The sequence below is a fragment of the Ambystoma mexicanum genome, chromosome 5q, assembly GCF_040938575.1.
Source record: "Ambystoma mexicanum isolate Mex_15411 chromosome 5q, UKY_AmexF1_1, whole genome shotgun sequence".
In the NCBI taxonomy this organism is placed as follows: Eukaryota; Metazoa; Chordata; class Amphibia; order Caudata; family Ambystomatidae; genus Ambystoma; species Ambystoma mexicanum.
In genome coordinates, this window is record NC_090933.1 from 1,207,158,715 (window position 1) to 1,207,230,803 (window position 72,089).

Consider the following 72,089-nt stretch of genomic DNA (forward strand, 5'->3'; position numbering starts at 1 on the left):
ACACACGGGCCAAGCACAGATGTTAAATACGTGCACGACTCACCGTCTGCCAGTGACAAAAGCGTGAAAAATATGCGCGTGTGCACGTTGGCAACACCCCCGCCAAAAGAAGAATTGTACGCTGTCTGAGGAGACAGGACAACAGTAGAAGGGAACGCTGTTTGAGGAAACAGGCCCAGGAAAAAGAGGAAAAGAGAAAAAGCTGTCAGAGGTAACAGGGAGTACGAACTGGAAACGCCGTGAAGTAAATTGCGTGTGAACCGACAAGAAGTACAGATTTCACCCACTCGCTCTCCACGAAAAGCACGTACAAGGAAATGGCGTTCTACACGTACCTTTTATACACACGTCACAGATGCGCATACGCGATGAGGCCATTTCCACCAATTACGCGCTTTGACATTCGGACGTGTATCTTTTTTTTTACACGCAGCTTTCTCTACGGCCATGCGCGTGACGTCACAGCTGCGCATGGGGGCCTTTGGGGCAATGAAATCGTGTATGCGTGCAGACGCGCTTACGCACTAAGGGCCTTTCCTCGAATTACACGCAGACGTGCAGGACTTTTCACGTGCCAAATCACTCCGTATCAAGCTGGCCACGCGTAAGCACACGCAAGACCACGCTCCTGCCCATTACTGCCCCCCAGAGCCCCGAGCACGCTCCCACCTGCCATCTGCTGCTGCCTGACTGCCTGCTGCCCACGTGCCCTGCCATTTGCTGCCTGCAAACCGAAGACTCCCGACTGGGATTCCATCGCTCCACAGCCCAGCCCCAGGACCCAGTTGCCCACCCACTCCTGCATCTGGGGATGTCATGTCGGGCACTGCAACATCTGGCACCACTGACAACCCCCGGCCACAGAGGCAGAGGGGCACCAGCTTCAGTGCCAGGGAAGTTGGTGTCCTGGTGGAGCAAGTCCTGGGGCAGTATGATGCCCTCTACGGAAGGTTGTGCGGCGACAAGGAAGGACGGACTCGGATCTGGGCGGACATCGTGACTGCCATCAACGCGGAGGGGGTGGCAGTCCGCGACTTCCAACATGTCAAGAAGCGCTGGGAGGACTTCAGGTCCAGGACCCTGAACAAGGCCCGGTGCCTCTTGAAGGCAGCGGATGCTACGGGGCGCCGGGGCCACTTGTCGGAAGATCAGATGAGGGTCCTCGAACGCATATCCCCAACGCTCCACGTCCAGGTCCTTGAGAGGCAGACCCGTCTGGAGTCGAGCGGTAAGTGTACATGCATCATGATTGTAAGCTGTGTGTGTGGTGATGTGCCAGTAGTGTGCCAGTTGCACATCTGTTTGTATGGGGCCGAGTATGGGTGGGGGTGTACAGGACCGTGATGCTAACACATGCGAGCGCTGTCATGTGTGAGACATGGATGGTGCTTGTGTGTGTAGGCTTGCATGCCAAATGCAGTTGTGTGGGCACACATGTTTGGATGAATGTGTATGTAAGTAGGCATGTTCGTGATGTCACGCATTTATGTTGTTTTCAGCTGCATGTATCAGCACTGTGTACATGTGCATGTGTGTGTATTTGACCAGGGTGCAACAGTGATGCAACATGGATGCATGTGAGAGCAGGATGTGGAAGCCTGATTGGCAGATGTGACATGGATGCCCATCGGAACACTGCGACAGTTGGCTGAGGTGTACACATGCATGCAAGTGTGGTGGTGTGCGTGCATGTGTAGTGCACTCCCTGTGTTGCATGTGATGTCTGGCTCACCTTTGCCTGCTCATGCTGTTGTATGTGTATGGATGGTGCTGGCAGTTGCGATGTGGCTGTGGTATGGCTCATGTGTGCATGTAGAAATGACATGTGTGTTGCCAATTGTGATGCCATGTCTGAGGTTTGCCAATGCCACTCATGTGCAACTGTTATGTGTGTATGTGTCCATTGTACAGTGCCCTGATGCCTGTGTTTTATTTCTCCCTGTCTGCAGCGTCAACTGATGAAGAGGGCGGAGAAGGTGCTGTGGAGCACAGCGGCGGGGATCGCAACCCCAGCCGGAGACGCAAGGCCCGGCTCCCCTCCCAGGTTGTGATCTCGTCGGGGAGTGAGGAGTCCGGTGCCGCGTCCCAGGCCACAGCTGCCGGGGGGAGGACCAAGAGGCGGAGGTTGGAGTTGGACTCCTCGGCAGCAGAAGGGGCAGCTGGGACCCCACAGGGCCCAACGGGGGAAGATGGCACGGAGTCATCCAGGTTGGTGGGGGGTTTGCTGGAGGAGGAGGCCATGCAAGCAACAGAGACGGGGTCTGGAGGTGGGGATTCCACTGGTGCTAGTGGTGCAGTGCAGGACCAGGGACAGGAGGCAGCATAGGTCGCCGCGGAAGTGCCTGGGTGCAATCCTGTCCCTGATCCTGTCTCTGCATCATCTTGCACCAGCAGGGATGCCTACGTCCAGACCCGTTTTTAGGCAGGGGATGAGCTCACGACAACTGGCCTTCCTCTGCCTGCGGACGTGGCTATCCGGGTCCGGATTGAGCCTGTCCTGACTGGTGTGGCGTTGCATCAACGGGCCATGCGAGGTGACCGGCAGTCTTTTCATGAGGAGACTGCATGTCATCTCAAATGGCTCGTTGACCGCGTCGGCCTACTGGGACAGGTCACCCAGGCCGGATTCCTCCGTTTGATGGGGCTTGCTCAGACACCCTCCTCAACTGAACCCCCTATGCGCCAGTCGTCCTCCGTGCCATCTTCCCACCCATCAGTCACCTGGGTGCCCTGTGGAGCTGCCTCTGATGGTGCGGCCAGGCTGGTGGAGGAGGCATCCCTGACACAGTCGGGAGTCGGACGTCCAGCAGGGGTGGCCACATCAACGACTGCACCCCAGCCAGCGGAGGATGTGCAGGCAGCAGGAGGCAGTGCACGGGCAGAGGCGCAGCAGCAGCAGCAACATAGTGGGAGCCATGATGGCTCGGGGCCTTCGACATCGGAGGGGCAGGCATCGGCCGGAGGGCAGGAGGACCCAGGACGGGAAGTGTCCTCCGTGTGGCAGCAGTGCACTTTTTAGACACAAAAATTTATTCTGAAAATGGAAGACTACAAACAACAGTTTACAGGAAGCCCGCAGATGTGAACAACAGCTTATTTTTTACGAGTCACCATCCTCAACACTTGAAAAATAACTTGCCCTTGAGCCAATTACAAAGAATCAAACGGATAGTCTCAAAAGAGGACACTTTCTTGGAAGCAGAAAAAGATCTTATGTCACGATTTGAGGAGAGAGGATTCCCTCAAAACATTCTTACAGAAGCAAAAGAAAAATGCCATCAAAAGACAAGAGCAGACCTGTTAATTCAAAAGACCATAAAGGATAAGGACAATCCTCCACGGATCTATTTATCACAGTACTCTACCAAAAGCACACAAATCAAAAGGATTTTGCATAAGAATTGGAAAATTACCAGGTTGGACACAAAACTCAGTAGTTTATTCCCAAAACCACCATTAATGGCCTATCCCAGAGGGGGAAACCTACGGGACTCACTGGTCAAGGCAGAGAGGGTAAACACGGCACAACAACAGTTCTTGTTTAAAACAAAGAAAGGTACATTTCCCTGTTTGAACTGCAGTCAATGTAATAATGTTCAGAAAGGACCAACAATCAGACATCCATATACAGGCCAGAAAATTAATTTACAAAATGTTGCCACTTGTGACAATAAATGTGTAATTTACGGACTTATATATCCGTGTGGTAAATACTATGTGGGCCAAACATTGAGACGTATAAAGGATCGTATCTCAGAACACAAGTCTAATATAAGAACAGGAAACCTAAAGTCACCAGTCACAAGACACTTTAGGGAGCATAAACACACAATCTCACAGCTTAAATTTGTAGTTTTGGAAACAATTACACGACCAGCCAGAGGGGGCAATTTACAGCAAATTCTATCTCGTAGAGAGATGTTTTGGGTGCACAAATTGGACTCTCTTGAGCCTAGAGGTATGAACGAGGAGTATTGCCTGAATGTATTCTTGTGAAAAGAAAAGAAAAAAGAAAAAATCATGATGTTAATGTTCATTGTACAAATTGTCAACTGCCTTCATAATCTCTTTGTTCTACTATTGTCATATGCATATAGCGATACACACTTGAGAAATCTCTGAAGTTGTTATTGTAATGTATACCTGTCTCCCACTTACCAATGTGGAATGAGGAAAAGACAATCTATAGATTATGTCCTGGACTCTAAACATGGATCTAGCTGAGCCATCACCAAGAAATCAATATCGTATGGCACACATAGGCATATATAATTGACATTACCATTGGTATAAAACCTACCTGACCACATTACTATAGATTTAGCGTAGTGAGCTGCTCAATTTTTGAGAATAGCAGTACTAGGATTACAACTCCTATAAGTTGACCTGGCATTGTCAAGTGGCCGTTTTTACCAATGAGTGGGGTGAAAGTCACATTCACTCGAGAGTGGGGTAAATAAAGATATATGAAATGGAGAACGCATTTGAACACTAAACACATATTGTGTATTATCTAAATTGACACTACAACTCCCACATAACACTGGGGCGAGATTTAGCTCGTTGTCAAAAAGGAAACACTTTATTTCATTCTGGTAATCAGTGTAACACAGATAAGCGAAAGATCTCACAGGGTAATGGCTATTAAAAACTAAATACACGCGGTCAGCATGCATTTGCACACTATTTTGCAATCAACACTACGACTCCCAGAATGCTAATCCGATCACATGACCTACATAGACATACGACCTCAAGTCACATGATAATGAATAGGGGGAGAGGTTCGAAAACACGCATGGCTCAGGCAGAGATTGCAGATTTTGTGTTGGAGTGAAGGAAAATCACTAATAAGGTATGAAAGAAATGAGAGATGTTATATCATCTATTAGTGAAATGGGAAAAGTTACATACATTGACACAATGTTTTTCGCGTAGGTTACCTTTGAAAAGTTGGGGACGGGACCACGAGGGGCTCAGCACTACAACAAACACTACCAACAGGGCATTGAGGTAATTTTTTTAATTTAAGTTAAGGAATCATACGCAAGTATAATGTGCGACTACATTCTGATAGAAATTATTAAATTATTATTTGTGACAGAACGAAGGCAGATTAGAAGCCACAGATGCCAGCCATTAACAGTGGTCATCTTTGAATTGAGAAACACACAGGATATGAACAAGAAACACAGGTAGGAATACCGTTTCCCACACGGGTTTATATTCATTTAATTCCCCGTTTAAATCACTGGCTAATATACATATTATTGTTATTTACAGCACATCATATTACTACTTCACTAGATGACGTTTTCACCATTCCACAACAAGAAGGGATGCTTGAAGTTCTAAAGACATAGAGAAAAATGAAAGAATAATGAAATGGCTATACTTTGAATTTATTTGTTGACTGTGAATTAATAACAGGACAAGAAAACTTTGTGTCCAAACTGAAAAGTAATTGCTCCTGAAGAAGAGAGGCACACTCTCGAAACGCGTAGAGCTCTGAATTAGGAAGGTTTTTCCTTTTTTCTTGAATTACTGTATATTCTTTTTGAGTGAATCGAACTCGAACATTTATTATTATGTATATGGTACTAAAATACTATCATGCCTTCATAAAGACCGTTTGAAACTTTTGTGTATATTGAAACAAATCATTGCATGTTCTTATATGTAATATTTGTACAAAAGAGGGGCTTAATTGATACTTTGCAATGCTAAAAATCAACAAAAAGTGAACAAAAAAGTATATCTTGTTTGTATCTTGTTATCCAATACCCAGAGGTGTGCAGGGGACGGGAGTTCCCATTGTTAATGGGAACACCATTCTTTTCATAGCGGTTGGGCCACGCCATAGATGCGGAGCGGCAGCGGGCGGAAGAGGCACGGCTTACGATGGTCAGGGCGGAGAACTCCATGCGGAGGGCCCTGAGGCGGGCCGAGTGCCTCGAGGCAATCCGCAGGGAGTTGGGGGGAACATGTGGACGGCCCTGCGGACCCTCGGGGCCATGGAGGAGGAGCGCCTCCGGGACATTGAGCAGGAGTTCGATGATGCCCTGGCCCGGAACATCCCGCAGTGAGCCGTCGGACTAGCCCGCTGCCCTTGTAAATAGTTCTGTAGTTAGTGTTAGGTTTCCTTTGGTTTATCATTTTTCTTTTTACCTTTTGGACAATGGACCACATTTTTGTATATATATATTTTTTTTAGGTAGTGTTATTCGGTAGGTTTCATTTCTTCGTTTGGGATCATGGACCCTGGATTGTTTATCTGTATATAGTTGACTTTTGGATTTTCATTTTTTTTTATGATTTCACCATGGAGCAATGGTTTTCGATTTTAATTTTCCATTGGATTTATTTTTGTGGACTGTGACTTTGGACACCTTTCGTTTGCATTATGATTTGTGGTTTTGCATTATTTCACATACCTGCTGTTTTTTAAAAAAAATAATTCCATTATTGTTTGTTTATTTTTGATTCAATTTATGTTGCGTTTAATACATATTTTTTCTTCAAACTTCAATGTGTAGTATCATCTCATTGGTTTCATGCATATCATGATATGAGTTTTGACATTCACTGACACCCATTGGGTGTATGTGAGGGACATGTGTTCATTTCCAAACTTGCAATTGGGGTTCTATCATGTTTTTGCCATTTCAAAGTGGGTGGATGCAATACTCAGGTGGGTGTTTGGCATTTGGAGGCTGACCATAAGGGCCAGGGATCTAGATTGTGGTGACATGTTGGGGGGGCCTGGTGGAGGGTGCCCCTGGTGGCTGGGGGGTGGGGGTGATGGGAGACATGAGTGGGGGCCTGGTGGAGGCTGCCCCTGCACTGCTGGGGGGTGGGGGTGATAGGGGACATGGGTGGGGGCCTGGTGGAGGCTGCCCCTGGTGGTTGGGGGGTGGGGGTGATGGGAGACATGGGTGGGGGCCTGGTGGAGGGTGCCCCTGGTGGCTGGGGGGTGGGGGTGGTGGTAGACATGAGTGGGGGCCTGGTGGAGGGTGCTCCTGGTGGCTGGGTGTGGGGGTGATGGGAGACATGAGTGGGGGCCTGGTGGAGGCTGCCCCTGGTGGCTGGGGGGTGGGGGTGGTGGGAGACATGAGTGGGGGCCTGGTGGAGGCTGCCCCTGCACTGCTGGGGGGTGAGGTAATAGGGGACATGTGTGAGGGCCTGGTGGAGGCTGCCCCTGCACTGCTGGGGGTTGGGGGTGATGGGAGACATGAGTGGGGGCCTGGTGGAGGCTGCCCCTGCACTGCTGGGGGGTGGGGGTGATGGGAGACATGAGTGGGGGCCTGGTGGAGGCTGCCCCTGCACTGCTGGGGGGTGGGGGTGATAGGGGACATGAGTGGGGGCCTGGTGGAGGCTGGGTGGGGGCATGGTGGAGGGTGCCCCTGGTGGCTGGGGGGTGGGGGTGGTGGGAGACATGAGTGGGGACCTGGTGGAGGCTGCCCCTGCACTGCTGGGGGAGGGGGTGATAGGGGACATGAGTGGGGGCCTGGTGGAGGCTGCCCCTGCACTGCTGGGGGGTGGGGGTGATGGGAGACATGAGTGGGGGCCTGGTGGAGGCTGCCCCTGGTGGCTGGGGGGTGGGGGTGGTGGGAGACATGAGTGGGGGCCTGGTGGAGGCTGCCCCTGGTGGCTGGGGGGTGGGGGTGGTGGTAGACATGAGTGGGGGCCTGGTGGAGGCTGCCCCTGGTGGCTGGGGGGTGGGGGTGGTGGGAGACATGAGTGGAGGCCTGGCGGAGGCTGCCCCTGCACTGCTGGGGGGTGAGGGTGACATGGGACATGAGTGGGGGCCTGGTGGAGGCTGCCCCTGCATGGCTGGGGTGGTGGGGGTGATGGGAGACATGAGTGGAGGCCTGGTGGAGGCTGCCCCTGGTGGCTGGGGGGTGGGGGTGGTGGGAGACATGAGTGGGGGCCTGGTGGAGGCTGCCCCTGCACTGCTGGGGGGTGGGGGTGATGGGAGACATGAGTGGGGGCCTGGTGGAGGCTGCCCCTGCACTGCTGGGGGGTGGGGGTGATGGGAAACATGAGTGGGGGCCTGGTGGAGGCTGCCGCTGCACTGCTGGGGGGTGGGGGTGAAATACGGGACATGAGTGGGGGCCTGGTGGAGGGTGCCCCTGCACTGCTGGGGGGTGGGGGTGATGGGAGACATGAGTGGGGGCCTGGTGGAGGCTGCCCCTGGTGGCTGGGGGTGGGGGTGATGGGAGACATGAGTGGGGGCCTGGTGGAGGCTGCCCCTGCACTGCTGCGGGGTGGGGGTGATGGGAAACATGAGTGGGGGCCTGGTGGAGGCTGCCGCTGCACTGCTGGGGGGTGGGGGTGATAGAGGACATGAGTGGGGGCCTGGTGGAGGGTGCCCCTGCACTGCTGGGGGTGGGGGTGATGGGAGACATGAGTGGGGGCCTGGTGGAGGCTGCCCCTGGTGGCTGGGGGTGGGGGTGATGGGAGACATGAGTGGGGGCCTGGTGGAGGCTGTCCCTGGTGGCTGGGGGTTGGGGGTGGTGGGGGACATGAGTGGGGGCCTGGTGGAGGCTGCCCCTCCACTGCTGGGGGGTGGGGGTGATAGGGGACATGAGTGGGGGCCTGGTGGAGGCTGCCCCTGCACTGCTGGGGGGTGGGGGCGATGGGAGACATGAGTGGGGGCCTGGTGGAGGCTGCCCCTGGTGGCTGGGGGGTGGAGGTGGTGGTAGACATGAGTGGGGGCCTGGTGGAGGGTGCCCCTGGTGGCTGGGGGTGATGGGAGACGTGAGTGGGGGCCTGGTGGAGGCTGCCCCTGGTGGCTGGGGGGTGGGGGTGGTGGGAGACATGAGTGGGGGCCTGGTGGAGGCTGCCCCTGCACTGCTGGGGGGTGGGGGTGATAGGGGACATGAGTGGGGGCCTGGTGGAGGCTGCCCCTGCACTGCTGGGGGGTGGGGGTGATGGGAGACATGAGTGGGGGCCTGGTGAAGGCTGTGCCTGGTGGCTGGGGGGTGGGGGTGCTGGGAGACATTAGTGGGAACCTGGTGGAGGCTGCCCCTGCACTGCTGGGGGGCTGGGGTGATGGGAAACATGAGTGGGGGCATGGTGGAGGCTGCCCCTGCACTGCTGGGGGGTGGGGGTGATGGTAGACATGAGTGGGGGCCTGGTGGAGGCTGCCCCTGCACTGCTGGGGGGTGGGGGTGATAGGGAACATGAGTGGGGGCCTGGTGGAGGCTGCCCCTGCACTGCTGGGGGGTGGGGGTGATGGGAGATATGGGTGGGGGCCTGGTGGAGGGTGCCCCTGGTGGCTGGGGGTTGGGGGTGGTGGTAGAGATGAGTGGGGGCCTGGTGGAGGGTGCCCCTGGTGGCTGGGGGTGGGGGTGATGGTGGACATGAGTGGGGGCCTGGTGGAGGCTGCCCCTGGTGTCTGGGGGGTGGGGGTGGTGGTAGACATGAGTGGAGGCCTGGTGGAGGGTGCCCCTGGTGGCTGGGGGATGGGGGTGATGAGAGACATGAGTGGGGGCCTGGTGGAGGGTGCCCCTGGTGGCTGGGGGGTGGGGGTGATGGGTTGACATGAGTGGGGGCCTGGTGGAGGCTGCCCCTGCACTGTTGGGGGGTGGGGGTGATAGGGGACATGAGTGGGGGCCTGGTGGAGGCTGCCTCTGCACTGCTGGGGGGTGGGGGTGATGGGAGACATGAGTGGGGGCCTGGTGGAGGCTGCCCCTGGTGGCTGGGGGGTGGGGGTGGTGGGAGTCATGAGTGGGGGCCTGGTGGAGGCTGCCCCTGCACTGCTGGGGGATGGGGGTGATAGGGGACATGAGTGGGGGCCTGGCAGAGGCTGCCCCTGCACTGTGGGGGGTGGGGGTGATGGGAGACATGAGTGGGGGCCTGGTGGAGGCTGCCCCTGGTGGCTGGGGGGTGGGGGTGGTAGGAGACATGAGTAGGGGCCTGGTTGAGGCTGCCCCTGCACTGCTGGGTGGTGGGGTGATGGGAGACATGAGTGGGGGCCTGGTGGAGGCTGCCCCTGCACTGCGGGGGGGTGGGGGTGATGGGAGACATGAGTGAGGGCATGGTGGAGGCTGCCCCTGCACTGCTGGGGGGTGGGGGTGATGGGAGACATGAGTGGGGGCCTGGTGGAGGCTGCCCCTGCACTGCTGGGCTGTGGGGGTGATAGGGGACATGAGTGGGGGCCTGGTGGAGGGTGCCACTGCACTGCTGGGGGGTGGGGGTGATGGGAGACATGGGTGGGGGCCTGGTGGAGGGTGCCCCTGGTGGCTGGGGGGTGGGGGTGGTGGTAGACATGAGTGGAGGCCTGGTGGAGGGTGCCCCTGGTGGCTGGGGGGTGGGGGTGATGGGAGACATGAGTGGGGGCCTGGTGGAGGCAGCCCCTGGTGGCTGGGGGGTGGGGGTGGTGGGAGACATGAGTGGGGGCCTGGTGAAGGCGCCCCTGCACTGCTGTGGGGTGGGGATGATAGGGGACATGAGTGGGGGCCTGGTGGAGGCTGCCCCTGCACTGCTGGGGGGTGGGGGTGATGGGAGACATGAGTGGGGGCCTGGTGGAGGCTGCCCCTGGTGGCTGGGGGGTGGGGGTGGTGGGCGACATGAGTGGGGGCCTGGTGGAGGCTGCCCCTGCACTGGTGGGGGGTGGGGGTGATGGGAGACATGAGTGGGGGCATGGTGGAGGCTGCCCCTGCACTGCTGGGGGGTGGGGGTGATGGGAGACATGAGTGGGGGCCTGGAGGAGGCTGCCCCTGAACTGCTGGGGGGTGGGGGTGATAGGGGACATGAATGGGGGCATGGTGGAGGCTGCCCCTGCACTGCTGGGGGGTGGGGGTGATGGGAGACATGGGTGGGGGCCTGGTGGAGGCTGCCCCTCGTGGCTGGGGGGTGGGGGTGGAGGTAGACATGAGTGGGGGCCCGGTGGAGGCTGCCCCTGCATTGCTGGGGGGTGGGTGTGATGGGAGACATGAGTGGGGGCCTGGTGGAGGCTGCCCCTGCACTGCAGGGGGGTGGGGGTGGTGGGAGACATGATTGGCGGCCTGGTGGAGGGTGCCCCTGGTGGCTGGGGGTTGGGGGTGGTGGTAGACATGAGTGGGGGCCTGGTGGAGGTTGCCCCTGCACTGCTGAGGGGTGGGGGTGATGGGAGACATGAGTGGGGGCCTGGTGGAGGCTGCCCCTGGTGGCTGGGGGGTGGGGGTGGTGGGAGACATGAGTGGGGGCCTGGTGGAGGCTGCCCCTGGTGGCTGGGGGGTGAGGGTGGTGGTAGACATGAGTGGGGGCCTGGTGGAGGGTGCCCCTAGTGGCTGGGGGGTGGGGGTGATGTGAGACATGAGTGGGGGCCTGGTGGAGGCTGCCCCTGTTGGCTGGGGGGTGGGGGTGGTGGGGGACATGAGTGGGGGCCTGGTGGAGGCTGCCCCTGCACTGCTGGGTGGTGGGGGTGATAGGGGACATGAGTGGGGGCCTGGTGGAGGCTGCCCCTGCACTGCTGGGGGGAGGGGGTGATGGGAGACATGAGTGGGGGCCTGGTGGAGGCTGCCCCTGCACTGCTGGGGGGTGGGGGTGATGGGAGACATGAGTGGGGGCCTGGTGGAGGCTGCCCCTGCACTGCTGGGGGGTGGGGGTGATAGGGGACATGAGTGGGGGCCTGGTGGAGGCTGCCCCTGCACTGCTGGGGGGTGGCGGTGATGGGAGACATGGGTGGGGGCCTGGTGGAGGCTGCCCCTCGTGGCTGGGGGGTGGGGGTGGTGGTAGACATGAGTGGGGGCCCGGTGGAGGCTGCCCCTGCACTGCCGGGTGGTGGGTGTGATGGGAGACATGAGTGGGGGCCTGGTGGAGGCTGCCCCTGCACTGCAGGGGGGTGGGGGTGGTGGGAGACATGATTGGGGGCCTGGTGGAGGGTGCCCCTGGTGGCTGGGGGTTGGGGGTGGTGGTAGACTTGAGTGGGGGCCTGGTGGAGGGTGCCCCTGCACTGCTGGGGGGTGGGGGTGATGGGAGACATGAGTGGGGGCCTGGTGGAGGCTGCCCCTTGTGGCTGGGGGTGGGGGTGGTGGGAGACATGAGTGGGGGCCTGGTGGAGGCTGCCCCTGGTGGCTGGGGGGTGGGGGTGGTGGGAGACATGAGTGGGGGCCTGGTGGAGGCTGCCCCTGCACTGCTGGGGGGTGGGGGTGATGGGAGACATGAGTGGGGGCCTGGTGGAGGCTGCCCCTGCACTGCTGGGGGGTGGGGGTGATGGGAGACATGAGTGGGGGCCTGGTGGAGGGTGCCCCTAGTGGCTGTTGGGTGGGGGTGATGGGAGACATGAGTGGGGGCCTGGTGGAGGCTGTCCCTGGTGGCTGGGGGGTGGGGGTGGTGGGAGACATGAGTGGGGGCCTGGTGGAGGCTCCCCCTGCACTGCTGGGGGGTGGGGGTGATAGGGGACATGAGTGGGGGCCTGGTGGAGGCTGCCCCTGCACTGCTGGTGGGTGGGGGTGATGGGAGACACGAGTGGGGGCCTGGTGGAGGCTGCCCCTGGTGGCTGGGAGGTGGGGGTGATGGGAGACATGAGTGGGGGCATGGTGGAGGCTGCCCCTGCACTGCTGGAGGGTGGGGGTGATGGGAGACATGAGTGGGGGCCTGGTGGAGGCTGCCCCTGCACTGCTGGGGGGTGGGGGTGATAGGGGACATGAGTGTGGCCCTGGTGGGTGGTGCCCCTGCACTGCTGGTGGCTGGGGGTGATGGGAGACATGGGTGGGGGGCCTGGTAGAGGCTGCCCCTGGTGGCTGGGGTGTGGGGGTGGTGGGAGACATGAGTGGGGGCCTGGTGGAGGCTGCCCCTGCACTGCTGGGGGGTGGGGGTGATGGGAGACATGTGTGGGGGCCTGGTGGAGGCTGCCCCTTGTGGCTGGGGGTGGGGGTGGTGGGAGACATGAGTGGGGGCCTGGTGGAGGCTGCCCCTGGTGGCTGGGGGGTGGGGGTGGTGGGAGACATGAGTGGGGCCTGGTGGAGGCTGCCCCTGAACTGCTGGGGGGTGGGGGTGATGGGAGACATGAGTGGGGGCCTGGTGGAGGCTGCCCCTGCACTGCTGGGGGGTGGGGGTGATGGGAGACATGAGTGGGGGCCTGGTGGAGGGTGCCCCTAGTGGCTGTTGGGTGGAGGTGATGGGAGACATGAGTGGGGGCCTGGTGGAGGCTGCCCCTGGTGGCTGGGGGGTGGGGGTGGTGGGAGACATGAGTGGGGGCCTGGTGGAGGCTCCCCCTGCACTGCTGGGGGGTGGGGGTGATAGGGGACATGAGTGGGGGCCTGGTGGAGGCTGCCCCTGCACTGCTGGTGGGTGGGGGTGATGGGAGACACGAGTGGGGGCCTGGTGGAGGCTGCCCCTGGTGGCTGGGAGGTGGGGATGACGGGAGACATGAGTGGGGGCATGGTGGAGGCTGCCCCTGCACTGCTGGGGGGTGGGGGTGATGGGAGACATGAGTGGGGGCCTGGTGGAGGCTGCCCCTGCACTGCTGGGGGGTGGGGGTGATAGGGGACATGAGTGTGGCCCTGCACTGCTGGGGGCTGGGGGTGATGGGAGACATGGGTGGGGGGCCTGGTGGAGGCTGCCCCTGGTGGCTGGGGTGTGGGGGTGGTGGGAGACATGAGTGGGGGCCTGGTGGAGGCTGCCCCTGCACTGCTGGGGGGTGGGGGTGATAGGGGACATGAGTGGGGGCCTGGTGGAGGCTGCCCCTGCACTGCTGGGGGGTGGGGGTGATGGGAGACATGAGTGGGGGCCTGGTGGAGGCTGCCCCTGCACTGCTGAGGGGTGGGGGTGGTGGGAGACATGATTGGGGGCCTGGTGGAGGGTGCCCCTGGTGGATGGGGGGTGGGGGTAGTGGTAGACATGAGTGAGGGCCTGGTGGAGGCTGCCCCTGGTGGCTGGGGGGTGGGGGTGGTGGGAGACATGAGTGGGGGCCTGGTGGAGGCTGCCCCTGCACTGCTGGGAGGTGGGGGTGATGGGAGGCTTGCGTGGGGGCCTGGTGGATGCTGCCCCTGTTGGCTGTGGGTGCAGGGGGACATGCGTTGGTGGGCAGTAGTGCAAGGTGACATGTGGGTTGGCTGGGGGACATGGCCATGGTAGATGTGGCGCCTGCAGGACATGTGCAGGGTAGGCCCCTGTGGTGTGGGCCGCCTGCAGGGGCCGTGGAGGGTGTAGAGGGAACACCTGGGAGGACCCACACGTGCAATTCACGTGTGGTGCTCCCCGCGCACCCCTGTAATACACATACCCTGATGGAATCGCGTGTGATACTTCCTGCGCACCCCTGAAATACACGTACCCCGCTGCTTTTGCATGTGATACTTCCCGCGCACCCCTGGAATACACGTACCCTGATGGAATCGTGTGTGATACTTCCCGCGCACCCCTGAAATACACGTACCCTGCAGCTTTTGCGTGTGATACTTCCTGTGCACCCCTGGAATACACGTACCCTGCTGTTTTTGCGTGTGATACTTCCCGCGCACCCCTGGAATACACATACCCTGATGGAATCGCATGTGATACTTCCCGCGCACCCCTGAGATGCACGTACCCTGCTCCTTTTGCGTGTGATACTTCCCGCGCACCCCTGGAATACACGTACCCTGCTGTTTTTGCGTGTGTTACTTCCCACGCACCCCTGATGTATACGTACCCAGGACAATCGCGTGTCCCCGCTTGGCGTTTGCTGTTTGCCAGCCCTGTGAACTGGTCCAGGGTTAGCGCAGCCCTCTGAGATGATTTGGGGATTTTGAAGGCTTTTCCTTGCGCGAGGGCATTCTTGGGGGCGTAACTGGCGCTGCTGCAGGGTCGCTGAGCCACTCTGCGCCACGGCTGGTTTCGGAGGCTAAAATCCATGAATACGTTGTCCGATGAAAAGGATTTTTTCGCACGCGGCTGGCGCAGTGTATCGCATGGGGACACTGTGCGCCAGCCGCGTGCGCCATTTTTGTGCAAATTTCTATGAATTACCCTGGCTGTGAGGTCATCAACGACATGTGTGATGTCATCATTGATGTCAGGGTGTTAGTCTTAGCAGTGCACGGTGGTGGCGCGAGTTATGTTTGCTTAGCATACCGTAACTGGCGAATTTCAAGGGTTTTTCGGTTTTGCATGGTGTTAGGCGGAAACCTGTGCAGTTCCCTCTGGGACCACTGCAAACGATTTAGGACTACAGGTGGTTGGCGGTGAACCCACTTGGTAGCAGTCTGTTCCACACAGATTCACTTGGTAGCTGTGGCTGAGCAGTCAGACTTCCCTCAAGAAGAGTTGAGCAGTATGTGGAGTATACAAGATAGGGCAATTCTTCACAGCAAGACAAGCAAACACGCAACAAGGCTTAGTGTAAAGATATTAAGGTATTTATTTATAACGAAACATCTATCAAAAACACTATGGCAAATTCACAGCAAACAAATCAAACACAATTACTCTACGAAGAAGAAAACGATCAATCCCCCTAGCAATATTTCGACAGGTCTAGGTTCTACCGGTATCACTTATTTTCAGACAGAGATGTATACCTCAACCTAGATGGCACTCTAATATCAGTTAGGACGGGAGAGAAAAAGATAGGCAGGTTATGAAATCAACACAGTTCAATCCTTCGCGGATAAAAATGCAAGGCATGAAGGCAAGAGTCACAATAGATCGTAAAGTTCAGAGGCCAGACCCACTCGGAGAGAGGCAAGGCGCGATGTCCCAAAAAAGTCTCTAGTGGAGATGCATTCAAGTCTTTGTAGCAAATTGTTATCGGCAGATTGAACCAGTTCAGAACAATAAATGAGAAAAGCTTGGAGGCGAATCAACGGAAAGGAGAGGATTAAGACACCTCACTCGAACCGATCGAAAAGGGAAGCCAGGCGGACACGGTACCTTGTTGTGGAGGGCAGCTCCGGCGGGGGCAGTTGTTCCTGGTGGTGGATGCATGTCGGGTCTTTGCCAAGAGTAGAGATGATCTCGTTGTCGAAGAAAAGTGAAGACCGGTGCACCACCAGGAAAGAGACCAGCTGCGGAGTGCTCCATCACAAGGCACCACCTTTTGGTCGCGGTACAGGGGTAGTGGCTATCCGGTTGCCGAGGTGCTCTGCACGGGCAATTCGACCACTGCGTCCTGAGGCAAATAAAAAGCAAAGGGGACTGGTTGTTCCCACCAGTCAGGGGAAGAGACTCTCCGGCAGGGAGATCTCCTCTGTCGTCGGGAAGTGGTGAGTCGGTTCTGCAGGGCTCCACCGGAGGTGTCTTCGTGCAGGTCGGCTCAGCGTTACCCTCGTCTGATGTTTTAGGTCCTGTGGCGACTTCTGAAGATCCAGTCCCAAAAGCCCTGCTTTTATGCAGAAAACCCCCATTCATTCAGCCTCGCTGTCAATCAACACATGCTAAGTGGTGAGCGGGAAGGCTCACCACCTGGGCCAATCACTCCAGAGTGCGACCGGAGTTGGCAAGGCAACTCGGTCAAGGGTGCCTAAACCCCCTCCCGCACCCCTGTGGTAACCCAGACAGAATGGCACCACTTTGGAGTGTCTCTGTACAGAGGCCCGCCAAAAGTGGAACAAAGGGCTCAACCTTTGGTTTAGGAGTCACAGAGACGAACACAGTCGCCATTTTAAAAACCGAGTTCTGGCAGAAAAAACCATCCGATAAACCTATTTAAGATAAGTAGACCGGGGGTAATTTAGAGATTAACGAGGAAAGTATCAATCTCCAACAATGGGACGAATCACATAGGGTTATGTTCGGGGTCGAACATAACAAGTAGTTTCCACTGCCACCAGCCAAAACTCGACGAGGGGGGACGGGACAGTGCCCCCTCGAGTAACAGATCCAGGAGTAATCGAATTACCCCTATTAGTACGTCCACAATAAGATGGTTTTTACTAGTTCTGTTAGTAAATTTAGGTCTAGTAAAGCCAATGGTGACTTTACATGCCCGGGGAGACAGTAGTCAGTCCCCGGGTATGGAGTCTATGGTGGAGGTCCGCTAGGACGCCCCAGTGTTACGGCACGTAGGGTGCGGTGTAACACACATAGAAAAACACATGAGACCCTATGGAGTAAAAGACCCCATTGCCCATAGAACATATTGGCATTCAAAGGAATTACACACACATACATGTCCAAGAGTGGGAGAAAAAGAGTCTCACTCTTGGCAGGATGGAAAAAACAAACTCCAGAAATCCAGCAAAGCTGCTGGGGGACTCACTAGGTTAGGAAATTCAGCCTAAACAGAGAATTCTCCCTAACACATGGAGCCATAACGTCCCTTTAACCAAGTTTTTTTTCCTGAATTTCATAGGTTTTTAGTAGCTCAATTTAAGCATAACGTCCCTTTAAATATATTTTTTTTACCGAATATATATATGCATAGGAATATGGAAGTTCTACATAAATTGAGCGAAATGGACCCAGAGAATAGAATGGCTGGAAAAGTGTGGCACAGCAAGATAAACTCAGCTGACAACAGAAGGAGCATCAAGAGGCTTACTTGCTCAAGTGTCAAGGGGTGAAGCAGCCACGAAACTAGTCAATTATAATGGGATGATACAATGTACGAGAACCTGGGGTACCAACATGCATGCTGCTAACGAGTGGAATATTGCAGAAGGGCACATGCGTACCAACCAATTATAAAAGGCCATGTACCAAAGAGCCCTATAGTTTAGCGACCCAAAAAAACAATGGGCCTCATTACGACCCTGCCGATCCGGAAAGAACAGTGGTGGTAAATCTGCCACCACTGTTCTTTCCGGACCGGCTGATTAAAAGTCCTGCAGGCGGGAGGTGTCACTCCCAGCAGGTCTGACCTGGCGGGTTTAACACCACCCGCCTGCAGGCGGAAATGGAAACACCAGCTCCGTCATAGACGGAACCAGTGTTTCCACCATGGGAATGGGGGCTTACACAATTCCGCCTCCGGAATTCCCAGGTCACCGGGGTCGTAATGCCCCGGTAATTCCAGGAATCACAGAGGCGGAATGGTAATACGAGTCCGGCGGTAACCTGACTCGTAATGAGGCCCAATGTGTATTTTATGACGCTCACAATGACTTGCACTAGGGGTAGGGAGAGTACTGACAGTAGAGATCCAATCACAACACCAACCCTCATAGAAAATATACCTAGCTGTTTTCCGTTACCCAACCACAACCATCCATAAGTTTCTTAGTTTGCCACGTAGGATGACGTAACTGATGACAAATATTTACTATATAGTCATGTTTTTATGAAATACGAACTAGACCTTACTGCCAGACGTTGGATGATGTCCGTTGTATTCCCTCTTTTAGATAATTGACATTGAAACAGACAAAAGTCTTTTGCCAACTTCCTGAGTCGGTTGAATGATTGATGTTTGAGTAATTTCTCCATCCCCATCCAACCTGTAGGGTTTTACCTCATCTTAAAGGACCTAAAATGGTTCACTTATATTACTGTAGCAACATGTAAAATCAATATGCCTGAGAATTCTAAAAATGGCATAAACAAAAGAAGCGTCTGGAAGGAGTGAAGGTGGTTTGGTAACCGTCCACCATGCTGATCTCATGAGAAGAGTCAAATACCGTGTTTAGAGCTTTCACAATTTCTCATGGAATACTCCTGCAGCCCAATTTCATGCCCAAATGTACCCTTAAGTTGTACTTGCGGTCCCGGATTTGATAGGGCCATAAGGTATGCTAATCGTCTTTTAGAGATATTGCTGGCCAATCAGTGCTTTGGAATCTCTAATAAAGATTCGTGACCCTATGAAATTGTAACGTTGCTAGTTCACTTCCTGGTTCTCTGTGCTTTGTGTTTGGCTGTTACAAGGATTGACAGGGCTGATCCACACTAGGACGGAGGAGGAGGCACAGGCCAGTAGCATATAGTTATCTCTCGAGCAATCTGGAGAGTGCTGGCAAGAGCGTATGGGGTTGGGCTACAAGAAAAGGAGGACTTAGAGGTGCAGAGGGTGGATTATGGGAAGCCATAGATGGAGAGGCAGCATCTGAGGACCTCGAAAGAGGCTGATATATGCAGGAAGAAGAGGAGAGTGAGCAGGCGAATGTGGAGTAGACGGTGGGACATGAGTTGAATGCAGCACAGATTAGGGTGATTATGCGAATATGGGGAAAGAGGAAAAGGGTTAGGAGAAGGTGGAGAGTGTGCCAGATGGGTGCAGGTAGAAACAAAGGAGGATGAGGCAGAGGGAAAGACATGGGTAGAGGAGGGCACAGTTATGGCAGGAGCAAGAAGGGTGAGTGGTATGCTTTGGGCATGGCTGAAAAGGGTTGCCACATTTGGTGGTGGCATAAACCTGAATTTAAGAGACACATTGCATCCACTGCTTCTGCTGCCAGAGGACCCCCTGTGACAGGGTAAGGAATTAGACCCTGTCAAGGCGGGGGGGGGACACCTCTCAACCAAGGGCAAGAGGTCTATCATGGTGTTTGCCAGACCCAGTCCTGAGGGAGGTGGGTGAGGGATTTGGGAAGGCCCAAGGCTCTGTCCTTTCTTCTGGTGACTGGATCCGAGTATCCAAGTACCTTTTATAATCACCCCATACCCACCTTCTGCAATGCTGGCCAGTGTCCATTTTCTGATTTCGTAGGACTTTCACACCCAGATACCCTTGTGGCAGAGAGCAGTGAAGATAACCCACTGCCGATAGAGACGGTGGAATTTGTCAGTGAGCTGACTTTTTTGCACAGCGGGCCACCATCACAGGACACTGCTGGAGCACATTTAGAAAGCAGGCAGACTTAAAGGATGGGATCCATTTTGTTTTCCCAACTCTCTGATGGTCCCCATGGGGAAAAGCAAAGGAGAAGTAGACAGAGGAATATCAGAAGGACAGAGAAGGAAGGGCATGATAAGAAAAAAAACATTAGAGGAAGGAACACAAGAGTGTGAGAGACAAAGACCACGGGAGACATCTAGAGGACATTTTGATTGAGGGACCCCAAGTTAGGATATCCACCTTCAAGACCCCTCCTTGTACTATTCAATCAATCTGTCACAAAAGAAGTGAATTGACTTCTGACACAGTGTACCCCTTTTCATAGGTGCCAGAGCTGCATATATGCCCCAGTGCCACCCGAGCTGTAGAAGCATACATCTCCATGGTAACAAAATATTAATGCATATCAGAAGATCCTGTTGGTAAATCAACACACATTTTCAAATGTGCGTATGCCCTGTTTGCAGAATTGATCCTTTGTAACCTGCCGCTCTAAAGACCTAATATTACCCAATATTATATTTAATGTGTACGTATCCATGCAGTCAACAGCCATCAATAATAAATACACGTCGTTTTTGATACCCGATTCCAGATTTTTTAAAAAATATAGAGAGAAAAATGTTCGAATTAATAGCATTAATAATGAAACTGAACTCCACACATATAAAATGGTTTGTTGTACCAATCTTTTCGTATTGTCATAAAAATGAGGCTCTATTTATTTCACTCTATTTGTTTTAATGTAGGTTATAAATAAATTAGATGTTGCCTTTAACTTCTGGGACAACAGTGGGGGGAGGTTCTGTTGCTATAAAAATGTTTATTCGCGGGTCCTGTATACAAGAGTTTATGGCTCCAGTTTCTCTTAATGGGCGTGCAAACATTTCTAATATGCAATCTCAGATTTATGTGGCTCCCATTTAACAACTGCACCGAGGCCTCTGGGAGGGCGTGCGGTTTCCCTTTCAGATTCACTCTCGTCAATTACACGCTGGGAATATAAAAGCCGAGGAAAATCAATTGTGCACTTTACATTTTATTGTGCATGTATTAATTTCAATATCCATCCATCCCATGCAGTGAAGGTGATTGGCGTCACATGCATAAATAAATACTTCTCATTTGGATGCTGTGCCAATATACTAATGATAGTTATGGATACCCTCTAAAAGCTCGACAATGGAATGCCCTGAAAACATACAAATATATCGATATGAAGGGAGCAAGACATTACTTAAAAGCAATCTACGATTCCTTCACAACTGACCATCAGTCGTTATTTAAAGATCATGTGTAAACAGATCCCAGTGTGATAAATTAAACATTCCAGCTAGGAAAGGAAATGACGTTAATACAAACTTCAGAATTTCTTGACTCGGATATCCTTGCCTTTCTTGCACCCATCCTCAACAATAGGTATTTTTTTCATGTACAATGACTTCTACTCCTCCCGGCCCTCCCCCCACCCTTGACAGGCCAAATCCATCTAGATTGCCGTTTTAGTCTCCGGAAACACCAGATGTGCACCTCTTAGGTCCCAGGCGCTGCAGGTGAGTTGACCCTTGCTCCGACCCCCTGAGCCTCGTTTTTTGGCCATTTCCATGTGTTTTTAGGCCCCCCAGCCACTGCATGCAGCCTCGTCCATTTCGCTTCCCCAGCTTCCTCTTCCCGCCGTCCAGCCCTCCCCCCACCCCTGATAGGCCAGACCACTGCTATTTACTGACCATCCCAGGGCAGCCGTATGCCCGGCAGCCCCTGCGGCTAAGGACCCCAAGGCAAAGGGCAGCTCCAACAGAGGCGGCTCCAAGGTGTGTCTGCAGGTGTCAGCAGGGGAAGCCAGTGAAGCCAGTGACCAGCTTTCAACCAGCAGCAACCAACAAAAGTAAGTGTGGCATGGGTGGAGAGTAAAGCAATAACTCTACCCCAGAAAGCCCTGCCACTCTACAGTACCTTAACTCACAATTCAGATTGTCAGATGAATATCACCTGCATCACTCCCTTAGGGAACACACAACACTAGAAATCACCCATTACAACTCTACTTTAAAGCATAGTTATATCAAACCCTCTGTGTCTGCTATAAACTAAACTTACTATATCATTTCCTGAAACCTGTTGCATTGTGAAACGTGGCCCTTCCCTCCCACTACACATGACTGTCAATCTAGCTGTAACCTCCACCTCTATATATGGTTAATACATCACTTTCTCTGCATCACACCCAACAGAATTATACACTTCAGCTAGATAGAATTGTGAACATTAGCCTGGGTTGCATCTAGATAGAATTGTGAATGTTAGCAAATGTCACGCCTAGAAATGTTGCAAGTGCCTCACTTAGATAGAAGTGTGTATATTGGCCTACATGGCATCTAGATAGGATTGTGAATGTTAGCAATTGCCTCACCTAGTTCACAGCAAGTTTGCCAAACAGCACCATTGACCTCCTTGGTAATGGCTGGAGTTAGCTGAGAATTTAGAATTCAAAATAAGCAGGATCTTCTTTTCTAGCTCTTTTCTGCATTAACTCAAACTTATAAGAGCAATATGACCACTGAGTAGGCACATTGGTCCTCCTTACGAGTTTGGTGGTAAACCAGTAATAAATCCTCTGATTTACCACATAAATCAGTTAACATTAAGGCTACTCTGTGCTGTGGACTTAACACAGGATTACGGATGATGGCACAGTAAGTCCCAATTTATTGAGTTCATAGATTTGCCTGGGGAATGTTTGTTTGCTGCAGTCATTCTCATGATTTTCGATGGCAAGGTGGGTGATTTGCCTCAAACTTTTTTTACTGGAGGTACACCCCATGTGATTTTGGCTCTACTGCTGGACTTGTGGTGACAATACATTCTGCAGACAGAAATAAATCCAAAACTGCATGTGGTAATGTGAAAATATTTATAACTTGGGCAGACTTGCATTCACCACATGCATAAGAAAGAGAGAGTGAACCTGTATCATCTTTAGCGTATACATTATATTAAAATGAACACTAATCAAGAGCCATCAAGGTAATGCAGGAGGGAATTGGGGACACTTTGGTGGTAATGTCTGCCTGTGGGATGTCACATTATCTGAGAATGTCTGGCAGTCCTAGCGGAGGATGTTTCGGAGATAACACGCAGCTGTTTGGACATCACCCATCCCAAAATGAAGCCCAGAACTGCACCTGGCAGTTGGAAAGTTGTCAAGGACAATATTTTAGCTGTCTCTGTCCACCCCAGTACCACGCAGCAGCCAATATGTGGAACACCACATGTAAGTAACGGCGGCACCCTTACATATCTGCACAAGCTCCGCTGTAAGTAACGGCAGCACCCCATGCAATCTGTGCAATGCCCCACATAAGTTCGGCTGCACCCCTGCGTTCCTGTAAACCCTCCACCCTATGCACCAATATAGCTGCAAAATACCCAGACTGTACAGCAGCACCCTCAAGTCTAGACATCATCCACCAGCGACCCTCACCTCCAACAACCCCCAAGCAGCCACACAGGTCCTCACACCACACACCACCCCCTCACCTATAACACAACCCCCCATTCAGCCCCACAGGGCCACACATTACCCACCAGACCCCTCACCTCTGACACCACCCCTTGGCAGGCCCACATGTTCTCCAGCCACACATACCTCCAACACCACTACCAGGCAGCCCCACAGGTCTTCACAACACCCACCAGCCCACCTCACCTCCGACACCAGCCCAACACAGCCCCACAGGTCCTCACAGCACCCACCAGCCCCATCACCTCCAACACCTTCCCCAGGCAGCCCCACATGTCCTCACACCACCCACCAGCACCCCCTTACTCTGGTGACACCCCAGCCTGGCCCTGCCACATACCTGTGCCTCAAAACACGTGTGTACAGGCACGTTATAAATGCCATATCATATCATATCATAACCCCCTTTCATTCAAATCTAGAACAACTACTTACCTCAACTTCATTGGCCTTCCACCAACATTAATCACACCGGCTACATACCCATCCATAGACATAACAACTGGGGGCACTAATGCCGAATCCATGTGTTTAGCTCATCACAGGACTCCCTGGTACATCAACATGGTGGCACAGCAACAGGACAGCAGAATGTAGTACCAGCAACACAGTGAACGCACCATGTACATGTGACACAGTAAAGCCATGGGAATCAATGTGACGTATCATTGGGCCCATGTGCCATTGCAATGGCCCAAAGTGCCGTAGGTGAATGACCGAGGAGGACACAAGTCCAAGACATAATTGATAGGACAGAGTCACATGAAATGTGAGTGCATAGTAGCAAGCAACAATCAATTAATGAAAGGACTCATAGCATTCCAAGGCTCTGAAATTAACACAAGTTGAACATTCACGAGTCCGGGTGATGCGCAGGAAGTCTGACAGTGTTTGCGCCACACAGATGAATGATGTGTACAGCCAGATAGAAACTAAATCACACGTGATGATGAAGCATTCCAGTGAAAGATGTGCAGCATGACATGAGAGCACCCACTGACTGGTACATGATGATGTGTGTTGGTTGGTGGCCATGCATTGGGAGGCAACCCCCACAACTCCACAATTGATGAGTGTATGACACACATCCACAGTTAGGCCCCCATCCCATGTGACAGTCACAGAACAAACACATACGGAAATGAAACCAAACAAAATGCAGCACATGAACAAACAGACAAACAACTGTGTGATGAACAAAGAGAAAACCGTATTAGAAATATGTACACTATGACAGAAAATTACATGGAAGGGGGAAATGTCCAAGGGTAACAATGTAACAAAGTCCAAAAATAAAAATGACACTATGTACTATATACATAGGCAGCAGACTCAATAGTGCCTCATGACATCCTCCACTTGGAGGCGGGCCTCTGTCCAGCCTGGATGGCTGGCAGGCTCTCTCTCAACCTCCACACCTCCTCCTCCGTATCCCTGCAAGCCTCTTTCAGTATGGCAACCCACCACAGTGTTCTTCCTTCCATCACCTCTGCCCTTACCCTAGCAATCCGTGTCATCCTTGCCCACTGCCTCTCTGCCATCCGCTGCATCCTAAAGTCTATCCGGACGCACACCAATTTGCAAAAGCACCTGCGCTCCCCATGCCAGGTGACTGTATGTTGCTGACCCACTTGCCTCCTCAATGTTGATGTGCCCTTAGAGGATGCCCCAGGCCATTCCTTTACTGCTGCTGTCTGGCCAAGCATACACAGCAAGTCGCTCGCAATCTGGATGTTGTACCATGGGGGAGTACAGCACCAGCACTCTCCTAATGAACCAGCTGTCCCACTGATGTCACTCCTATGCAGGTGCCTGGTCAGGCACAGCGACCATAACCTCTGTACTTGCCAGGATTTACACCTGAGGCAGGGATGTGCTGACCACCAGACTGGGTGGTGTGGGTGCGATTGGAGTGGAGGGGGCAGTGATGGAAACTGGCAAGGAAGGTCTCTCAGAGGATGACTGGGGTACAGAGGAGGCAGTGGAGGAGGAGGCATCTGAATGTGCCAGCACACAGAGACCACCAGAGACCAGCGCACATACCAGCTCGCGCAGGTAGAGGCCCATCAATTTGTTACAATGTGACTGCTCGGAAAACAAAGCTCTCACATCATCACAAATTGAGGCTGGTGCCGTGCAATCCCAGCTAGCAGGACATGCATCATCTCAGAGGTGATCCCGTGGCCCCAAGGGGGAGCACGGTCTGGGTGGAGGCATCCACGGTGGTGGTCATTGCTGCATCAGCGCAGGGACAGGAGGTTGGGAGCAAGGACAGGAGGTTGGGCAGTTCCATCCATGGTGCACTGCACATCCTCCTGTCCCTGGCCCACGGGTGCAGTCTGAACACCCTCCTGGATGTCCCCACCCAATCCTATGTGCTGGCCTTCACCTGCCCCCTCCTCCAATACCCCCTCGATCTCCTAAATTGCCACCGAGAACCTTCCTTGCTGGGTCGCCCCTCTGTTTCCACATCATGGCCCACAGCCACTGAGGAGACCCCACCAAAACAACCACCTGGGACGTACCCCTAGCAGATACGCCCGATGGTACTTGTGCAACCCCAGCCAACACAACCTCAGATGACGTTGAGTCAAGTCGGGCTGGCCGTGGTGTGTGAGTAGATATGGTGGTTTTGTCCCTACAATGCATCCACACTTTTCACGACTGCAGCAACTGTTTAAAATTGGGACGAAAAAACATTTACATCAGTAGCCGCCATCAATGGGTGTGTGCCATACACAAAATAAATATTAGTAATCATGCAGCATGTACCAACCATAAACTGACATACACACAATTAACACACACACACACACATGTACATGCCCAGAAAAACTGCAATGCAAATGTTGCATAATTGTGGTGTTAAGGCCCAATCACAGTCATGACACATGCACATGTCCACAAACCGCATTCTGCAGTGGCCAACAACACATCACCAGAAACAGACCACACCACCATACCAATGAACAACAAACACAAGAATGACATGCAGCCATGTGCATGGGAATATTACCAGGGCACCTGCCCACACAAATGCAGTCACCAATGTGCACATGCAACTGCATGACCTGCAAGCAAGCACCATGTATCTGCACACATATCTATGAACACACTGCACACATGTTAGGTGGCCAAGAATACATATATTGTATGTACACACATGCACTTGTGTCACAAATGCATTGGATGAGAGTTCACTTCCTAGACCCGGAGATGTCAATGCATCTACTCCACATACTCAGGCATCAACACAGATGTATCACTATCAGCATATGTGCCTGCATTGAAGCACTGTCAGGTGTGCCACACTTAGATTCGTACATCATGCACATCACTCACATGCCCATAACTTAGCATGTCCACATCTGTCATGTCCAAGCACTCCATGCTCACACGCTGCACATGCCATTTATGCTCTATCTGCCAATACTCACGCAAATGCCAGTATACAATGTCTGATGCCACAGTGGCATGTATTGGCATGTGACATCAATCAGCTGCATCTCACAACATACAAAAGCCACACACATGATGTGGCATCTGCAAACCTGCATGCCACACATACGTCGTAGAGCATTGTCCCACATGGGTACTCACCAGCAGCATCCAACAACTTCTCCAGGCCAAGAACTGGGAGGTACCAATAGAACCTCTCAAGTACCCGCAGCTCGATCTGGGAGAGCCAGTAACCACCAATATGGTACACCTCCATGATGAGTTCTGTGATGAGGGCTGCCACACCTTGGAAAGGCTACAGGTCTTGAGGTCATCCCAATGTTTCCCGACCCTGTTCCTTAGGTGGACTGCCACCCCGTCTGCGTTAATGGCAGCTGTGATCTCATCCCAGATTCTCAGCCTTGCGTTGTTGCCCAGATGCAGCTGGGTTGAAGAGGGCATCATAGGCACCCAGGACATGATCCACTAGGATGCCAACATCTTTCGAGGTGAAGTTGGCAGCCTTCTGCCTCAACGTGGAGGTGCTGCACTCCTCAGATGAGATAGATGGGGCAGACATGGTACCCCCGAGGCAGGTATGGCCTTCCTGAATTCTGCAAAGTTGCTGGGAGCTTTGTTGGTGTTGGCAGAGGTGAAAGTCCCGGCAAGTACTGAAGAGAAGGTTGCAGGGCCAACACAGGAGTCCAGGCAAAAGTGTGACAGCTGGTACACCAAAACAGTGCTGGTTACAGACAGGCACTTACTCTCGAGCAGGCAGCAGCAGTATTGGAGTGAGGGAGATGCAACACAGGGCCAGAGGAGGTAAATCCAGCAGTGCATAGGTAGGAGGAACAGTGGTGTGCATCTTGCATCTGCAGCAGTTGATAGCAGAGTAAAGGCCCTTAACGCGAAGGTTATGTCCTGTGTGCAGTGACACAGCGCACCTACGCGGCATGCCTAGGCAGCTCACGGCAATGACGGGTTGGTATAAGGCATGTGATGCACATCACTGGTTGTGCGCATGAAGGTTATGATCCTGATGAGTTTTGCAGACGTATATTGTGGTGCAACACAATTCTTGCCTTCAGGTACTGTGTAGCACATTATTTTATTATTTTATGGGGGGTTGCCTCTGCACATGCACAAATGTTTTTGTACACTTTTTGAAGCCTACGTTGTATCGCATATGCAATTTATTCAATCTCTAGGTCCTCTGTGTATTTCATACCACCTGTTTGACTTTACAGAACCTTTTTGGGTATCATGTATGCAATTTTTGAGTTTCTGGGTCCCTCTGCAGTTCGGGTACCATATGTTTTCCCTGTTGGGATACATTTGAGCCTTGCTGGACCATATATCTATGTCGCACCTCACATAGACTGTTCCCTTTCCCAGGACAATAGCTTTGTGTACCTCCCATTAATTTCTCACTCCTGTGACATGAGTGGAAAGGTCCCAAAGAGGGAAAGAGAGCAGGCAGGGTCAGCCTGTCAGAGACCAGATCAATGCCTTAGGGGGGATATGAACACTGCTGAACATGTTCAGAAGCTCTGGTATGATCTCACTCTGTCGTACCAAGCACAAGCTCAGTGTCAACCTGGCAAATGCACTGGCAACTGGAGGGGGGGGGGGCACCAGAGCAGAAGCAGCTGAGACTGCATGACGAGGCCACAGGCCAAAACATCCTCCTTGAGCAGGTGCAAGGCATGGGAGGCCTGGAGAATTATGAAGTGGTGAGTGGCTATCATTGTGCATTGTATGTTTTGCCAGTCATGCATGACCCACTATATTTGTGTAGTGACACATCTGACTGCAGTTCTATGACATCCCTGCTAGGTAATGCATGTTTCCTGTCGTACAGACTCATGTCACATGCCCATCATACTGGGGGAACCCTGTGTGGCGGACATGTGTGGCAGATGGCTGTGTGATAGAACACTCACCTGGTACTCGCATGGTACATGGGCACCTATATTTACTGTTGTGTGCTACTTTCTTGTGGCGTGTCACTCTGCACTGCTAGACAGGTGCATGCAATCAATGTTGTACCATCACATCATGTCATGCTGAGTTGCATATTCCCTTTGTGACCTGCCCCTAGGGGATGCCTTGTCATGATGCATATTTGAGCTGTCTGTCACTATGTCTTGTGGTGTGCCCAGAGTGAAGGTGCATTGGTGGCCACAGACCACAGCCACGAGTTACAGGCATGATGTTGCTGCTTATTCAAATGTGTGTAGCAAGCGGTTCCGCCATTCACTATATATGGTGAACAATAGCTGATGTTAATTTGTCATGCAGAGGTGTGCAACCTTGCAACATGAAAATCACATGGCCGTAAACAGCACATGTGTAGGTCATGTACATCATGAATGGCAATGAGCGTGTGTGGCTGCATTACATTCTAAGCTTGTCTATGGTAGTGGTTCAAACATGTGAAGCGACTTACATTTTAAGGTACCTGTCTTGCGTCAAAGGCCTGTATGTGTCAGTCAGTTGATAATTGACAGGCACATGCCTTGTCACTTCCATCATTGTGCTGTGCAGTTGCACAGACCTGTGAACTGGATGCATGTACACTTCCCCACACCCATGTCATCTGTCGGATAAGGTCAGACATGCCAGCTACATCGCACACCCAGATGTGGCATGATGGCTTTGGTGCAACATGTGTAGTGTGATAAGTATCTAGAGCAGTGTGGGTTCACAGTCTGAGCATGCATGGCATTGAACTTTTGACACAGAGTTGAGGAATGATCTGCAGGTATGGGGACTGCATTGCAAATGAGATCACCCATGCCAGAGGCATTGCAGTAGGGATTGATTGTTGCACATACATGCCACTCATGGACTCTGTATGACCTTCATCACCATGCCCAAATACTGTGTCTCAGGGTATGTGCTATGCTCTCCATATTTGCGTATATACAGGCTCTCCACCAGCATGGTTGGAGCGGGAGAAACAGGACAGGGCCATGCCACTGTAATGCAGATAGCACACAGCTCTCAAACAAGACATATTACCTGCCTCCCCCTCATTCTCCCTCATGCATTACTGGCCATCTGCTATATAGGCATGGTGTACTGCTACCAATCGCTGCATCAATGCTAGTGATACAGAGATTCTACTCATTGGGACACCTGTTTCCTCTTACCCTTCTACACTCTGGTTCCACTCCATGGACCCACTCCCCTCACCCTCTTGTGGGTGAATGGACCTTGTTGTCATCTTCAAATCTTCTCTTCTTCTCTCTTCACTTCACAGACATTGCCTCAAAGGCCCACTTTCAGCTGAACCTTCTCAGAGGCATTTTCCGTTTCCACACCATTCCCAAGGACCTCAATGTTTCCAGTTCTCTGTCCCAATTGTGATTTGTGTGTAATGTATTGACTGTGGTGGTGTCTGTGGATATGGGTGGCTGACTGTTGTCCTGTGATGTCCTTCAGCGTTACAATGTCACATATGCAGTACTTTTCCCTGGTATGTGTGGTTACATGACAGTTGCATGGCCCATCATAATGCATTTTCACCCCTTGTGTATATAAATGTATCCACTGATGGCATGGACATGACTGGGACAGAGGAGATTTGAAAGTCCCGTCTGATTTTATCATGGAGTGTATTAGACTGGCTCTCACTGAGAATTTCTTTCTTTAAGAAGGGGTATATTACCAAAAACAACACAGCACCATGATGGGCGCCACATTTGCTCTGGATATCGTAATTTGTATATGGATAACTTTGAGCAGACAACTGTTTTTATGACAAATAATCCATTTCAGGATCACATAAAATCATGGCATTGATATATCGACAATGTTTTTATGATCTCGAGGGGGGGATCAGGAAACTTTGAAAAATGTTCTCAAGTGGCTTTAACCTTCAGGATCAATGTATCAAATTCACCATGTCCTTTGATCTAGATCAAATTCGATTTTTGGACTTGGAAATGTATAGATCTACAGAGAACAAATTAGGTACTAATCTGTTCAGGAAGAGTTGGACAAAAATACCTTTCTAGCATTCAGCAGCTTTAACCCACAAAGTCTATGAGAAAATGTTCTGTTTGGTCAATTCCTCTGCATTCGGTGAATTGTAGCTAAATGGAAGAATATGACACCAACGGCTTAGCACAAGAAAAGAATAATGGGGCTACCCTCCATGCATTATTAGTAGAGCACAGAAAAGAGCTTGCCACATCAATAGGCAAACTTGCCTTACAAAAAATCTAAATTCCTACACAAACTGCCTTACAAAATGGGCAGTATATGGGATGAAATGCCCATGTGACCTATTATACATAGGCAAGACCAAAAAAGAAATTCACCAGCGAACTTGCAAGTATCGCTCATGTATAAAAAACCTAATAGTGGATAAACCATTGATTGCACATTTTAGGGAGGCTAAGCACAAATATACTGACATACTATGGTTCATAATACAAATGGTAGTCCACCCCCCTCGCCGGGGTGATAGAGACCTTATGCTCAGGAAATACGAACAGAAATGGATTTTTAACTTAGATACAGTTAAGAATGGTTTAAATAACGCCATAGAGTGGAATTTATGTATCCATTGATCATCAGATCCCACTCCACTTTGACCTGTCATCAATGAGATTAGATACTGGGCCTCATCACGACTTCAGCGGTAACCCTTAAATCTGGCGGTAGCGCTATTACTGCCGGATTTAAGGGTCTGCCGAATCAGGGCTTCGGCGGATTTCGCCCCTGCTCTGAGCTGGGGGGAAATCTGCTGAAAATTTACGCTATTACCGCCAGTGGGAAATCCGCCGGTGGTATTAGCGCGAAGATTCCCCATTGAGCCCAATGGGGAATGGGGCATTCCCGAATGGGCTCAGTGGGGAATGGGGACTTACATTACCGCTGAACTCGTGATCCGGTGCTATTAGCGCCGGGGAGTTCGGCGGTAGGGCTAATACCGCCCGCGCTAATAGCGTTACCGTTACCGCCCAAGTCGTGATGAGGCCCACTGTCTCTATCCCTAAGTCATGGGACAAATGTGCTATTGTACTATGGAACTACTGCAACCTAGAATCACAGTTCATTACTATGAACGTCCTTTACTGAGGTGGTGTGTGTGTTATTAATAATATAACACACGTAACCACCAATGAAAATATATTTAAAAAGGACTAATTGAGATGCCTCAAGGCAGTCATTAACATTGCGCCAAGTTTTGCGCATTATTTGGCCAACATTATTATCTTCTTGATAGGGCCTCAAATTTCTTGTGACCCCCTCGGGATAAATAATGGATGTTCCAGAAAGCCCCATCATCGTACGTGGCATTAAACAGCATTATATGTTTTATTCCATTATAAACAGTCCATCAGAATACTCTCAAGATGGCGATTCAATATGCCTATCAGCTCTTCGAATACTGTGCCAGCGTTTCTGCCCATTTTTGAGCAAAGGTGACTCTAGTCCCCACATACACTCACACTTCCGTACTAACCTGCGATATTGGTTTAAGAGGAACACAAAGCATGCAAGGACACTCCGCGCTACATACAACACAGCGCCTGATTCCAACATGGTTGCCCTTCCGGACCGCTGTACTGCCAACAGCAGTCTAGTGGTTAGCACCCAGAATGCATCGCTACAAGCCGCCCGGTGCATTTTTTCTTCAGTATATCAGCGTGCTGATGCCGGAGGAAGACACGTTGCTACTCTCCAAGGAGCCTGCAAACGCTTCGTGAGTCCGTGTGAGGGAATTCTGCTCCCACTCTTTTGACTTACTCATTTGACTTACCTATTGTTTGTGTGTGTGCTTGTTTTATTTTCATGTGCAGATTTCAGGCTTCACCTCTTTAATATTGTTTTATTTGTTAGAACGCCTTAGCTAATTCAGCTATTTGGGTCCGACTAAAGCGACTGAAGTCAGAGACTCGTCAGCTCCGCCTTCGGCTGTGGCAGTCATCTCTTTCTGGTTTCTGTTTGGGTAGGCAATCCGCTGTTCTTATCTCCTTGAAAGGGTGTTTTTCTTATTTTGTGGCAGGTTTAGAAATTCCTTTCCAATTATTTCTCAATAGATCTGGCACTGTCTTTTCTTCCATCGGAGACTGGCTACGTCAGAGTCAGTTACGGTTGCTTCTGGGTAGACTTCCTTCTCACAACAGTATTTCTCGGATTGACTCTGTTTTCACCCTTAGTACAGGTTGACAGTAATGTATCTCCATCCTTACCATCCTTACTCAGTATTCCAGTTCTACCAGGATTTCCACACTACTCTTTCTAACATCATACTATCATCCTGCCCTTTGGTAAGATTTCAGATCTTGAACTTCCATTTCTCGCCTCATCTTGTCTTTGATCTAATCACTTTACTCTCCTCTTTCCCACCAGTCATTTTGACATCGCAGGTCAGGATCAGAACCTCTAAAGCCACATCTGTTCCACACCAGACTCCCGGGATAACTCATCTTGATCACTGGGACGTTCCAAGGAGCCTACGCACTCTAGCAGCTCCACAGGGTTTTATTCCCCGTGAGGGTTTCCCTAAGATTCTCCCGGAGATCAAGCTTATTGCTGGGTCACCTGGGGAGTCTCAGGGGGATTCTAAATTCATCTGGGAGATGATCAGAAGCCCCCACTTTCAATCTGGTCATCCAATAATCTTTAACACCCGCCTTCGATCCTTCAACCATCAGGTGAAAGACCTATGTGTTTGATTTTTTTTTCTTAGTGGGGACATTAATGTTTGCAGAATAGTAAAGTATTCAAAGTATTCATAACAAAGCGGCTGCTCGGTAGACACATCAAGCTGCATCACTATGAGTAAGTGGAGTGAGATGGCATTGTTAATGAGCCTTAGTAGGCATTGATATATCTATATAATATTGGAATTGAGACCCAGCGAACACACTTTAAATACGCAGGATTTTTTCTATCTCCTTTTTGTATCACGTAGAGAGTAAAGTGTGAAGCAGTTTTGTAAAAAAAGAAGGTTTGAGACGCGTTCGATAACGACGTCTGGGAGTCTCTAACATTACATTATGCGTGCGCACAGTGTGATGACAAAGCACAGGTGAGAAGCAAAAGAGGTAATATAAAATCCTTTCCCATGGGGATTTTTTCCAGGTTTTTTCAATGATGTGAAATATTTCGCAGGCGATACATGAATTATGTGTTTCTTTTTTGTTTGTCCTTACTTTTAGTAATGCAGACTATATTTGTTACATCATTGGATGACGTACATACAATAACATCCAGCCCTTCTCACAACAAAGAAATTAAAGGTGGGTGCTAAATAGTGTAGTTCAGTTTGACAATGTCGTGATATGGGTCAGCTTTTAAATATTTTTTGTGATGTCATTTTGTCCATGCAGTGTTTTTCGTGCACAGTGGTACGCGATGGGAGAAGAACTTGTTAATCCCACTCTCCAACATCTTGTTTTGTAAGCTATACACTCTATTTTGAGTGTTTTTACACTGCTGGTGAATAAAATGTGTTGCAATTGATACTAACCTTATGGCTCAACGTAATGATATTTCAGTAGGCCGAAACTGAATACCATTTTTTTTTCATCTCTCCTTGTGTGTAAGGGCGGGCAAGCTTTGTGGGACTTTCATGTTCCTAATAATTGATGGTATGCATTCTCTGTGCATCTGCACTCTGTGTATTTTGGTTCGCTAACACTTGCCTCACTGGCCATGATGATATCTCCATACTGTCACCCTTATACTCCCCCTAACAGACCCTGCAGGTCTACCCCCTGTGCACACTACTGTTTGACATGAGCTTTGTTCACTCCATTCACTTCTCCACTTGCATGACCTGCCCTGCCACTGTTCCACATAGACCACACACATCGATTGTCAGGTATGCTCAACCCCCACTGCACCGCTTCATGACATAGCCTCTGGTGACACAATTCTGGCAATTTGTGTTCCTGGAGTCCATAGGTCTGATTTGGCACACTTGATGCATATAGGGTTGGACAGATATGTGTACGTGTACCCCTGACAGACAGCTTCTGTGTTACCCAATGAGGTCACTGTTTGTACAGTGTTTGTTTCTGTTGGTTATCTACACTGGGGTGTGTTGCATGTTTTTTTGGTTTCCATTCCGTGTTCATCTCATCTGGCACTATTAGTGAGTGCACATTGTGTGTGCACATGTATGTGTAACATCGTCCACTCCCCACAGCATATCTTCATCTGTTCTCCCTCTGTGAGCTGCGAGTTTACCCTGGAATCCAAGCACACTTAATGGGACAGTCTCACAGAGGGTGGGTGGTCTGTTGGGGGGTGAATGAACAGCTAAATGTTGTCCTGAGGTCCATTTGCACTAGTATCCAACGGGTGTGAATGTTGGTTGGTGTAGGGTATGTGTATGTGGTTATAGGCACTTCTTTGCAGGGAAGTAGCATATGTGGGACTTTTTCTGATGCCATGGTGGGTGTTGCTGGTGTCTTGTCTGATATAGTGCTGATGATTGACCTTTCACATGTGATCATTATTTGCCAGTCTGCCCTTCACCATCACCCACTTTTGTCATTCATCGTCCACTACATGTGGTACTTTTTTCATCTCTGTTCCTTCCAGGCTCTCTGACCAGGCTGCTTCTAGCAAAGGTGTTCATGTCTCCATCTTCCTCGCTTGGACAACTTCTCTCTGCACTCACCCACTGAGATGTCAGACATATCTATCCTCATCTCTGCTCCAGCCAGTCTCCTCCTTGCACTGATTTTCACCTGCCCCTCTCTCTCATGCTCCACTCCACTGCTAGGCAATCTTCATTCTGTGTCCTGTCTCCCTTTGCACTTTGTCATCCTTCGACACTGGGTGGTCCTTGCCTTTTAACTTGTTCCCTACATGAGTTGACACAGATGTCCAGTATCTTTATGTTGTTGTATTGCATGTCTTTGCGATTTTAACATTTATTTCTAGGTGGGCTGCTGTGGATGTAAACCAGGTGGGTACTCTGTGCAGGTAAGTGAAGGGCACTCATGGTGTCATTTGTGTTTTGGTTTGTGGCAAGGAGTCTAGCACTGTGTGGGTTTGCTTTCTTTTACTTGCATTGAGGGTGAACAGGTCCAGCTTTGTGGGTGCATGTGAGACATGGTGAGTGTAGGCTTGTGTGTCTATGTATGCTGTTTTCTCAAGACAATCAGGGTGGCAGTGGTTGGGGGTTCATAGCTGTGAGCGGGGCTGTCACTGTAGGACCTTTGTAGGTGAGTTGTCATGAGTGTTGCAGGCCCAGCTGTTTGTGTGCTGTAACACATGGTGATGGTTGTGGTGGTGAGTGTTTCCTTGCACTGTTCACATGTCTTACCTGCCACATGGCATCCCATACAATGATTTTCAATAGTTATGTCTACCCACGCAGGCAGTCCAATCTTGGTCCTTCTTCTCATTCTGGCAGTGCTGTCCCAAGACATATCCACACACATAACAGCATTACTGGCCATTTGTGGGATGTCATGTTCTCCCCAGACACCAGGCACACATCATTGTACAAGAGGTTGTTGGTTGCCAGGATGAACATGTATGTACTGTTCACGGTAATCCATCACATTTTATGAGGCCTTTTAACAGCTGCTGAGTGCATCTCAATGCTCCCTTCAGTTAAAAGCAAATATGACCCAATTCAATCTGGTCCCTGTGAAGTCTACCTTCCCTTCCACTTTCCTGTTGCCTGCTCTCTTTTGTGTGTCTTTGTCCTTGACCTCAGTTTCTCATTGCTTTCTTATGTCTCCTTGTGTGTTTTAGGCCAGTTTCCTCTGTGCCCTGCCTTCCAGTATAACAGCTGCCTCTGTGAAGTGCTGCCTTGTGCATTTTTCAATCACATATTCTTAGGCTTTGCATCATAGGCTCCCCTGCCAGTGCCACGTTAATGAGGGTATGCCATATTGTGGGAATGGGAGTACTTCCAAGGTTGTGAAAACAAAATCAAAATATCGATGCTAAGTACCCCAAAAGGAAATACACCGAACACGGGTTACAAAGGAACATACAAAGTGCTTTATTTTATACTGAATCCAGTTACAAAAACAGAGCAAAATCAGATAGCTATCGCCCCTCAGTACAACACAACGAACTCCAGCGTGGTTCAGCGTGTTCAGTGAGAGACGCTGTACATTAGAATGCATTGGCTTTTTATACACTTTGTGGGCTCGATGTCCAGCCCCACTTTGGGTTAATATTCCACTTAATAAATCACCTATCTAGGGCTCATGCCAAGTCTCGAACAACTGCATATAACTGGTTTGCCTTTAATACATGTATCAACAAGCCTATACAACAACTGTGTGATCTGGGATTTTCCATGCTAGTCTTCTTAAACATTAATACAATGCTGTTAAACAAGTGTTCTGTGTTCAGTATTTGAATACATTGTTTTTATAGTATGCTCGTGGATTAGTTTCTTTACACGAGTAATCCCTTACACACGAGTCAACGAAGGACAAGGTCTCAGTTCACGACCTCAACAAGTGGCCTGCAGGCAAGTTACATATTAGCTATGTACAGAGGTCAAGACGGCCATGTTGTATTTTGGAATGACATCGTCCACCATTTTAACTCACAGGGTGACTTTTACAAAGCAAATCCTAAAATGGCAGATACAACTAAAATGGCGGCTTACATTGATTTTAAGGTCAGGACCTTGCAACACGGATTCTTTCGCTAGCGTCTTTCGAGCAGCTTGGCGTAGGCCAATATACATATATTTATTGCAATAGGAGACACAATATCATTTCTCTTTTAACAAACCCTCCTTTTGGCCTATGCCAAGTGCTAAAATTACTTTGGATCTCCTTGCAAATAACTCCATGCATTATCGTCCATACACTCTGAATCACTGTCAGAAATATCTATTGCCATTAGGTCATTTGCTTAAATTTCTTTCAACACATATTCTTTAGAAGGTTTATCTGGGGCATACACTTTATGTCCTATCGAACCTATTGCTTGTGCGGAACATCCCCCTAGCATCGAACACATACCAGGTAGACACTGAATACAGCAACAAAGAAACAACAAGATTCCCAAAATAATCAGCAAGACCGAAAATACCTTCCAACCCCAAGATCGCAAGAAGTCCCAGAACCAAGCGCTAAGATCCCAGTTTCCCTCGGGAACATGCACTTCGGAACTAAAGACGTGCAGATTCTGTATTGCCTTGAAGATAGTTGGGGAGGAATCTGGTACGAAAACACAGCAAGCGGACCCCACTAATTTACACACTCCACCACGCTCAGCCAGAATGACATCTAATGCCATTCGGTTTTGAAGTGCTACTAGTCCTATCGCCTTCTGTTCTAACGTCATATTATAGAGTATGTCCGTGGTCTGGTTGATGGTTCTCTCCAGTACTCTCGCTAGCTTTCTAATGTCTTCCGAATTCGCTATCTGCCCCCAAAATGGCACAACTGATTTTGCTATATCTCCCAAGATTTGTGCTGGGGTGTCACCATTCTCGTCCCGCCGTGGACGAGCCTTAAAAACTTCTCTTGTGGTAGCTATAAACACCCCAAGTAACAGGATCCCTAAATAACAGGTCCCCTGCCAATCCCTGGGCAACCATGGGAATGCTACATTACCGCAGACAAAGTAGACAGGTTCGCCTACATACAAAGGTCTTTTTTCCCCAGTCAAATTTGCAACATTGGAACAACCTTGAAAATTTCCCATTGACTGAGTTCCATTCCTCTGTATGCAAAAAGAAACTGAATCGGGGCTATGATTAACAGTGTAAGAAGGAGGCATGGCATCCATATTGCCTATTGGAGCCATCTTAAAGGAAATTAAAGATTGGAAAGCACGAGACAGTTTATCAGAAGGCCTAATAGAAGCAACATTCGGTTACTCCTGTTTGCGAAAAGCGAGCATCCCAGGGGAGTCAAAACACGTTTTTCAAAACTATTCAAATTGGCGGCATCAAGGTTCACTGAGATGCTATCATTCCAATGGCCAAAGAACAGTGCTCTAAGAGAAGCATAGCAAGCAGTTGTCAAAGGTAAAGGATGAATATACCAACCTAGCCCCTTATCACTCTGGTGCGGTAAATGTGAGCAGACCCAACAGTTAGACTTATTAAAAATGGCATGCATAGCATTCATGATAAGAAGTAGAATGTTATAGAGGTACCTTTGTCTATGCTGAGAATCCCTAAGGGATAGAGTATGCAAATTTACAAAGGGAGTAGGAACAATAGGTGTATTTTCAGTAGGTAACAAAAGTTCTAAAGAATGAGTTTCCTCCAGCTCTCATAATCCTAAGGCAGCGACTATTAAAAACCCAAATATCATTATAAAAATACAGCAATACATTTTTGGGGCCCAGGCATTTTGTCCATCGTCCCGGTTGGTCACCCCCTTATTTACAAGTCCCATAAAGCAGTAGCGGTAGCAGGCATTATAGTCTTCAAACGGATACCCCAATGTTCGTTGCTGGCGACCTCCTGGTCGAGCGACTTCTTAGTCCTTCCACAACCCTAGCCAACAAAATCCCCTCTCTCAAATTTGGGCAAAAACAAGCCCTCGATGATCCTTTGCTTGTTCAAATGCACAGCTGAATCATGCTTTAAGTCTATCAGATGCACAGCAAAACCGTGCCGTAAGTCTATTTTCTTGGACACAGATTGTACCTTACTTTTCCCGATACTGATTGATCCGGAAACAATATGTCGTCACTTTCTGCTGGAAGCAACTTGTCGGAAACAAGTGAAGATGCCGAATTTGGAATAGCAGTTTCCGGATGCAAAACTTTTGGAGAGTGTGGAGACAAAATGGCAGCTTCCCCAGGCCTCACAGGCTCGGAGAGATTCTCCGACACACTCTCAGTGCTATTTACTGCTTTGGGATCGTTGGTTGCAGTATTAGCGAGGGGTTCTGTTTCTTCTGTAACGTGTGGCAAAAGGTGAGGACGTTTCTTGACGTGGGATGCGTGGATCCAGTTCTTTCTCCCAGCGACCCGCACCGCTGTCTGGGTGACCAACAGGACTTGGAACGGCCCACGCCAGCGAGGCGCAAGGCAAGAGGAGCGCTCGAACGCTTTGATGAGCACCCAGCTTCCAGGCCGTATACTGTGGCCCGGGCCCTCGTATCGCACAGGTAAAGCTTCTCGTACCTGGTGATAAATCAAATACAGGTTTTTAGTCAACTGGCTACAATAATCTGAAAGTGATATATTTTCAACATTTCCCAATGAATTGCATTTAGGAAGGTTCCAAATATTGGCAGGTATCCCCATTACCACCTCAAATGGAGAGAGCCCAGTCTTAGTTTGAGGGGTTGTACGCATGGATGACAACACGATCGGTATTGCGCCCGGCCATTTTAGTTTGGTGCCGGCACACGTTTTAGCGAGCTTGTTCTTAATGATACCGTTGTGTCTTTCTACAAGTCCGGCGCTCTGAGCATGTCTGGCCGAATGGAACCATTTGTCAATTCGTAATTCCGTACATATATGCAGAATTACAGCAGCGACAAAATGTGGACGATTGTCCGACCATATAACTCTTGGTAGCCCGAACCGCGGGAAGTATTCCCTTAACATGATTTTTGCAGTAGTCATGGCTGTAGCATCTTTAACAGGGAAAGCCTCAACCCATTTACTAATAGCACAGATAACCACCAGCACATATTTTTTATTATCACATCGTTCCATTTCAATAAAGTCAAAGTGGATCACTTTGAAGGGGACAGAGGGTGGCCCAAAACTTCCCCTTGGAGTTACTGTCCCCTTTCCCATGTTTTGTTGTAGGCAAATCATGCAATCCTGGACGTAGTGCTGGGCAATTTTCGAAATGTTGTCATTCACCCAAACTTTCTCTAACATTTTTGTCATCTTCTGGGCACATACATGCGTAGGACCATGGGCCATGATGACCATCATCATTATATACGCGTCAGGGAGTAGCCATTTCCCTTCGCCATATCCACCCAACACCCATCATCATCAAGTTTCCCCAAGCCTTTAGCCCACCTTTTGGATTCTTCTAACGTGGCATCAGCTTGGATATCCCGTACAGACCCAACACTCTCATCCATTGCATAACCATTTACAGTCTCCCTTGAAACGTACATCTCCGTAAGGAGATTGGTAGCAGTTTGTCTAGCTATCTGATCAGCGAAAGCATTCCCTATATCATCTGTAATCTTTCAATGTGCTGCACATTTCATAACTGCTAACTGTGTAGGGAGCGCAAGTGCTGAGAGTAGTTGTACTATTAGGTAGCCATGTTGGATTTTGGTGCCATGTGAAGTTAGGAACCCTCTCTCTGACCAAAGTCTCCCAAAGTTGTGAACCACCCCAAAGGCATACTGACTATCAGTATATATATTTACAACAAGCCCTTCTGAAAGTTCACAAACTCGGGTTAATGCTACAATCTCTGCGGCCTGTGCAGAATTATGTGTGATTCTCTTAGTTTCCACAACAGTGCTTAATGTAGTGATCGCATAAGCAGCTGTGGATGTACCATCCGGAAGTTTGAAGCAGGAGCCATCACAAAACAGCTCTCCTTGCGGATTATCCAAAGGAGTATCTTTCAAATCAATTCTACCCTTTGTCTCTTGTTCGGTCGTATACAAACAATCATGTGGCACTTCATCGCCGCAAGTAGTATCTTGCGGGAAAGGTAGGAGTTCAGCTTGATTAAGAACACAACCCCTCTTAATTTGAATGTGAGGAGCAAACAAGATCAATTCATATCTTGTCAACCGTGCAGAAGTGAGGTGTTGCGTTTGAGTTCGGTTCATTAGAACATCTACAGAGTGAGGCACTATCAGGGTTAGATCATGGCCCAGGACCATACCCTCACTCTGTTTTACATACGCAGCAGCAGCAGCGACAGCTCGCAAACATCTTGGCAAAGCACAGGCTACAGGATCAAGGGTGGAAGAAAAGTAACCGCACTGCCTATTCTTCCCTCCATGTTCCTGCGTTAATACAGCCAAAGCACATCCATCACATTCATGCACAAACAACACAAATGCCTTTTCATAGTTTGGTGTGCCTAAAACTGGTGCAGAACATAATGCAGTCTTAAGCAAGTCAAACGATTGCTGGTGTTCCGCGCGCCATGGCAATGGTGAAGAAATGCCCTTATTCGTCAAAGCCAACATCGGTTTGATCACTAGTGAAACATTTGGGATCCACAACCTACAGTAAGAAGCCATACCTATCAAGGCTCTAACTTCCTTCTGTGTATTTGGGACACACATGCCAGAAGTGTGTTTTATTCTTTCAGGTGTCAATCTTCTTCCCTCCTTTGACCTCCTGGCAACAATATTGAAATGTTTTAAGCGAAGCTTTGTGACCATGCTTAGCTAGATGGATAAGCAATAACACAGTGCCCTCCTTACAGGCACTCTCAGAGTCAGCAGATAAAAGCAAATCATCAACGCACTGAAGCAATGTACAGGTAGAGGGCAATTCAAGGGTATCAAGTTGTTCTTTCAAAGCCCTACTATTAATGCTAGTACTCTCTGTGTACCCTTGACGTGCACAAGTAAATGTGAACGAGCGTCCCCCAAGGTGAACGCGAACAAATATCTACTATCCTTGTGTATAGGAATTCTAAAGAAAGCATTCTTATATCCACCACACTAAAGTAAGTAGCTGTAGCTGGAATCATGGTTAGGATTGTCGTTACATCAGGCACAATTGGGAATTGTGGAGCCACGACTTTATTAATGGCACGTAAAACAATTATGAAACGGAATGGAATTGTATTATCGCCTTTCTTGTACACGGGTAAAATCGGACTGTTACACAAACTTCCTGAATTTCTTCAATCACCCCGCGATGCACAAAATCGGAAACACTGCATTTCAAATCTTGCTCGCCCTCAACTGAAATCTTATACTGGGGAATGTGTGGCAGCTCAATTCCATGTTTCAAAACTATCTTAACAGGTTCAATCTGTAAAACACTGACATCAGTGTCGTCAACAGCCCATAAGCTCTCTGGCACATTAATGAATTCTGGCGGCAAAGGTCTAGACAAGAATTGCGAGACAGAAAATTGCTGTGGTGAAATCGTCAAGCGCACTCCATCAGAAGAACAATAAATAACTGCATTAATTCTTTTAACAGATTCAACCCCAGCAAGTTCTCTCCACAATTCAAAGTCAACAGAAATGGACAGTGGTCCGTAAAGGGACCCAAAGAAAAAGGTACCGGCAAAGAAACCGGACAAACAACTGGTGTGCCAGAAAACCCTACAGGAACATTGGTTTGCCCTGACAGTGGAATGTTTGGAACCCGTGAATGATCAATGGAACACTTCTGTGCTCCAGTGTCTATCAAAAACTTAAGTTTCCTATTTCCCACCATAATTTCAACGTAGGGACCTTTCTGATTGACAGGAATAGGTGTAGTTTCCAAACCCTGCTTCGGGCAATCCTAACAAACAGAATGTCATCAAAAGAAAGCTCTTCAGATAAATATGCAGCAGAAGGATGATCAAATATGTTCCTGGTGTCCACACTCGAAATCTGATTATCCTGCGAGAAAGGTTGCTGAGGATCCTGTGCAAACTTACCTCTACCAGGGCCCCCTACACCCGGGCGACCTCTGCATTGTCTACCCATATTTCTGAATGTATTATTTGACCTTTGTTGAGGACGGGGCATTGTGCTCGCCAATGACTTTCTTGACGACAATAAGCGCACTGGTTAATGTTCACAGGACCCAAGGGCACATTCCCTTGCGGGACATACTGACCTCTAATCTGAGAACTACCCCCTCTGGGGCCTCTAACAATTTGCTGCAATAGCACTTTAGTTTTCAAATCGCCTTTTCGTTTTCACCCCTATCTTTTTCATTATTGACACGGTTCTCATAGTACTGAGCCATGTGCAGTACTTCTGATTGCGATTTTGCCTGCCAAGCGCTCTCAGAAGACATAATCTGTGACTGGATGTCAGGCAGCAATCCACGGACAAATTTGTCCACAAACAACCTTTTTCCAGGCTCTCTGCCTAGGTCTTGTCCACAGAAATCTGAGAATACCTGTTCGAACCGATTAAAGAACTTGGTAGCACCCTCAGACTTTCCTTGGACACAGGCTGTAAATTTGTCCCATTTAATTCTTTTCTCTGGAATTATAGTTTTTAATTTTGCAATAATTCTATCAGGCAAAGTTATTATCACCTGAGTCGGTCTTTCACCAGCTGGCCTTTCTCCATCGAGTCTAGTTATATTCACCCATGTATCTCCCAACCCTGGTACGTCGTCTATAGTTCTAACTTGTTTCCACAAATCTACGGGCAGGAGTACAGGGAATAACAAATCAATATCGCCTAAGGTGAATACTGAGGATTGCAAGACGGACTATATCTCTTTAAAGAATCCTGTCAGATTTTTCCTAATATCAGGAATAGATTGTCTAATAGTATTCACTTCCTGTCTTGGGAAGGGGACGTGAACGAACTGTGATACATAATGTGCAGGAATGTTCACAGCGACTATATTTCGTGCAACATCGACCGCAACCTCAACCTTCGGGACAAATGTCGGAGGAACCTCTCTCATAGGCAACGGAGAAGTAGGTGACTCTGAACGCTTAATAAGCAACAGAGCTAAATTGAGCGCTAAAGCAGTCGAAGAAGTGTCAAGTGAAAAAGTACTCTTGTAAATACTCAAAATACTCAAAAACTCTGTGGGACAACTAATCTTTCTTTTTACAAAATCATCCTGTAGGTACTCTATCATTACCTGTATCACTTTCCTCTGCATTTCTGGCGTATACTGACTATACGTGTCATTTACTTCAACTGGAGTTACGACATATCCGAAATCCATCTAAGTGCGCCAGTCGTACAAATTTGTGCTTCCTCAGATATCGATTTGTGACAAGGAAGGAACCATTTCTGTACATACATACTTTCCTCCTCGTCATCCTCATTCTGCAACTTTTCTAACTCCTTTCTATACCCAAATAACCTCTCGACATGCTCATTTACCTTCTCCACAGTGTCTCTAGAAAACGCTAAAGTATTTTGATCCCTTAACCCTTGCGGGAGATCTGCATTATTTAATTTTCCCCACATTACACATAACTGAAAACCTAAACGTTCAATAAAAACATTTTTCTCAGGAAAATTATCCATATTACAAAGTGTGGCAGAAACAATCGCTTGATCACGCTTCTCCATACAGTGCTTAGCCCATGCAATTAACTCACGTTTCTTCTCCGGTGGTACAGTATTGCGAGTGACAACCTTTGACCCTGCACCTCGATCGATTATAAGCGGCTCAGGACCACTTGGAAGAGAGGGAGCAGGCAAATTCAAGGGAGGTACTGTAACTGGTGCAATAAGAAGAGGTGGAGGAGATGGAGGAAGGGGAACATTAGGAGGAGCAGGAACAACGGGAACAACAGCAGGTAAAGAAGGAATAACAAGAGGAAGAGGCAAAGCGGCAGGAAGAGGAACATACGTAGGTGTCGCAGAGGCACCAGGCCTTTGTTCATTTAACAATTTATCTATAAATATATCAGAAGCATGGAGGTCTTTGGACAGATATATTTTGTGAATTCCAAGTGAGAAAGCCCTATCCATATTCCTAGTTGATTCATAATGTTTTTCTTGGTCATACAATAATGCTTTTTCGGCGTTCGTCTTATGACAACGCGCATGCTTCTCTCTACTTTTAAGTTGTTGCAACGCTTCTTTTTTCCAATTCTGCAAATCATCAAATGCTGCAGGTCTAGCCTTTTTCTTTAATAGAATTGACTCTAAATACTCAATACGAGGGATTTCAAAACTACCATTGATTGGCCACTGAAGTTCGGAGGCATGTCTGGTTTGTCTGTGCCAAATGTCATTAAATACTATACTTCCAATGCCATGCTTACAGTGCATAGTACATGCCGGCGACCCCTCCTGTGGTGCCGGATGGCTAAATTCCAAAGATTGTCTATCGCTGCGGAGCAATGCCCTGAAGCAGGTAGACAATTTCCCATGCATATCAAATTATTGGTGTTACCTGGTCAATAATTGTGTCTGCAGATACAATGTGCCAAATTCAAATTTTCAGGGTTGAATTAAGAGTCGGGTCATGACTCACCTGAACAAACATAAGGAGGTCTGATCGGATTTCAAAGAATCTTACCTAACTAATCTTACCTCGTATATGGTGATTTCGGCAAATCTGCCCGCCTCGATAAGTGGACCCTCGTCAAGATGCCGTCTCAGACCACAAGCTAATCGTCCAGGGATCGGGTCGTGCAGCGCTGCTGAGGTGTCGCTTCTCGTTCAGTGGGGCCCCTTTTTGTCACACCGTCCGATCCCGGTCCGATAGCCTGCGTCAACCTTCAACAATCCGGCATCAATCTTGAGGGTCCCTATTCGGGCGCCGACTGTGAAAACAAAATCAAAATATCGAGGCTAAGTGCCCCAAAAGGAAATACACCGAAATACGGGTTACAATGGAACATACAAAGTACTTTATTTTATACTGAATCCTGTTACAAAAACAGAGCTAAATCAGATAGCTATCGGCCCTCAGTACAACACAACGAACTCCAGCGTGGTTCAGCGGGTTCAGTGAGAGACGCTGTACATTAGAATGCATTGGCTTTTTATACCCTTTGTGGGTTTCGATGTCCAGCCCCACTTCGGGTTAATATTCCACTTAATACATCACCGATCTAGGGTTCATGCTGTCATGATCACTGCTTCCAAGGAGCCAGGACCAGCCCAACGTCCTTGGAAGCAGGCCCCTAACCCTAATTCTAGGCACCAGCCGGTCCCCACTGGGAACTTTTGGACCTTGTCCTGGCGCCGGTGGCACCAGGCTCATCAAAACCATTGGTCCCGGCACTGGAAGCGCCGGGCTCATATTAGGTGTGAGGATGCTTGGGTGGACTTACCTGCAGCAGAACATGCTGCTTACTTACCAGCCACTTAGAAGCTATCTAAGAACAGGAACTACTTTCTTACCTGGGTGGGGCAGCTCCACTCCCTGGATACAGACCTGGAACTCTTCTTGAAACTGGAACTCTTTTCTTACCTAGGCGGGGCCTTGGAAGAAGACGCCTCATCACTCCAAGGCTATTTAAACCACACCCGATAGATGAAGCGTGCTTCGCGTTATTCTGCATCTGCAGCAGAACGCTCACCGAGTCTGCTCCGGCTTCTCTTCTTCTGATCCTGGACCTGCAAGAATCCTACTTACCATTTCAGTATCCAGACATCATCAGCACCTGCAAAGAACAGAAACAACAGGTTAGCAAGGCGAACTTTACACGCAGTACTTACTCACCTGATCCATCGGCTGCGGCCGCTTCTTCACGCCGCATCTCCACCTGCAAAGGCAAAAGCATTGCCATACTTACCGGCACGCTGTGAATTCCGGATTTCTTCGTTCTGCATCGACCGCCTGTAAAGACAAAGTATCGTTAACAACTTACTGGCATTCCGCGGACTCCAGCGCTGCAAACCAATATCTGAAAGGCAAAAGAAAAGACATTAAGCAGGTATTTACTTACGTCCATCACGCTCGTCGCAATCAAACGCCTGCAAATACTCCGGCGTCTCTTTAACACAAACTAAGCTGCAAGGAAAGAGACAGTTAGAGCGCTTGCCATACTTACGAACTTCCAGGCGCTTCACTTCATCTTCAATCTCAAGAGCCCTGCAATACATAAGGGAAAAGCATTATATAGAGTCTGCATATAAACGTGCCACGCATTTAAAGACTATAAAGACAAAAGGTGTCCAGAAACTCACCGCTCGTGCAGATAACGACGGTAACCATCCTCTGAATTCAAGAGGCCTATGTTTCACCAGTGAAGGAACTGGCAACGGCACCCTGCACCAGACGCAGATGGAGAGCCCAGCATTCACCTATATAAGGTGAGCACGTTGACCTGGGGGGGCTCTACGAAAAAGCTGGGAAGAGAGAGAGAGAGAGAGAGAGGGACATTCAACTACCCAGACCATTAACCCCCATATTCTTTCACCTGCAGAACCCTCACTCTTCGAGTCCGACACACAGTGCAAAGAGGTTCGACCCCAGAAGCCAATCGAGTCCTGCACATCACTTTTCGAGTCACAGACGGCTTCCTGCCAAGACCTGCGCCTCCGTGGGAATCAGGTGAGCGTTACAGAACGCGAAGCCCACCACAAAACTCCTACCCAGGCGCAATGGAAACCTCAGACACTGATCAACTAGCCCAGTTGCTCGGGGAATTAAGAGCAGAAGTACATGCAGCTCGTCAGGAAACAAACTCTCTAAGAAGAGAACTGATAATTTCCAAGGAGCGAACAGAGGACCTTGCTAGGCAGTTGTTACAAACGCAGGCAGGACAGACACCTTTGCCCGTTCCAGGTGGGAGTTATCCTTCTGCATCAGCTTCAAATCCAGTGCAAATCAATCTGCCCGGTAATGTGCCCTTGGCTCCGCCCGAACGCTTTTCTGGTGATCCAAAGAAATTCGCAGTGTTCATCAACCAGTGTCGCCTACACTTCTTATGTCGACCAGCTGCATTCCCAACAGACCAGACCAAGGTGGCTTTTGTGCTTTCTTATCTCAGTGGCAGCGCTGCAGATTGGTCGATCCCTTTAGTCACCCAGGATGATCCGGTTTTACATGATTTTCAGGCCTTCCAGTCCAGCATGGAGAAACTGTTCGCAAGACATGCACAAGGGCAGGCTTTGGACAATGAACTTCTCTCATTACGACACGGTAGTCAAGACCTCTTGACTTATATAGCCTCCTTCAATAGACTCATAGTGGAAACACAATGGCCCGAGGACAAGAGAATAACGCTTTTCTACAGAGGCCTGCGTGGAGAGCTCAAGGATGTGTTAGCGCAAGTTGTGAATCCTCCACAAGAATGTTCTGACTATATTAACTTAGTTGTCCAATTGAACCATAGACTACAGAACAGGAAGGCAGATCGTTCCAGATTTGATACCCGAGTGTTTTCTAAACCACAGACCTCGAATAAGGGAGCTGACACTGTGGAACCCATGCAAATAGGGGGCATGAAAGGACCTTTAACCCAGAAAGAGCGGGAAAGAAGAAGGCAGCTGCAATTATGCCTCTATTGCGGAAACTAAGGACACTTTCTTCGGGACTGTCCAGTGAAACCAGCTAAGAAGACTGTAGGAGCCGCGGATACTTGTACCACAAAGTCTGAGCAGGGAAACAACCTCGCCCGACAAGAGTAGAGGTCCTCTTGCCGAGCGTTAAGATCTGTCCCGTGACCTCGCATTTCGTGATACCCATGGTCCTCATTAGTCCTGAACGTCCGGATCGTTTGCATGCAATTGAAGCTTACATCGACAGCGGAGCAATCGGTAACTATGTGGACCGTGAAATGGTATCAAGGATGAATCTACCCCTTGTCCCTAAGGCAGTAAAAGATGTCATCACTACTGTGGATGGCACGGAGATAGCCTCCGGACCAGTAACGCATGCCACCCAAGAAGTGACGCTAGTGAGTCAAGATGGACACTGGGAGAGAATCGTGTTCGATGTAATCAAGGCCCCTCAGTTCCAGATCATTCTGGGAATCCCTTGGTTAGAGAAGCACAATCCTCAGATCGATTGGCGAGCAAAGACGGTTCAGTTTCCAGAGTGTTTTACCACTTGTTATCCTCGGTCTGATGTTTCACTGGCGGCAATCTCTTCTGAGGAGGTTCCCAAATTACCTTCCGAATACCAGGAATTCCAAGACGTCTTCCGGAAGGATCAAGCTAACACCCTGCCTCCTCATAGGTCTTGCGACTGTCAAATAGATCTGATACCTGGAACAACTCCTCCTTGCAGTAGGATTTACGCCCTCACCGAGCCAGAGAACCTTCACCTCAGACAGTACCGGGACCAATACCTAGCTAACGGGTTTATCCGTCCTTCAAAATCTCCAGCTTCATCGGCTTTGTTCTTCGTTCCGAAAAAGGAAGGAGACCTTAGGACTTGCATAGATTACCGCGCCCTGAATCAGATCACCGTTAAAAACAGATACCCGTTACCTTTGATCCGTGAACTCCTGGACCAAGTCAAAGATGCATGTATATACACAAAGCTGGATCTCAGAGGAGCCTACCACTTGGTACGGATAAAAGAGGGCGATTAATGGAAAACGGCCTTCCGCACCAAGTACGGGCTATTCGAATATCAAGTGATGCCCTTTGGACTGTGTAATGCTCCTGCTGCTTTCCAATATTTTATGAACGATGTCCTTAGAGAACTCATAGACGTGTGTGTTGTTGTCTACATTGACGACATCCTCGTCTATTCATCATCTGAAGAAGAACATCAGAGACACGTTAAAAAGGTTCTCGAGAGATTGCGTCAACATAATCTTTTTGCTAAGCTTGAGAAATGCGTTTTCAACGTAACGGAAGTCGAGTTCCTGGGATTCATATTGTCACCTAACGGAGTCCATATGGATTCAAAGAAAGTTGATGCAATTATCAAGTGGCCATCACCAACCTATGTAAAAGGAGTTCAAAGCATGTTAGGATTCGCTAACTTTTACCGCAGATTCATTCCTGAATTTTCTCGGATAGTCCAACCCATAACCGCTCTGTTGAAAAAGAACAAACGTTTTGAGTGGTCTTCTGAAGCAGAACAAGCTTTTCAGGACTTAAAAGCTAAATTCATTTCTGCATCTGTTTTAAAACATCCTCGCCCAGAACTTCCTTACATCGTGGAAACGGATGCTTCTAGTCTTGCTATGGGGGCAGTGTTATCACAAAGAGATCCGGTCACACACCAACTACATCCTGTTGCCTTTTGGTCCCGCAAGTTTTCGCCTCCCGAGATCAACTATTCAATTACAGACAAGGAACTTTTGGCCATCAGATCGGCCTTTAAAGCCTGGCGGCATTATCTTCTAGGAGCGAGACACACAGTCACCGTAATGACTGACCACCGCAATTTACAATATCTAAAGACAGCCAAAGCTCAATCTTCCAGACAGCTTCGCTGGGCTCTGTTTCTAGCAGAATTTGACTTTATAATTACTTATCGACCAGGCAGTAAGAACGGAAAAGCAGATGCCCTCTCCTGGATGGGAGTAGATGAACATTTGACCAATCCAGAACCAATACCCATAATTCCAGAACAAAGAATTTTGGGTTTGGTCAGCGCTCAATCTTTTGAAGACATCAAGACCATGGTTAAATCACTCCTAACTCCGGGCGATTTACAAGATTGGCAATTAAAGGGGAAAGAATTTTCAGTGGATCAAGACCTACCATATTTCCGAGGACGATTGCATTTACCCTGTGAGAAAATACAAAAACAAGTAATCTCCTGTTATCACGACTCTCTAATGGAGGGTCACCCTGGCATTACCAAAACCATGGAAAAGATTAAAAGACATTTCTGGTGGCCGTCATGGAAAAAGGATATTAGAGACTTTGTAATCTCCTGCGGTGTGTGTGCCCAGAATAAAAGTCAGAAGGAAAAACCAGCAGGCCTACTACAGCCACTAGACATCCCTCCCTGTCCATGGCATACCCTGTCCATGGATTTTATCACAGATTTACCTCCATGCTCGGGGTATACTACCATTTTAGTAGTCGTAGATCTATTCTCCAAGATGGCTCACTTCATTCCCCTAAAGGGTCTACCATCAGCCTCAGTATTGGCCCGAGAATTCTTAGAAAACATCGTTCGGCTACACGGTTTTCCCTCGGTTTTAGTCTCCGATAGGGGAAGTCAATTCATCTCTCACTTCTGGCACAGTTGCTGTCGTCTAGCCCAAATTGATGTAAGACTTTCAACTAGTCACCATCCCCAAAATGACGGACAAACCGAAAGGACAAATCAAACTCTAGAGCAATATCTACGTTGCATGCTCCAACAAACTGAAAACCCCTGGAAGGATATTCTTTGGATCGCTGAATAAGCTTACAATAATTCGATTCATTCTGGAACAGGAAAGACTATTCTTCTTACTATACGGACACCATCCTAGAACCTCTAGCCTGGATCCTCCCCAAGAATTCGAAGCACCTGCTGTGGATCACTTGCACTCGGAGATCACCCGTGCTTTTAAAGAAGCCTCGGCCCATCTGCAAAGAGCTAAAGCTCAATTCAAAAGAGGAGCAGATCGACACCGTAAAGAGGCTCCTCACTACGCTGTAGGAGATCAAGTCTGGCTATCCACTAAGCACCTGCCTCTAAAGGGACCCCGCACCTTCATCCCGAGATACCTTGGACCCTATCTCATATCTGCCATAAATAATCCAGTGGCTGTCAAATTGGAGTTACCTACGCATATGAAAATACACCCAGTATTCCATGTCTCCTTATTAAAACCTGTGCAACCAGAAACCCGATTGACTGAACTCCCAGAACCGGTTTTAGTAGATGGAGAACTTGAATTCGAAGTAAAGAACATCCTAGACTCCAAAATCTCCAAATCTAAGTTATATTATCTGGTTGATTGGAAAGGTTACGGCCCCCAGGAAAGGTCTTGGGAACCTTCAGAATATGTCCACGCACCTCGTCTGGTCAAAAAATTCCATCTGAATCACCCCGACAAGCCAAAACCCCCGGAGAAGACACGCTTAGGAGGGGCCTTGAGGGGGGGTACTGTCATGATCACTGCTTCCAAGGAGCCAGGACCAGCCCAACGTCCTTGGAAGCAGGCCCCTAACCCTAATCCTAGGCACCAGCCGGTCCCCACTGGGACCTTTTGGACCTTGTCCTGGCGCCGGTGGCACCAGGCTCATCAAAACCATTGGTCCCGGCACTGGAAGCGCCGGGCTCATATTAGGTGTGAGGATGCTTGGGTGGACTTACCTGCAGCAGACCATGCTGCTTACTACTTTCTTACCAGGGTGGGGCAGCTCCACTCCCTGGATACAGCACTGGAACTCTTCTGGAAACTGGAACTCTTTTCTTACCTAGGCGGGGCCGTGGAAGAAGACGCCTCATCACTCCAAGGCTATTTAAACCACACCCGATAGATGAAGCGTGCTTTGCGTTATTCTGCATCTGCAGCAGAACGCTCACCGAGTCTGCTCCGGCTTTTCTTCTTCTGATCCTGGACCTGCAAGAATCCTACTTACCATTTCAGTATCCAGACATCATCAGCACCTGCAAAGAACAGAAACAACAGGTTAGCAAGGCGAACTTTACACGCAGTACTTACTCACCTGATCCATCGGCTGCGGCCGCTTCTTCACGCCGCATCTCCACCTGCAAAGGCAAAAGCATTGCCATACTTACCGGCACGCTGTGAATTCTGGATTTCTTCGTTCTGCATCGCCGCCTGTAAAGACAAAGTATCGTTAACAACTTACTGGCATTCCGCGGACTCCGGCGCTGCAAACCAATATCTGAAAGGCAAAAGAAAATACATTAAGCAGGTATTTACTTACGTCCATCACGCTCGTCGCAATCAAACGCCTGCAAATACTCCGGCCTCTCTTTAACACGAACTAAGCTGCAAGGAAAGAGACAGTTAGAGCGCTTGCCATACTTACGAACTTCCAGGCGCTTCACTTCATCTTCCATCTCAAGAGCCCTGCAATACATAAGGGAAAAGCATTATATAGAGTCTGCATATAAACGTGCCATGCATTTAAAGACTATAAAGACAAAAGGTGTCCAGAAACTCACCGCTAGTGCAGATAACGATGGTAACCATCCTCTGAATTCAAGAGGCCTATGTTTCACCAGCAAAGGAACTAGCAACGGCACCCTGCACCAGACGCAGATGGAGAGCCCAGCATTCACCTATATAAGGTGAGCACGTTGACCTGGGGGGGCTCTACGAAAAAGCTGGGAAGAGAGAGAGAGAGAGGGACATTCAACTACCCAGACCATTAACCCCCATATTCTTTCACCTGCAGAAACCTCACTCTTGAAGTCCGACACACAGTGCGAAGAGGTTTGACCCCAGAAGCCAATCGAGTCCTGCACATCACTTTTCGAGTCACAGACGGCTTCCTGCCAAGACCCTCGCCTCCGTGGGAATCAGGTGAGCGTTACACATGCCAAGTCTCGAACAACTGCATATAACTGGTTTGCCTTTAATACATGTATCAACAAGCCTACACAACAACTGTGTGATCTGGTATTTTCCATGCTAGTCTTCTTAAACATTAATACAATGCGGTTAAACAAGTGTTCTATGTTCAGTATTTGAATACATTGTTTTTATAGTATGCTCGTGGATTAGTTTCTTTATACGAGTAATCCCTTACCCACGAGTCAACGAAGGACAAAGTCTCAGTTCACGACCTCAACAAGTGGCCTGCAGGCAAGTTACATATTAGCTATGTACAGAGGTCAAGACGGCCATGTTGTATTTTGAAATTACATCGTCCACCATTTTAACTCACAGGGTGACTTTTACAAAGCAAATCCTAAAATGGCTGATAAACCTAAAATGGCGGCGTACATTGATTTTAAGGTCAGGACCTTGCAACATGGATTCTTTCGCAAGCGACTTTCGAGCAGCTTGGCATAGGCCAATATACATATATTTATTGCAATAGGAGGCACGATATAATTTCTCTTTTGACAAGGTGATCCTGGGTTTCCATCCTCTCAGTGGTCTTTTTTTCAGGGTCCTCTCAGTGCCATATTGACTGTGGCCAGATGTGAGTGTTCAGAATGTCCCATCAGCATGATAATGGGTAAATGTTACATGGTCCTTTACTGCATGGCACTCGGGGCAAGGCAGTGTGGGTGTTGTGGGCAGCTAAAGTGTAATTGTGTGGGGTGTTCATGTTGCATTGGTGAGAGGTGGGCAGATCTTGCCGCATGGGTGCTGGGACAAATGGTGATGTGTGGCTGGTGAGTTATTGTTTGCATTTGTTGCATGTCACTCAGGGGGGCACATGTTTCTGTATGTTTGGGTGCATGGATGTATTGCCTGCCCTCAAATTGTTTTGTCTTTCTCTATAGAGGCATTCTGCATGTGAATATGGTTGTTGCAATTGAAGATGAAGTTGCAACTGTATGCATGTACAAGACAGAGCATCAGGGTTTGATGGTTTCCTGGACGACAGAGGGGGGCATCCATGGATATGACAGTTCATCTGGTGCAGGCACAAAAGGGTTGAGGTGAAATGTGCATATTTCATGCAGTGCACTTGCATTTTTCTGGATCTACATGACAGCTTTGATGTGATTGTGTATTGTGAGCATAGTTTTTGTTGGGGATGGGTTGGACACTCAAGCTGTTTTTTGTTGTGGTACACGCATACTGGGTCCAGGGCTGAACTCACATGTCATGCATTGTGTACTATGCCTTCCTACTTGTGGTCTCATGTGTATCGTTTGGTGTCTACGTGCACAACAGTTGTTGTCCATGTGGCGGTGGTCGGGGACTTTGTGGCTTGTGCTGTGTGCTTTTGGGTGTACTTCATGGACACTGTTGGTTCAAGTTGCTATGACTGTGTTTAGTTTAGTTTAGTTTAGTTTATTTGCTTGTATAGCAAACCTAACCCAAGAGTATCTAGGTGCTTTTACTTAACAATACAGTAGAAAGTTAGAGGATAGACATGGAGTTACAGGTACACACATTAATAACATACAGTGATAGTAAAGAGACAATGAGAAAACTGGGAGGCAGCTGACTTGGGTTACAGAGTAAAGTCGTGGCTTGCTTAACAAAAAGGTGTAATACAGCTATATGCAAAGTTGTGTACAGTTACATAAAAAAGATGTGGATCCTCTGAGGCAGAAGATGTGGTCAAAGGTGAAGGGGTGGATGTGGAATTCAGGGAGTGTTGTCCGCATAGTTTGTGTAGGAGATATCCAAGTGGTCTAAGTGGTCAAACAGAAGCTTTTTTAAAATGTTGTATACGGTGGGAGGAAACACAGGAACCCTGAGGGACTCTGCATGTGATTGGAGAGGGTTCTGCTGAGGCTGAGGGGCCAAAGACCCTCACAGTTCTGTCAGAGAGGAAGGATTGGATCTAAGCAGCAGTTTTGGAAGAGAAAGAGGCTGCTGTGGTGAGATGAGTAGTTAGGATGTTGTGATCAACCACATCGAAAGCTGCTGATAAGCCAAGCAGGAGGAGTAAGGCAGGATTTCCATTATCTTTAGTTTCATCCATCTGGATTTTTAAATCCAAGAGTGCAGTCTCGGTACCATGTTTTGGTCTAAACCCAGATTTCCAAAGACCCAGAAGATTATTGGCTTCGAGGTGGTTCGGTATTTGGATATAAGCTGCATTATCCAGGACTTTCAACAGGGAAGGAACCGTTGTTATGGGTCTGTAGTTGGTTGTGATACTAGGGTCAAGATTGGGTTTTTTGATACGTGGCATGACCCAGGCATCTTTAAGAATTTTTGGGACCTATCAGGATGCGAATGATGAGTTAATGAAGGAGGTGACAAAGGGTGCACATTCTTTTGCACCTTCCTTTATGACTGTAGCAGGGCAAATGTCGCCCTGGCATCTGGACGGCTTTAGGCTAGCAATGGCTTCTACTTCATTGGTGGTGAATGGGGTGAATTCAAATAGGCTGCCAGATTTGGGTTGGGGAGAGTGGAATTCCCTAGATTTGGTGCCAGAAGCGAGGCTACGTTTTTTGGCTTTCATTTTTGCTTGTAAGAGTGTGATTTTATCTAGAAGGGCCTTTTGAATGTTTGCATACCACAGGGCATCTTTGATGCATGAGTATGGTGTGGAGATAGGGGACTCTAGCTCTTTAAGGATGGTGAAGAGCTCTTTAAAACTGGACTTGGCGTTATGAATTCGATTATTGAAGGTGTCACTTTTAGTTTTCGTGATGGCAGCTTTATAAGCATTGTAAGCAGTTGTGAAGTAATCTTTACTCTTGGGAGAATTTTTTTTTTCTCCAGATAGCTTCAGCGCATCTTTTAGATTTTCATAAGGCATTCAAAATTGGTGAAAACCATTTGTTTAAGTGTGCGAGAGGTTTAGCTTTCCTCAGTTTCAGCTGAGATATTTGGTCTAGGGCTTGGAGTAGGTTCTGGTTTTATAGGTCCACCAGGTTGGCCAGGTCCTTGTCTAAGTTCTTGTGAGGTTTGACTATGGGCCGGAGAAGAGGGAGTATGTTTTCTAAGGGAACCATGCGGTTATTACAGGTTATCAGAGATCATATCTTCCTTTCACCCTCCAGCACTTGAGCCATCTGTAAACTGACCACACCCACCAGTAGACCAGCTAACGGAACCTGTTCTATGACTGCTGACGGGCCTTTGCCATGATTGCGAAAATACGCCTTGATACATAGAGCAACCACACCTCATATACTTAATATCTTTTACTAAATACTTCCCATACATGTATACCATTATGTGTGCATTGTATACCTATTATGATCTCCTCTCATGACCGACATCCGTACAGCTAAACTCCACATGTACATATCGATCGCCTGCTTCACCTGAGTGTGGAGGGGGCCTCCATGTGACAATGTTTCATCATTATGTTTCTGCGCGCATGCACATCTACGAATTTATCAGCTCTACTCAAAATAATACAAAGTAACCTAAATGTAACACGTATCCCATTTAGCATAAATATTGTAATACTTGTATCAATTTGCAAAAGTGACAGAAATGACAAAGATGACGTGTCCACCCCCTGGTCAGTGGTATGGCGTGCAAAGTTTGACCTTTTCTGTTTTCCCAACAACAGCCTGAGGGACCTGTGAGGCACATATGGTGACTACCTTCCCCTAGATGGTATGCCACTGTGTTGAATCCTACGGATAGCTCACTATACCCCTGCCTAAAGTCTCATCCCAGGTGGCCAAGGAAAGGCAGGCGCTTCCTGATCCTGACCTTGGTGGTGGTATACTGCGGGAGGAGCATCTGGTAGAAGACAAGGCCCAGGGCTGTGAGGAAATCCTGTGGGATGCGACACAGTATTTGTCTTTATAGGGGAACAATATTTTACAGGTACCAGTGCATGTAATGTATTATTGTCGTTATGTTGTACCTAAAATACATATTGAACTTTTTGATGTGGGTAAAAGTATATTCATCCAGAGAAAGGAAATGCTGTTTAAGATTTCCAAAGTTAAAAACCCTCCTACCTCCTAGAGGTACAGTGAAAGGGAATTTTAAATAATAGCTTAAATGTGTTACCTTCTCCTTTTCAAAGGAACTCTTGTGATCTTTACCTAAATACATTCAGGAGAAATAAGCTGGCAGCTAAAAATAGAAAGCTGACTAGAAAGCCTAATTCTGGTTGTGGGGACTACAAATCCCATAATCCCTAAATACTGGAGCGAGGAGTAGGGGCCAAGAGCATTGTTGCAGGAGTGGCCCGCTTGGAAAACCAAATGACTGACACCCGGGAGAGGCAGAGAGGGTTAAAAACCCCTCTCATGTGCAGGCAAGTGGAAGGAGATGGAGGTGGAGCTGGAATTGTGGTAGCAGTAGCAGAAGGGAAGCTCATTGCTGGCAGTCCAAGCAGAAGTTGGTGGAAAGAGTGTGTTCCGGGACCCCTGCAAAGCAGATTTCAGCTGGCAGCCCTGAGAGGGTCCTCGTCTCCCTGAACTTGAAATGCAGAGTTTGCGTAGTGGAGATCATGAAGGAAGGCTGCTTTTCCCCATGGGAACCTAATTGCAGAGATTTCACAGCAGGAAGCATTCCGGAGACCGTGGCTGGAAGTTGGTATGCAGTCGAGGGTCCCAGGAGTGGGTTGAGCTTGTTAATTGCCTGTCGGGAACAAAGACACCTTAATTGAGGAAGGGTGTGTGTTCAAAGAAGCCAGAAGCAGTGCAAGTGATGCGAAATACGAAGGAGGCCAAGACAGAAGCAGTGAGTGTTACTGAGCATTCTGATCCCTTGCGCGAACAAAGGAAGGCAACTGTAGCCAATGAAAATCACTTGCGTGTGAGTGAAAGCCTTGTAAACCCAACCTATAATTGTCAAACAATGCAATGCCACAAAAGTAGCACTCACGTATAAGTAAAGCGAGGCAAATAGATTGCTAATCGTTGAATTATGAAGATTATAGAAGCAGCACTTTCGTACAAGTGGACTTTCTGGAATAGGTTTAATTGAATATTAAACTATTGAAAGAGACTTAAATAATTATTGTGTGTGCTTAAAGGTGATCCTAAAAGTGAATGTTACCCAGAAAGAACATTTGTCAAAGCAGAAGAACATTGAACTTTTAATTGTGAGTTGCAGGAAACAAGCATTACCCAGATCCAAGAATAATGTAAATATTACTTTAACCCAAGAGTGGTGCAAGCATTACCCCGAGCCAAGAAGGGTGAAAGCATTGCCAAAGCGTAATGAATTGTACTAATATTATTCAAAGCCAAAAGAGACTAATAACAAGGCATACAACTAAGCTGCTCTGGTCGACAGGAAGAGAAGAGGTGAATGCAAGATTAAAAGAGGGTGAAGCTTGTTGATATTGATTGTTCCCTCGAAGCTGGTTTAAAAACGTCCATTGCCAAAGCAAACAGAGGAAAGTTAGAAAAGCATCCAGAAAGCATTTTGGTTGTTGATGTGGCAGGAAGACAAGAGCTGCAAAGAGGCTGCCCTTCTGGAAGATGAACGTTCAGAAGAAGAGTGCATTGCTCACATAAAAATGCTGAGGCATACTGAATGTGAAAACTGTCTTTCTTTCAAAGTCACACATTTCAAACTGCTGAAGCTGTGGTAAAACCTTTGGTTGTCAGTAGATTTAAGACTTGAGAAAGCACCATTGAATGCGGAACATAATCGGGCAGAAGAGTAGATATATTGGAATACGGGGATGGGTTTACAGAAGGAAGTAACAGTCAACAGCAGTGTCTCTGGTAGGTCAGAGCCAGCATGAAAGGGCTTTTAGGCACAGGTAAAAGTAGTGCTGTTTTGTTGCCACGTTGCTGCAATTATGAACCAAAGAAGGAGTATTGCTGTGCCCAGGATTTGAAGCAGACGGGTTCATTAATTTAGTAACCTCTTCGTGCCAACCCTCTATTTAACCAAAATAAATTGAAGCAGATCGCATTGAGCCCTTTGACAAGAAAAAGAAACACTAAGGGGACAGAAATTCTTAATTAAATCTGTATTTGTTTAAACAGACAAACAAAAATAGCAGTTATCAGTTGCAGTAACAATAGGTAAAAATACACAGTAATGAAAAAAAGGGGAAGATAAAACATTCAGATAATGTATTATTTTTTTGTTTAAACGATTTTTAACAAATTGTTTGCAAATCAAAAGGTACACATAACACAAACCTATGCAAATATATTAAAAAATCATGAAGTGTAGACCCAAATGGAAGAGTAAAAGGGAAAGGAAGGGGGAACAGACAGATCAGAAGCAGAGAGATTAGTAAATGTATGGAAAAAACAATAAATAACAATGGAATGAGGACAGAATCATTCCGTCTTACCAGAGTATTGAAAACAAAAAACTGAGCTAAACAGTCCTTATGTAGCACATAATTGTAATTATAATTTAACAGTCCTGATTCAAATCTAGAAGTGAATGCAAAAAGAGCAAAAATGAATAACAATACATCCTGGGAACAGCTTAGTTTCCCGAGGACAAATTTGCCAATGCAGTGGGGGAGCTGGATTCTAGGCAGGGTTTCTTGTGTGCATATATAAAAAGATCCTGCAAACCCCTCACAAATATTGCGTTTCGGCAGTGAGAACCAAAATTAAAGAAAAAAAGGGGGTTGCGCCTTCATCAGGGCCGCACTCATGGAATCCTGCAGTGTAAAGAAAAAGAGAGAGAAAAAAGTGGAGTATGACCAATTCAATATTCTGGGTTGGTGTGTGGAAGACTTGTCAAAGGACAAAATAGCTTATTAAAAAAATAGAATATGTCTCTGCAAGGAGAATATACCTAAAGCCCAACTCCAAACTCTTTATACTGTGACAACCTTGCGCTCAGTGAAAAGAGATAGAAGAATTAGAGTTTTCTTTCGTGCCTCTCATACACCGGAGATACACCATGTGCCCCATCCACCTGGTCGTGAAGAAACCATTGTGAGTGCGGTCTTAAACAATTGTGCAAGTAGAGGGGAGTATATGGGGACCTCTGTAGGAAAGAGGACATCTGGGGGGAGCCGAGCGGGAGCATTCCCACATATAGGGATGCTTCTGTTGTCTGGTCTGGACTAGCTGGAAGTTGGCGCAATTCTTGCCTGAAGTCAATCGTGGATGCCGTAGGCTATCTCAGAAATGGCGCTAGGTGCCTGCAAATAGTCAAGGATGGCTGTGAATTAAGGAAAAAGGTATTGAGAAAATGGAAAAACGCTGGGATTGCTCCTGCGGCAGCAGAAAAACAACAGGCATACTAGCATTAAACCGGGTTTAGTTCATGGGGTAGATAGGAAGAAAGGGGGGAGCACACTTTCAGCACTGAAGTGAAATAAGTACCTTAACATAATATAGAAACATGTGCCCTTTTCTCTTGTCCGTGTTCACTGGTTGAAGGCACTTGGCCGGGATTGGCGTGGGAAGATATGTGGGGCTTCTACAAAGAAGAGATGAAAGAGGCAGAAAGATAAAACCGCAGGCCAAACTATTGCTTCCTAGACTGCCAGTGTTATCAAATTGTTTGTAATGTGGGTCCTGTGCATGAAAAGATGGGCGTGCGTAGTTGGAAAGCGACTCTGCGTGTCTGCTAGGCTTTGCTCGGGTCTGGAATCTGCAGAATGCGGAAATGGTTCACCCAAGCAGTGCATGGCTGATAGGCTGTAGAGAAGGAGGGGTAATCAGCGTGTCATATGCATATTGGTCCTCCTCACTGCAGTGCAGCGTCACTCCTTTCATAGATGGATGCAGGGATCAAAATAATCATAATCACCAATTTCTGGCTACTGAGTCAAGGGGAAGGAGGTGTGGCCTGAATGCTGCTCCTCGATTGTTGCGCGTCACTAGTGGGTGGAGGTGACATGGCCTGGAGACCACGACGCCACCCTTTCGGACCATGAGTGTGTAGAGGGACTTGATCCGTGTTTATCAGGTGAAGGTTACGGTTGCCCGGCAATTGTGCACATGATCTCCATGACGGAGTAGGAAGAGCCGACTGCGGCGGTTAGACTGTAGTCACCCAGTTATTTGTTGGTGCAACATGCATGAGGCTTGTGACAGGCTCATACTTGTGCACATTAAAAACTGTGTATATCCGGAAAAACCGAGTTATACACATGTTGTTGTTATGATAGTCTTGTCAGATGATGATATGAAAAAATTGCCTGAGGTATGAGAAAAAACAAGACTTCTTACTGCGCGAAATCCTGTGTGGCATTCTATGGATTACCATTATAAAAACTTAGAATATTGTTGGTTTAGGTGATAATCAAGTGCTGCAATTATACACCCTAGGTGGATCGTCCTGGTTGTTGCATAGTGAGTTCTGTAATTGAAGGTTGTCTGCTCTGTAATAATGACTATTCTTGTCAGACTTTGAGTGGTCGTATATGTGAAAGGGCTACTTTGATGTGCCCCTCACCACTTCCTCCCACTGGCATCCAGGGGTGCTTGTGATGAGATAATGAGCCTGTTGCTCTGAAAACAACACTTAAGATGCCGGCAAGAATGGAGAGAACAATGTAGGCCCAGGACAGCCGGCTGAGTGTTGTGCTACTATACACAGGTGTAGCGCAGACATCGATGATGGGAGTTTTGGAAGCACACAGCTTCACGACATGTGCTGATCAAACATTCAAAATATGTTCAACATCTAGAGAGCTTGTTGGCACATTGGCTTACAATTTGATTGCACTGTAACAAGTCTGACCTCTAATGTGATCCTGTAGGGTGCAAATAGGTTTTGGCAGCAGCTGATTTAACCCAGGTTTGGCTGTAACAGATGTGCCTTGAAGTGCAAGCACAGCTAACAATGCAGTCAATCCCATAGAGCAAAATCTGATAGAAGCTCAACAACACAGTGCCCATGATGCCATGTATAAACACGCCATAAACAGATTGAAGAAGTATGAGCAGTGCCCCACCCACCCTACCCATGATCCATTCAGCCAACAACCCTAAACACACAGCACTTTCGAACCTTGTGCGCTACCCTACACTTCCTCCCACATTTGCTTTCTAATGCAGTCACCTAATCCCTTTCCACCTTACAGGGCCACACACCTACCACCATCACCCACTCCTAGCTCCAATTCCCTGGACTCTTGTCAGTCTATGGCTAGGTTCTTGCTTATGTGAGGCAAGGGGAGACCCAGACACTTTCCCTGGTTCTGCTGCTGCAACCACCCCATTTGACTGCCTTTGCTCCCATCTTTTACCCTGTACCTGCTTCATTCTCCCCTTTAGCTCTAGGTACCTGCTTGCCTGGCACTCCTTTAAGTATTCACCCACTGGGCACACAGGACCCACAGACACTTACCATGTGTCAGCAGTTCTTGTAGGCTGCCCAGGATACCGGTGGCCCAGAGAGACAGCATTGTCTCCTTGGAGATGTCAACAGTGGAGGATGACGTGGAGTAGAGTGGGCCGTCGTAGTGCTGGCCCCCTGCAAAGTACTGATCCTTGCAGGAAAGAATGGTGCTTTGTGGGGGAGAAAAAGGCACTGAGAGAGAGCATCGCAGGAAGGAGAAGCACACTCTGCCAAGAACAATGGCAGATGGCACAAAGAGCTTTTCACCGATGTTTTGCGGATTCCCCGAAGAAGACGAGAACAGCCTTGGGGGTCTATTACCTTTTTTTTGGGATGTTACCGAAAATCAGAAACCCTAAATATAATCCATACTGCCTGCTCTCTCTACACCACACTACACATTACCTCTACAGCGCCAGTCTATCCACAGCACTTTGCATCTGCACACCCTCTGCTATGGAGGCTCCCACTTACACCTCTCGCGGTCCAGGCCATGTAGCACTCAACATTCCTAGCACTTCATCTAGGGCTCACACATGAGCTAGGGCTCCCTAGCACTTACCCCCTCTTCCTTCTCCTTTCTGCACTTGCTCGTCTGAATACTCACAAGGCATAGTAGGTTTTTCCCTCTCCCTCTTCCCCATCTGCTCTTAAATATTGTATTGTAATGTATTTTCCACCCTTGCTCCCTCCCTGTCCTGTGGGCACTTTGAAACAGTATTGACATATTGTATAAGCACCTAACAAGCAAACAATAAATACATAAATAGATCAGACCCCTGTTTTATTTGTAGCACAACTAGAGAAAAAACACTTCCTCCTCTAACAGTCCCCACCTACAAAAGACTGCCTCATAGAATGCAGATACCAACATTACATAGTACACATTACATAGCCTATTCTGTGCACAAAGCTATTGAATAGCTATACCGACAATCTGGACTTGCCTATGTAACTATAAGATAGTTTGTTGTAGCTACTTGCAGCCCAATCAAGTCTATAAGTATAACTGTAGCACACAGATATAATACCCACAATACCTAGGCAACACCGCAAATACCATGCATGTAGAATCAACCACATATCACTCTCATACCCGGATTGTATCACACCATCTTCATAAACTCACAAAATCTACCTATGCAGAGAACACAGACAGACTACTAATTCATTCTGCACACACTTTTAACAAACTGTACATACACTTCCAAATACCTAGCATATAACAGGCTTTACTATCATAATTGTCCACATATATGGCACATAGCTGGGCTGTTTTATTACCATTGTTGTCTTCATTAAAAACACATGGCTGGACTGTTTGAATATAACTATAAATTAAAATTAACAAGGGGGGTCCTGGGAGTCCCTCTGCCAGACATTAGTCCTGGTTACGAGAGACTTACCCAGAGTCTTTAGCTCACTATCTTTCACAGAGAAGAAATATCCCAAACATATCAGTCTTTGTCCTGCCCTGGGGCAGTCCAGCACCGAAATGCTAGGCAATTCTCCTCTGAACAAGAGTACCAACAGAAACCCCAGACACGTGTTTCGGTCTGGTTGGACCTCATCAGTAGGGTGGATCTGTGCCTCTCTAAGAATAGTGAGCAAGGGGTCCACGTCTGGATTCCCCTAGTAACTTAGGGTGAGACCCAAAGTTACTTGAATATGCAAATTAACAAGGGGGGTCCTGGGAGTCCCTCTGCCAGACATTAGTCCTGGTTACGAGAGACTTACCCAGAGTCTTTAGCTCACTATCTTTCACAGAGAAGAAATATCCCAAACATATCAGTCTTTGTCCTGCCCTGGGGCAGTCCAGCACCGAAATGCTAGGCAATTCTCCTCTGAACAAGAGTACCAACAGAAACCCCAGACACGTGTTTCGGTCTGGTTGGACCTCATCAGTAGGGTGGATCTGTGCCTCTCTAAGAATAGTGAGCAAGGGGTCCACGTCTGGATTCCCCTAGTAACTTAGGGTGAGACCCAAAGTTACTTGAATATGCAAATTAACAAGGGGGGTCCTGGGAGTCCCTCTGCCAGACATTAGTCCTGGTTACGAGAGACTTACCCAGAGTCTTTAGCTCACTATCTTTCACAGAGAAGAAATATCCCAAACATATCAGTCTTTGTCCTGCCCTGGGGCAGTCCAGCACCGAAATGCTAGGCAATTCTCCTCTGAACAAGAGTACCAACAGAAACCCCAGACACGTGTTTCGGTCTGGTTGGACCTCATCAGTAGGGTGGATCTGTGCCTCTCTAAGAATAGTGAGCAAGGGGTCCACGTCTGGATTCCCCTAGTAACTTAGGGTGAGACCCAAAGTTACTTGAATATGCAAATTAACAAGGGGGGTCCTGGGAGTCCCTCTGCCAGACATTAGTCCTGGTTACGAGAGACTTACCCAGAGTCTTTAGCTCACTATCTTTCACAGAGAAGAAATATCCCAAACATATCAGTCTTTGTCCTGCCCTGGGGCAGTCCAGCACCGAAATGCTAGGCAATTCTCCTCTGAACAAGAGTACCAACAGAAACCCCAGACACGTGTTTCGGTCTGGTTGGACCTCATCAGTAGGGTGGATCTGTGCCTCTCTAAGAATAGTGAGCAAGGGGTCCACGTCTGGATTCCCCTAGTAACTTAGGGTGAGACCCAAAGTTACTTGAATATGCAAATTAACAAGGGGGGTCCTGGGAGTCCCTCTGCCAGACATTAGTCCTGGTTACGAGAGACTTACCCAGAGTCTTTAGCTCACTATCTTTCACAGAGAAGAAATATCCCAAACATATCAGTCTTTGTCCTGCCCTGGGGCAGTCCAGCACCGAAATGCTAGGCAATTCTCCTCTGAACAAGAGTACCAACAGAAACCCCAGACACGTGTTTCGGTCTGGTTGGACCTCATCAGTAGGGTGGATCTGTGCCTCTCTAAGAATAGTGAGCAAGGGGTCCACGTCTGGATTCCCCTAGTAACTTAGGGTGAGACCCAAAGTTACTTGAATATGCAAATTAACAAGGGGGGTCCTGGGAGTCCCTCTGCCAGACATTAGTCCTGGTTACGAGAGACTTACCCAGAGTCTTTAGCTCACTATCTTTCACAGAGAAGAAATATCCCAAACATATCAGTCTTTGTCCTGCCCTGGGGCAGTCCAGCACCGAAATGCTAGGCAATTCTCCTCTGAACAAGAGTACCAACAGAAACCCCAGACACGTGTTTCGGTTTGGTTGGACCTCATCAGTAGGGTGGATCTGTGCCTCTCTAAGAATAGTGAGCAAGGGGTCCACGTCTGGATTCCCCTAGTAACTTAGGGTGAGACCCAAAGTTACTTGAATATGCAAATTAACAAGGGGGGTCCTGGGAGTCCCTCTGCCAGACATTAGTCCTGGTTACGAGAGACTTACCCAGAGTCTTTAGCTCACTATCTTTCACAGAGAAGAAATATCCCAAACATATCAGTCTTTGTCCTGCCCTGGGGCAGTCCAGCACCGAAATGCTAGGCAATTCTCCTCTGAACAAGAGTACCAACAGAAACCCCAGACACGTGTTTCGGTCTGGTTGGACCTCATCAGTAGGGTGGATCTGTGCCTCTCTAAGAATAGTGAGCAAGGGGTCCACGTCTGGATTCCCCTAGTAACTTAGGGTGAGACCCAAAGTTACTTGAATATGCAAATTAACAAGGGGGGTCCTGGGAGTCCCTCTGCCAGACATTAGTCCTGGTTACGAGAGACTTACCCAGAGTCTTTAGCTCACTATCTTTCACAGAGAAGAAATATCCCAAACATATCAGTCTTTGTCCTGCCCTGGGGCAGTCCAGCACCGAAATGCTAGGCAATTCTCCTCTGAACAAGAGTACCAACAGAAACCCCAGACACGTGTTTCGGTCTGGTTGGACCTCATCAGTAGGGTGGATCTGTGCCTCTCTAAGAATAGTGAGCAAGGGGTCCACGTCTGGATTCCCCTAGTAACTTAGGGTGAGACCCAAAGTTACTTGAATATGCAAATTAACAAGGGGGGTCCTGGGAGTCCCTCTGCCAGACATTAGTCCTGGTTACGAGAGACTTACCCAGAGTCTTTAGCTCACTATCTTTCACAGAGAAGAAATATCCCAAACATATCAGTCTTTGTCCTGCCCTGGGGCAGTCCAGCACCGAAATGCTAGGCAATTCTCCTCTGAACAAGAGTACCAACAGAAACCCCAGACACGTGTTTCGGTCTGGTTGGACCTCATCAGTAGGGTGGATCTGTGCCTCTCTAAGAATAGTGAGCAAGGGGTCCACGTCTGGATTCCCCTAGTAACTTAGGGTGAGACCCAAAGTTACTTGAATATGCAAATTAACAAGGGGGGTCCTGGGAGTCCCTCTGCCAGACATTAGTCCTGGTTACGAGAGACTTACCCAGAGTCTTTAGCTCACTATCTTTCACAGAGAAGAAATATCCCAAACATATCAGTCTTTGTCCTGCCCTGGGGCAGTCCAGCACCGAAATGCTAGGCAATTCTCCTCTGAACAAGAGTACCAACAGAAACCCCAGACACGTGTTTCGGTCTGGTTGGACCTCATCAGTAGGGTGGATCTGTGCCTCTCTAAGAATAGTGAGCAAGGGGTCCACGTCTGGATTCCCCTAGTAACTTAGGGTGAGACCCAAAGTTACTTGAATATGCAAATTAACAAGGGGGGTCCTGGGAGTCCCTCTGCCAGACATTAGTCCTGGTTACGAGAGACTTACCCAGAGTCTTTAGCTCACTATCTTTCACAGAGAAGAAATATCCCAAACATATCAGTCTTTGTCCTGCCCTGGGGCAGTCCAGCACCGAAATGCTAGGCAATTCTCCTCTGAACAAGAGTACCAACAGAAACCCCAGACACGTGTTTCGGTCTGGTTGGACCTCATCAGTAGGGTGGATCTGTGCCTCTCTAAGAATAGTGAGCAAGGGGTCCACGTCTGGATTCCCCTAGTAACTTAGGGTGAGACCCAAAGTTACTTGAATATGCAAATTAACAAGGGGGGTAACTATATACATGCCTAGCAAAAGCGGGTTGTTTTTCTCAAAATTGTGTGCATACCTAGCACATATCTGCACTGTTTGTACCACAATTGTATACATATCTGGCACATAGCAGGGCTGCTTTAAAATTACTGCATGCATACCTATCACATAACAGTTTATTTCACCATAACTGTGTTCATACCTAGTACATAACTGGACCGGTTTACCAAGCAATTAGCTGGATACTTAGCACACATCTGGGATACACTACCACAATAATCTTTATACCTAACATATAGCAGGCCTGCTGTACCTTAATGGTCTGCACTCCTAGCATAGAACTAGCCAGTTTTCATTATAACTATCTTCACACCCAGTACATAGCTGGTCTACTTTAACAAAAGTGGTCTATGTGGCCAATGCTGGATTTTACTTTTATGGACTTCATTCATTCACGGTGCGTCACCCTTTCTCAACTCTCATGCTGGATTTCCTTTGCATCTTGTACTGATGGTGGCCCTGAATCATGCTGTTCCCATCTTCATCTTGTATCTTGGCTTGCAACATTATGTGTTACTACTGACTTTAGCAATTATATTCACTCTCCCCTCTTGCTACTCCACTCTTGACTGCTAACTCTGCTCTCTCCTCTTTTGCCTTCTCACGTTTCTTATCGCCTCCCCTTACTTTCTTCTATGCACTTACTCTATCAGAATTGTCCCTGGACCTAGTATGATAGCAACCTTGTTTGTCTCCTCCCTGCTACCCTTACGGGTTTTTTCCTTCCCACCACCCCCCCCCCGCTACCATCCAGCACTATCTGAAATGTTGTCAGGCCTAGTATGATAGTCGCTTGTGTTGTTCCTCCCCTAAAAAACATGGTGATTGTTATGTAATATATCATAGTTTGCACCGCAAATGACGGAAAAAGCATTGAATCTGTATTGGTTTCAATGACACTGTATTCATGTCAGTTCTACATTGTTCTGATGTCAAGTTGACCTGGGTTTCAAGTCAGAGCAAACTAACCTACACTCTGGGAAATTTCCTCCAGAGGAGCTTTTCATAACTAAGTTAAAATACGGACTACTAGAGAGTAGCAGTGTATGTCAAAGTTAATATCTGTCCGTAAAACCCTGCTCTTCTTTTTAACACAACTTCAGATATGTTCTTGCACTTAGCATATCACCTGTTAAACTATGACTAGAAATACAATTGGCCATCTCGTAGACCACTGCAGGATAACAAAGCAGACCTCTCATCTCTTTAGTCATTCACTGAACCCATGATATATAGTGTTTTTACCTGGGTCATGAGTTGAAGCACAAGGTATTGGACACAGCGCACAACTTAAATATAACATCATGTATGGAAAGAATGTTGGCTCATAAATTTGGAAACTTAACTTACAAATATGGGAATAGGTGCATTTTGAAACTCAGATTTGCCTCTTGATGTGATACCAAATTGGCATTATCTTTGATTTATATTTAAAATGCATACAATTATTAATATTCATACAATTATGAATATTGCACAAAAATACAGTGCAAATGGAGGCATGCCTATGCAAGGGGAGATATAGAAATCAATGGGACTCATTACAGATTTGCTGGTCTGGAAGCTAACCGGCACTCTTGTTTCTGGATCGCAAAACTACAAGTCTGCCTGCTGCAGCCGCTGTGCCCAAAAGGTCTGACCCTGCTGGGCTCAGTGGCCATAGTAGGCAGACTTGTCATGGGAGCACCGGCACTGTTGCTAATGGTGCCAATGCTCCCATGTCCCCATTCCCATAGAGTCCAATAGTCCATACCGGCGCCTGACTTCCTGGCCACCGGACTTGTAATAGCCCTGGGGTAGCAGGAGGTCAGGTGCTGATAAATTATTACGGGGCCAGTGACAACCCACTGGTAGCACTGGCAGGGTTCCCGCCAGACTCGTGATGAGGCCCAATATATCAATAAGGTTGCAGGTTTATACCAGTAACTGTTTGACATGTAAAATCTTAAGAATAGCTCGGACCCAAACTCTTTTCCAGTCATAAATATAGAAATAATAACCATCCAGTGAAGAATGGGGGTGTGCATTCAATATCAGTGTCTGGCCAATTGAAAGATTTGGACAATCACATAGGGTGACACAATGATGACATAAGCATGGGACTATTTTACACTTTGAAAAGGGTGAGCACTTAGGGGATAATATTCCAACTCTGGAAAAGGCTGCAGGAAAGAGCACCACCTGTTACTATTGAAATATTGAACGTATGCATTCATGTGAGAAACCAATTTAAGAGATGCATATGGAAAAATCCCTATTTTTAAGATGATGACTCCTGTCTACAAAGAAACAAGCAGAGAAGGGAATCTGACACGGTTCTGATTTAATAGAAGCATATCAGGAAGGGCCTTCTGACTGATACTTACCTGGGAACACCTGGGGTTTTCTGCTGGATCCACAACTATATATACACATCCAAAGGGAGTATATCAATTCCCCACATTAAATGATGGCTGGATTACAGCCACCATTTGTACTTCTTACCTACCACCCCCAGAAAGTGTAGGATGTGGTTTTGGAAGGTGAAAACAAAAGACAGTGACTACTTATAACCAAGTCATATCAGTTCAACTCAAAATAAATTTTCAGCTGTGGGTGCAGTGATACAAATAGCACTTCTGCACAGTTCGCATGCAAGTCTTTGTAATTATAATCTCATTAAATTGAACCCAAAGAGTTTTCACAGCAATAGTTAAGCTGTGATATGAAGCCCTCCATACTGGAGCCTAATGAGGATGTTTGATAAAGAGTGTTTTGTTACGGCATATCTATTTAATAAGGAATGGGAAATGTTGAATTATGTAATTTCTACTCCCATGAAAATGATGTAAATGTAAATCCCACATTCCCCTCACTTTTAAATAGCACAGTGGGAGGTGAGATAGGAGGGACACTGATACCTGAGTACACATTCTTTGTGCATTCTGATCCAAAACCACTTCCTCCCTAATCAAAACATGTAGATTTTTAATGCAATTCAATTCAACCTATTTTTAACTGTGCACACATGCTAACAACCCACAGCACCACGCTTACGTGGGGCATGTGAGACATGCAACAGTTCTCGGATTCTAAAAATTGCTGGTGTTATTAGGGAAAGCAAAGTTCTTTGATTCATTTGTAAATGTAACATAATATTATGTACCCAATGACTATGTACATGGATGTTTGTGTGTGAGAAATATTGAGATTTAAACAGGCAGGTTATTTTTGATTATGTCAGCAAGCCGCCTGTGATGCATGCCCCACATATAGGTTGGGGACCAGGCTTAATTGATTTATTCAAATAAATTCTACCTTTGATTAAACCGCCGGTTTCTTGCATCAGTGAAGGCCAATCAACCCTTCTTTATGTTCAGACGCAATAATATAAAATGGCTTGTCACAAATGATACTAATGGATAGGGTTACTCCTGTTCCTACGAGGACATCTGACGTTATGTAACCGCTTCGGACTGCCCAATTACTGTACACTTTGTATATATTTTCCACACACATGTTGTATTTCGGATTGTATCTATTATATTTTTGTATTCTGGTATTTTTTGTATCTTCTGTAACCAAGCTGAAAGTATACTTGTAACCTCTGTGTAAAAGGCGCCCAGATACCTTTGGGTGGGGTGCGCCATACAAATAAATAAACAAACAAACACACATAATTGTGGGATGGGAATGTATGTTAAGGAGCCCATTTAGTGTATACGCCATACATTGAACACAATGTATGTTACACTGCAGAGCCTCACAATAATCTGTCAGTCATAATATTACTTCTGCTACACAGGAGTACAAAGAAGAGAGGTTGCTAAACTGCCTCCTCAGCTCTCATACCTTTACAAAACAAGAGTAATCCTCATCAATAAGTCAAACCGGTGCAGTCAGGCCTTGTGTGGTAAAATGTCCAAAGGAAGGCCATACATTTGAGAGGGTGTAAATGTGCTCCAGTAGCAACCCAGACAGCATGGAACAACAGTCCAAAATAACATGAATAACCAATTAAGATTTTATAAATATATCTATATATACACGTTAATGAAGCACACAATATGCATAAATAACTAAATTAAATATGCTACAAAAACCCACAGATTATGTAAAGATAGACAAATGCAGCACTCTGGGAAATGGAACTCAGGTGAATGCCAGTCAAAAACCAAACGTTCATAAAA